Source organism: Sorex fumeus, unplaced genomic scaffold (assembly GCF_029834395.1).
Source record: "Sorex fumeus unplaced genomic scaffold, SorFum_2.1 ptg000265l, whole genome shotgun sequence".
Classification (NCBI taxonomy): domain Eukaryota; kingdom Metazoa; phylum Chordata; class Mammalia; order Eulipotyphla; family Soricidae; genus Sorex; species Sorex fumeus.
This window is the reverse complement of record NW_026606322.1, coordinates 30,543,387-30,615,475: the sequence shown is the minus strand read 5'-3', so window position 1 is coordinate 30,615,475 and position 72,089 is coordinate 30,543,387. Positions and strand designations below refer to the sequence as shown.

General features: G+C 38.9%; 4 protein-coding genes across 5 annotated transcripts; all 4 read right to left on the bottom strand.

Moving 5' to 3' along the window:
• Positions 1-44,587: 44,587 nt before the first annotated feature.
• On the bottom strand, positions 44,588-49,146 carry LOC130018477 (keratin-associated protein 19-1-like). The gene is made up of 2 exons (XM_056109169.1): positions 48,884-49,146; positions 44,588-44,711 (listed from the first exon to the last, which is right to left on the bottom strand). The coding sequence occupies exons 1-2, from the start codon at positions 49,144-49,146 to the stop codon at positions 44,588-44,590; spliced, it is 387 nt and encodes a 128-aa protein (XP_055965144.1).
• A 5,606-nt stretch (positions 49,147-54,752) lies between these two features.
• Positions 54,753-55,040, bottom strand: LOC130018476 (keratin-associated protein 19-3-like). The gene has a single exon (XM_056109168.1). It carries the CDS (start codon positions 55,038-55,040, stop codon positions 54,753-54,755), a length of 288 nt encoding a protein of 95 aa, XP_055965143.1.
• A 7,151-nt stretch (positions 55,041-62,191) lies between these two features.
• LOC130018667 (keratin-associated protein 19-3-like) lies at positions 62,192-62,479 on the bottom strand. Its single transcript, XM_056109467.1, has 2 exons — positions 62,416-62,479; positions 62,192-62,304 (listed from the first exon to the last, which is right to left on the bottom strand). The coding sequence occupies exons 1-2, from the start codon at positions 62,477-62,479 to the stop codon at positions 62,192-62,194; spliced, it is 177 nt and encodes a 58-aa protein (XP_055965442.1).
• Positions 62,480-67,230: 4,751 nt separating this feature from the next.
• On the bottom strand, positions 67,231-67,527 carry LOC130018661 (keratin-associated protein 16-3-like). Of its 2 annotated transcripts, none has more exons than XM_056109458.1 (2): positions 67,427-67,527; positions 67,231-67,321 (listed from the first exon to the last, which is right to left on the bottom strand). In XM_056109458.1, the coding sequence occupies exons 1-2, from the start codon at positions 67,525-67,527 to the stop codon at positions 67,231-67,233; spliced, it is 192 nt and encodes a 63-aa protein (XP_055965433.1). The 2 variants fall into 2 exon arrangements, with proteins under 2 accessions (XP_055965433.1, XP_055965432.1); XM_056109457.1 differs by having other exon boundaries at positions 67,231-67,361; positions 67,464-67,527.
• Between the last annotated feature and the right edge of the window lie 4,562 nt (positions 67,528-72,089).

Here is a 72,089-nt window from a genome sequence, read left to right as displayed (position 1 = left end):
GAGATTTAGAAACTCCATGAAAAAATAATAACATGTTTCTTTTTTGATGAATAACTGATGAATAACTGATACAACATCTGTTGGAGGATGATATGGCAGTGTTGTATTGGCTTTCCCATATTCCTTATAATCAACAATAATATATATCTTTTTATGTGTCTGTTTTTCATTCTTAAGTTTTCTTCAGTAAAACATCTGCTTAGATCCTATGGCCATTTCTTACTTGAATAGTTGGCTTTTATACTTTTCAGATTGAATTGTATAAGATGTTAATATAATTTGTTCACATAATTTGTATTTACTTCCCAACTTTCATTACTTCATTTTTACAATTGGGTAAAATAATGTAATTGATAGAATTAACATACAAATTAAAGGGCGCATTATATTAAAAAAAACAGTGTAATGTAATAGAAGATAGTCAATTACTAACAGATGCTGAGTCATCATTGCTATTAGTTTTATTAGCTTTAATTTGCGTGTCATAAAACATGCAGATTTCTTCAGTGGACAGCTAGCAAACATTTTCTTACTTTTCTTAACAAGCTTAATTTTTACCTTTCTGTGGCATTTTACTGTTTATATGGTGACGTACACTACCTCCACTACCCAACCACTGCCATGCTCCAGGCCGCTTTCCAGATGCTCAGGCCGAGCCTCACACATGAGTGAAGTCCCACAGAACCCCGGTAATGAGGAACTTTACTGGGTCGCGTTGGACTCTGGGCTCAACGGGACCCGGGAGCAGAGATCTTCTGCCTGCTTCTCCCAGTCTCCGGTGACCCAGGGGTCACATCCATAAGCCATTCCTTGCTGGCACCAGATAATCTGCTCATCGGCCACCCTCCAGAACTCATGGATGCTCCTCCCAGAAGGGAGCATAAAACGAGGCTCCCTTAACCATGCCACCGAACTCTGTGCCTCTGAGCCCTCCCCGCCCCAAAGGATCCAGCCCTCGCAGCTGACCTCCACTACCCAACCTTCACCATGCTCCAGGCCGCCATTACACATCTTAAGACGCCTCCTACATATATTCCATAATTATGACGCCAAGTTGATGGGGTTCAGACAGTAGGCAACAAATCATAGAGAGGATATATATATATATATATATATATATATATATATATATATATATATATCAGAGAGCCCAGCAAGTTATCAAGAGTATCCCGCCCACATGGGCAGACCCTGGCAAGATCCCCGTGGTGTATTCGATATGCCAAAAAAAGTAACCGTAACGAATCTCATTACACTGACCCTGAAAGAACCTCCAACTTTTGGGAAAGACTAGTAAGGAGAAGCTGCTAAAATCTCAGGGCTGGGATTAATCGGGACGTTACTGGCACCCACTCGAGTAAATTGACGAACAAAGGAAGGACAATGATACAGTGATGGTGACTTTAATACAAATACCTTCTTTCATGAACACCTGTTATTTTCTAGAGTATTTTGCAATTTTTCACAAAGATAACACTGCACTGTAGCACTGTCCTACAGTTGTTCATCAATTTGCTCAAGAAGGCCCAGTAATGTCTTTATTGTGAGACTTATTACTGTTTGGCATATCAAATACGTCACGGGTACCTTGCCAGGCTTTGCTGTGCAGGCGAGATACTCTCGGTAGCTTGCCATGCTCTCCGAGAGGGGCAGAGGAATCGAACCCAGGTTAGCCGGGTTGGCAGCATGCAAGGCAGCTGCTCTACCCGCTGTGCTATTGCTCTAGCCCTTCACAAAGATATTGCATTATAATATCCTAGTAACAGACAATTTGCAGGTTACTAACCAAGATAAGAATATTTCTCAATGGACAATCAGGACACTGATTAGGAAGAGCTATATGTTCAGCAGTAGGTTCCAGATGCTTATGAACACATTTCAAGGTGACCTGTTTCTCAATATGGTAAGACATTACAAAGGATCATAACTCAAAGATCATAGTCCTGGGGGCCTCTTTTCAATTTCACAATTTACTTCTTTTTATAACCACATTTGTTGTGTTTTATTCTTTGTTAAGGATGGAAGGAGTGGATAATTTGACTGGAAACAGAGATTTACCTGAACACTGCAATTAATGTCATTGTTAATGACATAAAATAATGCCAGTCACTGTGGACTGAAGAGTTTTCTTGAAAGGTGCTGAGAAGAGAAACAATGTGGCTTGGAAAGAAACATAGGTGGGATGCTGAAACTAAAGTAAACTGCAAATGTCTAAGTTCAGTTTCCAGGAAAAAAACTAGAAATTACTGTTCTCATTAATTTATTTTTTAAGAAGTAGACTGAGATGGTGTATCACCTGCTATTCTAAACTTTCATTCCTTATTAATGGATGCAACATCTATATATGGTGATTTATGGGAAACTACCACATTAATGAACTTGCTGGCAGGGATATGTCACATGCATTAATATTTAGTTAGATTTCCTGGGAGTTGGTAATGAGGAAGACATACTTACATGTTATAAATCTTAAAAAATACCTCATTTTTAGAAATCTTTTATCTTTTCAAGGAAATGGCTTAATATAATTTTAGCCATCAATTTTCAAAACATTGAATAAAATATTTGTCAGGATTATATATCTAGTGCAACCAGAGGCAACTGAATGCCTTGAAAAAAATTCTCTGTTAATATGGTTTTCATCAGGTGAAATGCTGTGATTTCAACTAAATTGCTACCCAGTTTTTTAAACTCTTTTAAAACTATTACATATAGAGAAAGAAACGTTAGGAAAATAAAATAATTTAAGACTACACACTGTCCTTATTAAGATAGCAATTACAAGTACGATACAATAACCTTATTAAGATGCCAATTAAGAAGACAATAGATGAGCAAGTAGACCCATAGAGCAAACGTTATATAAACCAACATCATAAAGGTAAAGGTAAAGGTAAAGGTAAAGGCCCTCCCGTTGATCATCGATTTGCTCGAGCGGGCCCAGTAACGTCTCCATTGGAGACTTTGTTGTTACTGTGTCTGGCATATCGAATACATCATGGGGAGCTTGCCAGGCTCTGCTGTATACAACATATAATGGGTTAAAAATTTTTAACCCATTATATGTTGTATATGCCTTTATCTGGTATAGATTGGTGAATAGAGAGTTTACTTAGTGTCAGAGAGTTTACAATTCAGTGGCATTGCTGAGTCTAGTCACTAGATCAATAATCACCAAGGCATCAACAACCAGCCTGGCTTTCGCCTATAACTCTACTGCTTAAGATAATTGCATTGCCCTGAGCAAAGTAATGCTCCAAAGCTACTCCATGATTTGTTCTGGTTTTGAGCTAACACTCTTCATTCTGCTAAATGTTAACTAAAAGCAAAAGGGGGTTTTAAAAGTTAATAGTTGCATAATTTAAATGAATTGTCTGGGAAATGATTTTCATTCTTTCCTACAGACAATATTCATTCTTATTCCTCAAGGCACACATCAAGAGAACATTGGCTAGGGAACAGCAGACTAGGGAACAGGCCTCGCGGGTCTGGCTTGATTTGCTCTTGTACCTGCAATGCTTCTCTAGACAAATTCAAGGTGGTTTGTTCAAAGTATTTTTATTCAATTAATAAATTGAATAAAAATAAATAGATGGGCAAATGAGTGAATTACATACATATATACATATAATTATGTTACATGCTACAGAACTTTTTCTGATCTGTAGTGTATATTAGAAAGAGTATTGGCAATGCATTAAATGCCTATAGTATCTAAATTAGTCATCCAATTAACAAAATAATAAGTATGATGATTTTGCTCAGGATCAAAGCATAATACCAGGTTTAATTAATATCCACTTGATATCCTGATATTGAATCCATAATACAGCTCACAGAGGATCCTGATGCATTGAGTTTGAATGCCTGATTGGCCAGGGCTTCGATGACCGCTTCAGTCTCAACAGAATCAAAGGCCTTCTTTAAATCAATGAATGTTAGACAGAGCGGCATCTTGAACTCCCGAGAAACAGCAATGAGGTTGGTTATCGTGTTGATATGCTCGATCGTGCTGAATCCTTTGAAGAACCTGGCTTGCTCGCATGGTTGTCCTTCATCTAGTGTTCTACCAATCCTATTCAGGATGACTTGAGTGAACAGCCTGTAGATGACAGACAATAGGCAGATCAGGCAATAGTTGCCATGTCGTGGATGTCTCCTGTCTTTACAGTAGTATAGTCCTGTTGATTTTCCTTCGGGATGGAACCTTGCATTCAGACCAGTAGCGTGTGAAGAGCCGAACCAGTGTATTGATGAGTACTGATGGTAGGTTCTTCAGGTGTTCAGGTCTGACCTTGTCTGGGCCAGGTGCTCTCGTTTCTTTATCGACGAGATGGCATGTCGGATTTCGGAAGGGAGAATGTTGGTAACAACATATCCATCCTGCAGAAATTGATATGTGGAATTAAGACCCAGTCAACATAATACTTACTATGTTTATCCATGTTGATACACATGACAAATTTCCTTTTTATACATAAAATATACTCTTTTGTTATATAAGTATACATCACTTAAATCACTTAACTTCCCGTTAGTCATCGATTTACTCGAGCGGTCGCCAGTAACGCCTCCATTTGTCCCTGTCACATGCTAGTGTACCCAAATGGCGTCTGTTCGCTCTAGGAACATGAAGAGCCTCAAACTGATCATTCATGATCTTGATGAAGAAGTCTGACCATTTGGTAGGTGGGCAGCCACATGGTCCTTTGACATCCCGTGGAATCCAGTCAGTAACAGCTCTAGTCCAGCGGTCGTCTTTAAATCTCATTACGTGACCAGCCCATCTGATTTTTGATACCTTGGCAAACGAGACAGCTTCCCTGATTCTTGACTGTCGACGGATGTCGGAACTCCGGATTCTTTCTCTCATTTGAGTGAAACGTGATATTCCAACCATAGCTCTTTCAATTCTTATTTGGGAGGCCTGAATAGCATTCTCCTCCTGATTGTGTAGGGTCCAGGTCTCTGAGGCATATGTTAATGCAGGAAGAACAGTGGAATCAAAGAGATGTGCCTAGAGCCGGAGGTTCTTAGTCCTCTTAGCTATTTCCTCGACGCTCTTGAAGGCGGTCCAAGCCGCTCTCTTCCTCCTGCTCAGCTCGGGTGCCAGGTCATTTGTCATGTTGACTTCTCGACCTAGGTACACATAGCTGTTGCATTCGGAGATGGTCATTCCGTTGAGAGCGAATGGGGCATCAGGAACGAGGCTGTTTCTCATGAACATTGTCTTCGTAAGATTCGGCTGTAGTCCTACCTTTCCACACCTACGGTCAAAGTCGGCCAGCATTTGTGCCGCTTTACTGATGTTTGGTGTTATTAAAACAATGTCATCAGCAAAGCGGAGGTGGTGTAGTTGCCAACCATCTATCTTCACTCCCATTCCTTCCCATTTCAGTTGTCGCATGATGTTCTCGAGGGTGGCACTGAAGAGTTTCGGTGAAATGGTATCACCCTGCCGAACCCCTCTCGACATCAATGATTACTTCTTTGTAGAATGGTGAGATCCTGGTAGTGAATCCGCAATAGAGCTCACGAAGGGTATTGATGCATTGTGCTTGAATGCCCTAATTGGCTAGGGCTTCAATGACCGCTTCCGTCTCAACAAAATCAAAGGCCTTCTTTAAATCAATGAACGTTAGACAGAGTGGCATCTTGAACTCCCGAGAAACCTCAATGAGCTTGGTTATCATGTGGATATAGTCGATGGTGCTGAATCCTTTGCGGAACCTGGCTTGCTCGCATGGTTTTCCTTCATCTAGTGTTCTGCCAATCCTAATTAGGATGACTCGAGTGAACAACTTGTAGATGACAGACATAGGCAGATCAGGTTATAGTTGCCAATGTCATGGATGTCTCCCTTCTTGAACAGTAGTACAGTCCTGCTGATTTTCCACTGGGACGGAACCTTGCATTCAGACAGGTAGCATGTGAACAGCTGAGCCAGTGTATTGATAAGTACTGATAGCAGGTTCTTCAGGTGTTCAGGTCTGACCTAGTCTGGGCCAGGTGCTGTTCGTTTCTTTATTGATGAAATGGCGTGTCGGATTTCGGAAGGGAGAACATTAGGAACGACATATCCATCCTGTGGAATTTGGTGTGTCAGCAAGTGGACATGGCTATCGAAGAGATTTGAGTAGAAGTCATGGATAATCTTCTCCATTGCTGTTGTGGAGGATGTGATGGATCCATCAGGACATCGGAGGGCAGTCATTTTGGTCTTGTAGTTGGCGAAGGACAGGGGGCCATTACAGATACTTTTCCCGGCTTCTGCCGCATCTACCAGCACTTCTACTTTTCTCTCTTTGAGGTCTTCCTTGATTGCATCTCTGCACTGCTCTGCAAGCTTGGACGTTATCTTGCGGTTGCCTGATGCATGCGCCAAACCATGCTGGCTAATAAGCTCAAGAGTTTTTGAAGACAGGCGTTTTTTTTGTGGCTATCTCTCTCTTGGCGTTCCTCGCACAATCATGGAGGTGCTGAACCAGTCGATCGTATTCTTTGTCAATGTTTTCAACAATGGCATCTTCCCATGTTGCCACAATAGTGCCATAGACCTCCCAGTTGGTGGTCGTTCTGGGAGTTCTCTGTTTAAACTTTGCAGCCCTTTCTCCCCGGTCTGCTAAGTAGAATTTTGCACGAAGGAGATGGTGGTCCGATCCCATTCGGAATTTTGGGACAACAGCGACATCGGTCAGGAAAACCGTCGATTGAATATGATGTGGTCTCTTTCGTTGTGGAATCGTCCACCAGGAGACTCCCATGTCCAACGTTTAGATTCTGCCTTCTGGAACTTTGAGTTACCATGGATGGTCTTGGTCTACATGATGAACTCAGACAGTCTCTCACCCTGTTCATTCCATTCTAGGCCATGGGTCCCCATGTGAAGTTCTTCAGCTGATGTTCTCGGTCCTAACTTGGCATTAAAATCACCCACAATGATCTTGTAGAAGATGTGGTCTTCTTTATAGAATATCTCTAGCTCCATGTAGAACTTCTCAATTTCTCTTTCATCATAATGAGATGTTGGTGTGTAGACAAGGAAGATAGAAACTGCCAGCAGTGAGCCACATCTATTCAAATGTAAACATCCAATTCGGGTTGTTAGGCATTCGAATGAATCAAATGCTCTTGGCCAAGTTTGTGTTGACAAGGTCACCGACACCTCCAACACCTCTTTTATCGCATGTTCCGAGGAACAATTCTTCTCCAGTGTCGAAAACGGCATGGTGTGATTCGTGCCTTCTTGTCTCGGTCAGACCAATGATGTTGTACTTGATCTTTCGCACTTGTACCATCAGGTCCTCGATGGATGCATTGGAAGTATAGACTATCATTTTTGTCTTCCTTCATTGTGGCAGCCTAGTTCGGCCTTGAGATTTTGTCGGCCTCTCCATTCTCATCCTTCTCAGTGCTGCCATGTCGGTGAAGCCTTCAGGGTCAGGTGAATGAGACCCCATTTTAGTTACTGGTTTTGGCATATTGAATACACAACGGATAGCTTGCCAGGCTCTGCCGTGTGGGCGGAATACTCTTGGTAGCTTGCCAGTCTTTCCGAGAGGGATAGAGGCTTTTGGCGTGATAGAGGCTCTAATCGCCCTCATAGGTGTTACCATATTTGAACCCTATCAAATATGGTACAGCAATTCCAGAAGATGGATATTTAGTTTCTTATGATGTGTCCAGAAAGCATACTGGAGTGTTACGGCAGCTGGGTAGTGGAGGTAGTGTCAGTAGTGGAGGTCTGCCAGTGAGGTATTTATCTGGTCCCGGTAGGGGTAGGGTGGTTCTTCTGTGCGCAATCTGATCCCTGGGTCTCTGGTGGTTGGTGGAAGCAGACAGGGCAGGGTAGGGTAGGGCTCCTGATTAAAATCCCTTTGTCATCTGTGGTTGGTTGGAGCAAGCAGAGAATCTCTGTCCCTAGGTCTGTTGAGCCTGGAGTCCAAGGTCTTAGAGATTTCCTCTTATAAGTATACATACATATTTAATATACTTTACATCATCATCATCATCATCATCATCATCATCATCATTGTCATCCCATTGTTCATTGATTTACTAAAGCAGGTGCCATTAATGTTTCTATTCCTTCTATCCCTGGGATTTTAGCAGCCTCTCCTTACTCTCCCTACCCATCTGTCCCATCAATTGAAGGCTCTTTCAAGGTTAGGGGAATGAGACCTGTTATAGTTATTGGTTTTAGCATATCTGGGAAGCTTTCCAGGTTCTGCCCATTTGGAGAGGATACTATGGGTATCTCGCTGGGCTCTACTCTCTCTCTCTCTCTCTCTCTATATATATATATAGATATATATATGGAGAGAGAAATATATATATATGTGTGTATATATATTATCTCTCTATGATTTGTTGCCTACTGTTTGAAACCCATCAAACATGGAAACATGGTATAGTAATTATGGAAAATGGATAGGAAGTGTCTTATCATGTCTTCAAAAAGTGGCCTGGAGCATGGCGACGGTTGGGTAATAAAGGTCGGTTGCTGGGACTGGGTGTCTTGGGGAAGGGAGGGCTCCCATCAGCCCCACTCTGGAGTGCCCCGAGTGAAAACAGTCTGGCACGGAGTCCACTGGCATGGCCATGGGACCTCATTTTATACTACTTAAATACTTTCTATATTTAATATATTTAAAAATTCATGGCAAAACCTGGCAAGCTACCTGTGACATATTCCATATGCCAAATACAGTAACAAGAAGATTCAAAATGGAGACATTACTGGACCCGCTCGAGCAAAATCGATGAACAATGGGAGGACAGTGTTTGTTTTTTAATAATTCATATATTTTATACGGGCTGGAGCGATAGCACAGTGGGTAGGGCATTTGCCTTGCACGCAGCCAACATGGCCGACTTGAGTTTGATTCCTCTGCCCCTCTCAAGAGCCCAGCAAGCTACCGAGAGTATATCGCCCGCACAGCGGAGCCTGTCAAGCTACCCATGACGTATTCGATATGCCAAACACAGTAACAACATGTCTCATGATGGAGACGTTACTGGGCCCGCTCGAGCAAATTGATGAACAACGGGAGGACCGTGACCATGACTGTGATATATTTTTATATATTTATATACTTATATACATATATTTAATTATTTAACATTGATATACACTTCTCTTTCTTCAATAAAGTTATAATAAATATGAGTGTAGCACTGATTTTACTTTCTTTGGATACATGTTCAGAATGTGATTATTGATTTCAAAGTGTTTTCCATAATGGCTGTATCCATTTACATTATAACCAGAATATGCAGGAACACTTTTTCCTATATATTTTCCTCAGAAGTTATTCTCTTTGTCATTTTCTTAAAATAAAAATCAACCTAGCAAGTGGGAGGTAATATCTCATTGTAGTTTTGATGAGCATTTCTCAGATTAATGATGTTGAGTACCTTTCAGTACTTGTTGACTATTTATTAGTCTTCTCTGAAGGAACAAGTGTCTATCTAGATTTGGAAGTTTAGTAAAACTCCAGAAACTGATAACTTGAATGAACAAATGAGTCCACCCAACAATGACCAATCAATGGAACTACTCTAGCATCATTAACATCATTAAAGGCCCTCCCGTTGATCATCGATTTTGCTCGAGCGGGCCCAGTAACGTCTCCATTGGAGACTTTGTTGTTACTGTGTCTAGCATATCCAATACTCTCCGTAGCTTGCCGGGCTCTCCGAGAGGGGCGGAGGAATCGAACTCGGGTCGGCCATGTTGGCCGCTTGTAAGGTGAACGCCCTACCCGCTGTGCTATCGCTCCAGCCCAAAGGTAAAGGCCCTCCTGCTGATCGTCGATTTGCTCGAGCGGGCCCAGTAGCGTCTCCATTGGAGACTTTGTTGTTACTGTGTCTGGCATATCGAATACTCTCGGTAGCTTGCCGGGCTCTCCGAGAGGGGCGGAGGAATCGAACTCGGGTCGCTCCAGCTCTAGCATAAGTATGATTATAAAGTTTTATTTTTATTAAAGCCAACTTCAAAATTATTGAATCATTTAAAATATAGACAATGCAAAACATGAATTATCTTGCAATGATTCAGTCTATAGTCTTATTTGCAGGTGTGCTTAATTAAAAATTTATTTGAGGGACTGAAGTATGCATAAACACCCTTGGGAATTTACCATATTCATAAACACATAAAACCACAACCAAATAAAATATTAAGATTTTGTTCAGAAACACTGTCAAGTGAAAAAAATTTTCTCACCATGTTCCATGCATTTAATTTCTGAAACTAATTTATTTGTTGTTGTTGAGAACTACTCTAACATAAGGATAATTATAAAGTTTTATTTTTATTTTACTAGATAGTAAAGTCACCTCCCGGGCCACTGAAACCTCCTTCTGCTTATTAAGAAAAACATGCTATTTTTTATGTATTAACATATTCCTGAATAATTGGCCACAGATATTTCAGAATACTTTATCTTTTATTTAAAAAAATAATCTTGGAGAAAAAGCTAGTAGGTTTGAAAGAGTCATGAAGCACAGAACCTATCCAACTGTAGCAGTGCAAAATGATATATGCTATGAGTACAGATAATAAATAAACAACTGGGATTAAAAAGATAGTACAACAAGGAGGGTAGTAGCCCTGTAAGTGGCTTACCCAAGTTTGAACCCTGGCACTACATGAGGTCTCAGTATAGCCAGGACTGATCTCAGCAGTAATCCCTAACTCCAGGGTATAACCCCCAAACAATACCCCTCCAAAAAAAAAAAGAAGATATCAATAAATGAACAACTTGTGAAATCTGTTTTTTTCCCTGTTTCCATAAGATTTACAATATACTCTATTGTTAATGTTTATTCTTCTTTATTTTTTGCTCATTCTTCATCAGACACTACCACTTTCTTTTTTGCTGAAATAACTAGCTTAGCTGCCAAGACTGGGTTACTATTCAAATTGCATCTAAATGTGCCTGTCCATTTTTTGCCTTCTGAGTCTAAGCTTTTACTACTCTCTACTTGAAACTTTCTTTACCTTGAAGCAGTACCTCTGAGACATAGGAAAAACTTTTTATTTTGGCATAGTATTCTCTTCAGTCTAGTTGTATCTACTTAATGTTTTAAATGTATTTTTCAGATATTTGAAAAATAGGCATTTGAAATCTTTACCATTCTCCCAAGAAAAGTCTTGAATGACAACCCTCGCAGTTTCCCTTGTCATATACATTACCAATCATAGTCACAAATATAACTTGTTAAAATTCAAGTTAATAATTCTATCTCCTACTTTGTATTGCATAAATAATGAATCCAATCAAATTTTAGGATTTTCCTTTTCTAACAATCACATTAGTCCATTATGCTAAAATTTTCCACATACTGATGATTTCTTTTCATTTCTATTCTATTTTGGTATTATTGTACTTTTGTGATAATTTTCCTGCATTTATTTCCACCAAGGATAGTGTACACATTGAAGATACAGAATTGAATGGATAAAACAATTGAAGCATAAAACAGAACCTCTATTTTAAAATGCATCACCCTGCTTAAAGACTGTCAGTGGTTTGGTAATGATAATAACAGGGAGTATTTATTGAGAGCTACTTATAATATAACAGGTTGGGTGATTGCCTTGTACGTGACCAACTAGGTTAGATCTCTGGCACTATAAATGGTTCCCCAAGCACTGTCTCTCCTGAGCGATCCCTGAGTTCAGAATCTGGAATAAGCCCTGAGCACCACAGGGTGTGTCCTTGCCCCTCCCCCCCAAGAAAACCAACCTCCCCAAACTATTTGTTAGGGTCCAAGATCTGACTTAAAAGTCTGAGCACAATGTTTGCAGGTGTGAGACCCAGTTTGATCCCCAACACCACATGCCCCCCAAGTACCACTAAGAATGACTCCAAAGTACAGAATCATGAATATCACTTGTGTGTTATAAGAGCAACTGAACACCAAAATAGAACTTTTTGTTCTAATATATCATCATTTTCTTTCTGAAATGCAAAAACTATACACCAGAATGCAGGCTATCATTTCTTTTTTCTTTTCTTCCTCTCCTTTTTTTTTTTTTGTTTATGAAGCTTGAGATTTAGAACAATGTTAATGATAAGGTTTTGTGCACTCTATATTTCAATGTAAAATGTTTTCCTCTCCCATTGTCCATGGTTACCTGCCACCCATACTTCAGCCCCATACCTGTGGTAGAGGATTAATATACTCAAGGTATATAACGCACTTGTAAAATTTAACAAAAGGTAGGCAGGAATAAGCATTAAAATATGAGAAGAGATATACAGATTCCTAAAGAAGACATAGAGATGGCCAATAAGTCTATAAATAAAAGATTTTTTGTCACATTATCAGGGAAATGTAAATCAGAACACTAATGGTAGATTATTAACTCATACCAACAAGACTGACACACATCTAAAAGAACAAAAACCAGTGCTGGCATTGATATGAGAAAAAAAAAATGGTTGGTGTGACTTGGTTCAATCCCCCTTGAAAACAAGGTGGACACTTCTCAAAAAACTGAAAATTGAGATTCCCATCAACAAACCGTGCTTTCTGGCACCTTCTAGGTCCCAAAGACATTATTTCAAAAAAACTTTTATGTTTCTATGTTCACTATAGCACAATTTAAATTCATTTCATTTATTTATTTCACTCAAAAAGCAGCCATTGTGAACATGATAATTTTGTATTTTGTTAACTGTTATCCATTGATTGCATCAATTAATTTTTTTGTGTTCAACATTTTTAGTAATTTTAAATGAAGAGTTTAATAGGCATCTTGCAATTCTAATTTATTTCCCATTATATGGCAAGGTTCTGGACAACAAAATACTAGCATTGTAGATTATTTCCTCTTATTTTATTTTATTACTTTTTCCCTTTGACTTGGGGGCCACACCTGGTGGTGATCAGGGCCTACTCCTGGATCTGTGCTCAGTGATTATTTCTGACTGTGCTTGGGGAACCATATGGGGTTCTGGGGATCAAACCCAAGCAGCCTATATTGTCCTCTGTACTATTACTCCTGCACCAATGTATTTCATTTTTCCCTAGAATAAAGCATCCACTACGATTATCCAGTTTCAAATCAGAGTGATAAAAATATTAAATTAGATTGCATTATTTTTCTTAAAGTTATAAACATGACAAAATGTTTCTTTAATCATAATCTCTGTCAAAAGCAAAACATATCAAGAGGACTCATGTTTTTAAAATTATAAAAGCATTTTCTTTGTAGGAGAGTCTAAATACTGAAGAATACAATGAAAGTGCCTGTGTGTAGAGTATTAATCAAGTCAAAATTAAGTGAGCACTTGAAATCCTATGTATTGAAATATACAGGACTGTATTATTCATTGATTTAAATAACCTGGTTTTCATTACCATTAGAATATGGGTTCAGTACATACATGGCACACCCTACTTAATTCTCACAACTTTTTGTGGTAGGTACCACAAATCAGAAAAAAAATGTTCAAAGACACACTGCTGAGGTTGTATTTATTTATTTATTTATTTATTTATTTATTTATTTGTCTTCTTTTGGTCACACCCAGTGATGGTTAAGCATTACTCCTGTCTCTGAACTCAGGAATCACTCCTGGAAATACTTGGGCACAGAATCCAGGTCAGTCGCGTGCAAGGTAAACACCCTGCCTGCTGTATTATTGCTCCAACCTGCTGACCACAGTGGGTAGGACATTTGCCTTGCAAGCAGCCAACATGGTCGACCTGAGTTCAATTCCTCTGCCTCTCTCGGAGATCCTGGCACGCTACTGAGAGTATCTCGCCCGCACGGCAAAGCCTGGCAAGCTACCTGTGACATATTCGATATGCCAAACACAGTAACAATTGTCACAATGAAGACATTACTGGGTCCACTCTAGCAAATCGATGAACAACGGGAGGGTAGTGACAGTGACAGTGAAACACTATTAGGTACAGCTGTAGACTTACAAACTTTTGTGCTTGGAATTCATTTATACAATGATCGAGTACCCATCCCTCCACCAGTGCCCATTCACCACCAATGATCCCAGTAGCACTCCCACTGCCTCAACCCCATCCCCTCCACTCCACCTCTCCTCTGTGGCAGGGCATTCTCTTTTGCTCTCTCTTTCCTTTAGGGTGTTATGGTTTGCAATAGAGGTATTGAGTGGCCATCATGTTCCACATATAGAGCATAGTTGACTTCAAAAATGGTCAGCAGTTGAAAGTAGACTGCTGACCATTTTTGAAGTCAACTATGCTCTGTGTGTGAAAAGCCAGTGCGCTTCCCAGTACAGTTCTGTTAAGTGATGGTCCGATTTGGTTCCAAGTTGCTTCTGTCTATTCATTTCTTATCACACTTCAATTTGGTCCTCAATGTCTTTTATGTCTTGACTTTAGTTACCTTGGATTTTTGTTTGGGACATTGCTCTTTTTCTTTATATGTAAAAATGCTGGACACTCTCTCTCACTTACAATCTCTGAGAAGTGTTCTCTTGCTCCGTTTGAGTAGCATTTACATAATATTAACTGTTTTTCTCCTTGGATGTGGGTACTTATGTGCAATTGTGTCCATTTAAGCACGATGTTCATTAAAAATATAACACAATATATATAATATATTCCAATCTTTTTAAAATTGCATGCTAGACATCCCATTAAGGCTACCCGGAAAAAACAACATTTTAAAAATTTTTCTCTGCAATATTACTGTTCCTTTTTACATTATGTCCATTAACAAATACAGAACTACTATGTGTGGGAATTATTTTACTTTCAATCTTCTACTCTTTTAAAGAGGTAGTAAATGATGAATTGATGGGCTGATGAATTAAACCACATTTTAGTGCAAATTTAGCTTGTTACACACATGACTTAGAACGTGTTTCTGGGGTCGTAGACATTGTCCAGCAGGTAGGGTGATTGCCTTGCACCTAACTGACCCAGATTTAATGTCTAGTAACAGACATCTTCCCTGAGCCCCATCAGGAGTCAGTACTGAGTTCAGGAGCAGGAATACGCCCTGGGCACTGCAAGATATGACCCTCAAATAAATAAATATGCCGAAAATGAGATTTAGTGCATGATAAAGTAATGTTTGGAACTTCCACAGAAGCATTTCAAGTTTAGCATTAAGAGCGGACCTAGAGCCAAAGTGAAGGACCACATGGAGGGCGGGAACCACAGATCCCGGAGGAAAAAAAAAAACAGGTTCCAAAAAGAGCCGAGATCACCGGGAAGTCCCAGATGGGGTAGGTACCGCATCCCGCCTCCCCCAGATGGAACCCCGGTGACCAGAAGCCTCTATAAGCACAGCTCGAGTATACGGGAATTAGGACTTTTTCTCAAATCTGCCGGGACTACAGCTCCCAGGTAACCTCTGATTCAGGAAGTCACGCCCAGAGCCCGCCCCCCAGCGCCATCTTTACAACATACAGCCAAAGAGAAGGACCACATGGAGGGCGGGAACCACAGATCCCGGAGGAAAAAAAAAAAACAGGTTCCAAAAAGAGCTGAGATCACCGGGAAGTCCCAGATGGGGTAGGTACCGCATCCCGCCTCCCCCAGATGGAACCCCGGTGACCAGAAGCCTCTACAAGCACAGCTTGAGTATACGGGAACTAGGACTTTTTCTCAAAACCGCGCGGCTGGTTATGCGGTCGCGCAACATCTCTCTATATACAAAGTGATCAATGGGAAGTAAACAACCCAACCTTTCTCCCTGAAAATCAGAGTTAAATTTGGAGCACGGCCACAGCCCCAGAAGCACAAGGACTTAATGCAGAACCCAGCAGCTTGGAGCAGAAAAGTGAATGGACTATGCGTTAATCCAGGCCATCAAGTCTGCCAGAAGGGAAAGGGTGTTGCCCCATTCACCCTCTCTTCTCTGGAAAGAAGGATGGTGGCCGCATGGGAGCCTTGTGGACAGCAGGTATGAGCCGGGGGTGTGGGGGCGACTAAAACCTCATGGGAAGGAGGGCGTTCCGGGCCGTCCTTCATGCCGTACCGAGGTCACCAGTTGCCCCCCACGAACGGCTCTCCAACATGGCCACAGCCCCAGAAGCACAAGGACTTAATGCAGAACCCAGCAGCTTGGAGCAGAAAAGTGAAAGGACTATGTGTTAATCCAGGCCATCATGTCTGCCCGGAGGGGAAAGGGTGTTGCTCCCTTCCGCCCTCCTCCCTCTGGAAAGAAAGATGGCGGCCACATGGGAGCCTTGTGGACAGCAGGTATGAGCCAGGGGTGTGGGGGCGACTAAAACCTCATGGGTCGGGGGGCGTTCCGGTCCGTCCTTCACGCCCTACCGAGGTCACCAGTTGCCCCCCGCAAGCAGCTCTCCAGCACAGCCACGGCCCCAGAAGCACAAGGACTTAATGCAGAACCCAGCAGCTTGGAGCAGAAAAGTGAACGGACTATGCGTTAATCCAGGCCATCAAGTCTGCCAGAGGGGAAAGGGTGTTGCCCCATTCGCCCTCTCCTCTCTGGAAAGAAAGATGGCAGCCGCATGGGAGCCTTGTGGACAGCAGGTATGAGCCGGTGGTGTGGGGGCGACTAAAACCTCATGGGAAGGGGGGCGTTTCGGTCTGCCCTTCACGCCCTACTGAGGCCACCAATTGCCCCCCACGAGCAGCTCTCCAGCACGGCCACGACTCCAGAACACAGAAACCAATTTCTTAACTATCTGACTTTCAGTAGAAATACTTCCAGGTTCAATAGGTAAAATAGCAGAAATCCAAAACCAACATTTAATTCTTGAACCCAGCTGTAGAAAGCAAATCACTTCACAATGCTTTTTCAGCATGTCTGATTTAGGGGGGGGGGTAAACTCTAAATAATAGTGGTGAATCTTTTATTGAAACAGTGAATCTAATCAAAGCAGATAGAGTGTTAACTAGAATTCATCTGCCTCACAGGGACTAGGAGGGGTGGGGGGGTGGGGTTTTATTGGGGTTCTTCATGGTAAAAAATAAGTATTGGTAAAGGGAAATGTGTTTGATATTTGCATGACTGAGAACTAAACCTGAAAGCTTGGTAACCTTTCCCACAGTGATTCAATAAAAAAAAAAAGAGTGGACCTAAAAGGTTGCTTGCGTTTTTCTCCAATTGTCTTTCACTGAACGCCTGATCCTGAGAGTCTACAGAGAAGGTTCCCTAAACATGATAACTTTCAAAAGGGATCAGCAATTGACTTTTCCTGGTGAGAACCGCGTTGCTAAGCAACCTTCGTACATTGCTATTTTTTTTTGAAAGCTTTCTATCGTGAAAACAGTCTAGGACTTTTTCACTTGCAATTACCAGTGTCTCTCGAGAAATAAACCGCAACACAGCCACTAAGCTTCACTTTGTATTTCGCACTGATTTTAATCGGAGACGAGTGTCCCACTTGACCCTCGATTACAGAGGTGACCGCTAACCGCGAACAGAGAGGGTTTCCACAGGGCACATGGGGTCTGCTTTGTGCTACATCTCAAAAATGACAACAGTTTGCCTTTCTCTGTTCTATAGCCTAACTTGGATATGTAAAAGGCACTTACCTTACAAAGGCTGTACTCTGTAAAGCACCTGGAAAATGTTGCTTTCTATCATTTAGACCCAACTGTTTTCTTCAGATTTCTATGTTCAAATTAAAATCAGCTGGCTAACAAGGCTCTCCATAGAATATAGGTAGAATAAACACTAAAACTCTGAAAAATTTCCTTGAGATAATTAATCAGAACTGGTTGATAACCTTAACTTTACATTTGTCATATATCCTAAATTTATATATATATTTTATGCATAAAATATATACATACATATATTTTAACATTGTTGACTAAGACAAAAAATGATTCTCTATAACAGGTCTTACATTAGTTAGCTTTAAAAAGCCATAGTCTTTAATAACAAAAGAAAGAACTCACATTAATGAATGCTTTCTCTGCAAAACACATTAAAACACATTTCAGGCCAACTGAAAGTCATTCTAAGATAAGAAGTATTACAGGGTGTTACAGTGTTACAGGGTGTTTTTCCATGCGTCTTTATCTTTCTGATTTGATAGTGATTCTAATGGGAATTGTTCAGAGTAAGGTCCAACTATTCTTAAGCAACTCACAGAAGTACAACTAGCCAAAGTATATGTCTTTGAATGAGGTCATGCTATCCTAATAGAAGTTTCTACCACAATGGATGAGTCACACTTTTAAGAATTTAGACTAAGAAATCACTTAACTTCCCATTAGTGGTCGATTTGCTCGAGCGGGCGCCAGTAACGTCTCCATTTGTCCCTGTTGCGTGCTAGTGTAGCCCAATGGCATCTGTCCGCTCTGGGTACATGAAGGGCCTCAAACCGATCCTTCATGATCTTGACGAAGAAGTCTGATCATCTGGTAGGTGGGTGGCCACACGGTCTTTTGACATCCCGTGGAATCCAGTCGGTAACAGCTCTAGTCCAGCGGTCGTCTTTAAATCTCATTACGTGATCAGCCCATCTGATTTTCGACACCTTGGCAAATGAGACAGTGTCCCTGATTCTTGATCGTCAACGGATGTCAGAACTCCGGATTCTTTTTCTCATTTGAGTGAAACGTGATATTCCAAGCATAGCTCTTTCTATTCCTCTTTGGGAGACCTGAATAGTGTTCTCATCTTGTTTGCATAGGGCCCAAGTCTCTGAGGCATATGTTAATGCAGGAAGAACAGTGGAATCAAAGAGATGTGCCCGGAGCCGGAGGTTCTTCGTCCTCTTAGCTGTTTCTTCGACGTTCTTGAAGGCGTTCCAAGCCGCTCTCTTTCTCCTGCACAGCTCGGGTGCCAGGTCATTTGTCATGTTGACCTCTCGACCTAGGCACACATAGCTGTTGCATTCGGAGATGGTCGTTCCTTTGAAAGCGAATGGGGTGTCAGGAACAAGTCTGTTTCTCATAAACATTGTCTTCGTAAGATTCAGCTGTAGTCCTACATTTCCACACTCACGGTCAAAGTCGGCCAGCATTTGTGCCGCTTGGCTGATGTTTGGTGTTATTAAAACAATGTCATCAGCAAAGCGGAGGTGGTGTAGTTGCCGACCATCTATCTTCACTCCCATTCCTTCCCATTCCAGTCGTCGAATGATGTTCTTGAGGGTGGCACTGAAGAGTTTCGGTGAAATGGTATCACCCTGCCGCACCCCTCTCTTGACATCAACGATCACTTCTTTGTAGAATGGTGAAATCCTGGTAGTGAATCCGCAATACAGCTCACGGAGGATCCTGATGTATGGGGCTTGAATGCCCTGATTGGCTAGGGCTTCCATGACCGCTTCTGTCTCAACAGAATCAAAGGCCTTCTTTAAATCAATGAACGTTAAACAGAGCAGCGTCTTGAACTCCCGAGAAACCTCAATGAGCTTGGGTATCGTGTGGATATGGTCGATGGTGTTGAATCCTTTGCGGAACCCTGCTTGCTCACATGGTTGTCCTTCATCTAGTGTTTTGCCAATCCTATTTAGAATGACTCGAGTGAACAACTTGTAGATGACAGACAATAGGCAGATCGGGCGATAGTTGCCAATGTCATGAATGTCTCCCTTCTTGAACAGTAGTACGGTCCTGCTGGTTTTCCATTGGGATGTAACCTTGCATTCAGGCAGGTAGCGAGTGAAGAGCCAAGCCAGTGTATTGATGAGCACTGACGGCAGGTTCTTCAGGTGTTCAGGTCTGACCTAGTCTGGGCCGGGTGCTGTTTGTTTCTTTACCGACGAAATGGCGTGTCGGATTTCGGAAAGGAGAACGTTGGGAACGACATATCCATCCTGTGGAATTTGGTATGTTGGCAAGTGGACATGGCTATCGAAAAGATTTGAGTAGAAGTCATGGATAATCTTCTCCATTGCCGTTCTGAAGGATGTGATGGATCCATCAGGACGTCGGAGGGCAGTCATCTTGGTTTTGTAGTTGGCAAAGGACAGGCGGGCGTTACGAATACTTTTCCCGGCTTCTGCCACATCTACCAGTACTTCTGCTCTTCTCTCTTTGAGGTCTTCCTTGATCGCATCTCTGCACTGCTTTGCGAGCTCGGACGTTAGTTTGCGGTTGCCTGAGGCATGCACCAAACCACGCTGGTGAATTAGCTCAAGAGTTTTCGAAGATAGGTGATTTTTTGTGGCTATCTCTCTCTTGGCGTTCCTCGCACATTCATGGAGGTGCTGAACCAGTTGATCGTATTTCTCGTCAATGTTGTCAACAATGGCATCTTCTCATGTTGCCGCAATAGTACCAAAGAGTTCCCAGTTGATGGTCGTTCTGGGAGTTCTCTTTCTGAACTTTGCAGCCCTTTCTCCCCGCTCTGTGAAGTAGAATTTTGCATGAAGGAGACGGTGGTCCGATCCCGTTCGAAATTTTGGGACAACAGCGACATCAGTCAGGCAAAACCGTCGATTGAATATGATGTGGTCTATTTCGTTGTGGAATCATCCACCAGGAGACTCCCATGTCCATCGTTTAGATTCTGCCTTCTGGAACTGTGAGTTACCATGAATGGTCTTGGTCGGCATGATGAACTCAGACAGTCTCTCACCCTGTTCGTTCCATTCTAGGCCATGGGTCCCGATGTGAAGTTCTTCAGCTGATCTTCTCGGTCCTATCTTGGCATTAAAATCACCCACAATGATCTTGTAGAAGATATGGTCTTCTTTATAGAACTTCTCTAGCTCCATGTAGAACTTCTCGATTTCTCTTTCATCATAATGAGATGTTGGTGCGTAGACAATGAAGATAGAAACTGCAGGCAGTGAGCCACATCTATTCAAATGTAAACGTCCGATTCGGGTTGTTAGGCATTCGAATGAATCAATGCTCTTGGTCAAGTTTGTGTTGACAAGGACACTGACGCCTCCAATAGTTTGTGTTGGAGACTAAGAAATAAAGAATTCAAAGTTTCAAGACATTATTATTTTTTTACATTTTATTAAATTCAATTAAATTGAATCATGGTGAACTACAGTTAGAAAGTTGTTTATGATTGAGTTTCAGCCATACAATGTTCCAACATATACATTCACCGGTATGTTTCCCACCATCAATGTCCCCAGTTTTCCTTCTACCTTTCCCCCACTCCTATCCTGCCTCTATGGTAGGCACATTTCACTCCTCCTCCTCCTCCCCCTCTTACTCCTCCTCCTTCTACTCCTTCTCCTCCTTCATCTGAATTAACTTCCATCCTCCTCTTCCTCCTCCTCCTCTTCCTCCTCCTCCTCTTCCTCCTCCTTCTCTTTCTTCCTCTTTCTCACTCTTTCTCTTCTCTTCTTCTTTCTTCCAACCACACTCTTAGGCACTGTGGTTTTCAATACTGTTACAGAAAGCTTATCATATATATCATTTTTTTCTCCTTTCAGTTCTTTTTCACAGTGATCATTTCCAATTATCATAGTCTTAGTGGTCCCTTCTCTGTCCTAACTGCACTCCCCCACAACTTGTGGTAACCTTCCTACCATGTACCAGTCTTCCTGGTCCTTGTTTCTACCATTGTTGGGCATTTATTATTCTCATACTATGTTTCTTTCTTATCTTAGAATGACTTTCAATTGGCCTATAAATGATACTGCAGGTAGAAAATTCCAGATAACTCCAAATTTGAGTTTCAGGATAACGTTAGAAGAGTAAAGACTTGTATTTTTAACTGGTTGTAGTCAATGAGATAATAAAGAAGAGAGCGATTGAATAAAAGAAACCCGAAAATTGTTTTAAAACTTCCAAAAGAATGAAGGCAATGATTATAATGTGCCCCCTGGTGTACAAAGGTAGTATTGCAGTTGTTATGTTTTACTCAACTAAGGCTAAACTTGACAAATATCTGTATTAGGCTTTAACAAACATCAGTATTAGGGTTTCTAATAACCTGAATTGTGAGAATATTATGTAAATTATTTCCAGTCATGATATATTTTTGTTTCAATTTCTGTTTGTTCATAGCTGTTTAATAAACACCCTGTTCGTGTTATCTTCGTTGTTCAGACCATCTGTTCTCTAATAAGTCAGTGCTTCTAGACCACTTTTAGCAGAGAGAAGCTAGTCTCTACTAGACTAGATTGCAAATGAAGAAGAATATCATGCAAAGGGATTTTACCGGAGCTGGAGCAATACTACAGTGGGTAGGGCGTTTGCCTTGCATGCAGCCGACCAGGGTTCAATTCCCAGCATCACACATGGTCTCCTGAACATCACCAGGAGTACTTTCTGAGTACTAAGCCAGGAGTAACCCCTGAGCATCGCCGGGTGTGATTCCCCCCAAAAAAGAAAAATAAAGGAATTTTACCTTTTTAAATATGTACCTTTCTTCTGAATAAGCAAATCTTAAGCTCCTATTGTACACATGTAGGATAACATTGGTTTGTCCTTTCTGCTTTGCCACAGGGAGCTTAGGTTTATTGGTTTACCCTCAAAGCTGAGCTCCCATTCCTCTGTGTTTATTTGTAACCTCTTTCTTTGTGCTCTACTTCTCCAACCAGTCAATCACCTTTGTCTTCTTATTAGACTCTGTTAACTTATAAATATTTCTTTTCACTTCTCTTTAAGTCCTTTGCACAGTTAATTCAGAGCAGTGTCCTTTTTGTATGGACACAAGAAGACAGTTAATGCTATGTTTTTGTAACTTATAAGTTAATTGACTCTGAATAATATTAACTCCTGGGCATTTGTTCTCTCAATTTAAGCCTCAGTTGCCTTTACTCCTAAATCCCCAAAAGCAGGGTCCTGACAAGGGACTGGATGGACCCAGAGCAAGCTGTGAGCTACCCTGGCATTGAAATGGGCCTGGCCAAAGCACCATAATACTTAACTGTAAGTTAAGAGCATGGTTATGGGCAAACTCATGATCCAAAGAGTAACAGCTGGATTAGGACTCTGCTATGGTTAGGAAAGATTAATCTGGCCTGAGCACTGTAGTCTGAGATCTATAGCGAGATGTTCCCAGGAGATCCACTTTATAAGCTCAATGTATCTCTTACTGTGTCCATACAAAATAACTATTATTAAGAAGTAGAATTAAGGTGTTAATTAAGTTATTGGACTAAGGAAAGGAGAAAAACACCTTAAGTGGTATTTTGCCCCTGAGCACAGAAAGGGCTTTCTTATGTTGATTTTGCACCTGAAGGGGGTGGTGGCTACCCCCAATGCCAGGAGTTGGGAGAACACTAGAGAGAGACCAGGGCAGTAAGATGGAGCACAGAGAGACTATAAAGCGGGGCCGAGGGAGAAGAATGTAGGGGAAGAATGCAGGAGCCGGTGCGTGGAGAGATGAGAGATGTGACTATGAGATGGAGTCCAGAGATATGAGTGGGAGAGGCAGGAGGAGATGGGGATGAGGGGCAGTGTGAAAGTAGAAGGGGGTATTTAGTGAGACTGGAAAAGGTGCATGGGAAGAATGGAATAAACAGCAAGTGATCACCAACCAGCCTGGCCCTCGTTTCTTCCTCGATTCGCCCATGGCATCACCATCCTGGGTGGGGAAGCGACTGAAGTCCACTGGTCTTAACTACCTACTTGCATTTTTCTAAAAAGTACCATATAAAAGATGATATTGCACATATTTCATTATGGTTTTGTGAATATATATATGTATATATATATATATATATATTAATCTCCAAGAATGCCCGTTGGACATGTTAAATGTGACCAGCATTTTGCATTCCCATTGTACATTAGTAAATTGTTTTTTGAAGAATAAGCAGGGAAGGATGATACTAAATAAAAACATTAAAAAAGATAAAAAATTTTCTTAGGTCTAGAAATGTACACAAATTTTCAACTCTTCGTCATGGTACTTTGCAGTTGATACGAGCACTGCTTGTATAAGCAGGAGCTTATTAAATTTGCCAGCAGCAAGTTTTTAACATTACATGAATGACGAGAGCTGTGATTAATTTTTGGTGAGCAATCAGGTTTATATGAGAAAGTAGCATACTGCTTCTGACTATACTATTTTCCATCCTTGTATGACAGGAGTAAAAACGATTTCAAAAAAAAAAACATTTCTTCTGCTTCTTTTTATACAGTTCACATTTTGATTCTTTTGACAATTTGGTTCTGTTCCTTCAGTGAATGAAAATAGAAATATGGAAGGGGATGCATTTAAAATTATTCCAGATAAACGCTGGACATAAAATTATGTTCAGATAAGCTCTAGACATAATTTAGTCTAGGTGAACACTCAAGCCAACATGAGTGCCTTTCACATTTTATCAACTCATATAAGAGGAACTTCTTTTTATTGTTTCACTCTTTTGGAGGTTAGATTCTAAAAATTTAACCATCTGAGATGGAATATATTTCTCTTAATACTAATGCAGCTAAAAATTAAAACTATATTTGCAGTTAAATGCCCTGCAGGAATGGTCCTCAAACAAATTCTAATTCCAGTCTAAACATGCAAATGCAGTTGTTCAAAGATAAATGCATTTATTTACCCTAACTGGAGAATTTTAACACTCAGAATTTATGCCTAATCCATCAAGGAATATTTAAGTTATTTCTATATACAGAAATTATTTTAAGTTATTTCTCTATTTTATATAGAAATTTCATTGAAATATTATTCTATATTTTATATATTTCTATATTTTTCTATTGTTTCTCTGAAATTTACAGACGATGTGAATTTATACACATAACAATTTATAGAAGATGTGAAAATGTGTTTGAACGGTTTTTGGTTTTGCTTTTATTTTTTAATGCAGTAATGTTACTGTTTAGCAGAAATTTCAGTAGATTAAATTGAAATTTTGGATAAAGGTAATAAGAAAATTAGCTAAAAGAAGAAGTAAATGGGACCAAGAAGCTTGAAATGGAAGTGAAAACCCTTAATGAGTTTGATGCAGAGAAGGAACCTTCCTGATTCGCCTTTCTCATCATTATATATTTGGTAAAGATGGACTAGTTAGTGTGAAATTAAGTAAATAAATAAATTATTTTAGCTTTATTGGGTTATAACAGACAGACTTCATCAATAGTTAAGATGCACAATCTGATGTGTCAGTATGTATGTGCACAAAGTAAAACGATTCCCCAGCCAACCCTTCTAACATATTTGTCTCTCTCTTAAGGACTACCACTGAGTTTGTGTGGATGTTGAAAACACCTACAGTTTTCCCTCATTTTTATTTTGCTTGGGGTCAAACCCAACTGTACTCAGAGATCTCTATGCTCAGAGATGACTCCTGGCAGAGACCAGGAGACATTGTGCATTGCCAGGGATCCATGGCAGATCAGCTGCATGCAAGACTATTGCCTCAATGCCTCTCCTATCTCTTGGACACACGATTTCTTCCCTAAAAAAAACTTTTATCCAGTACATTAATACCGACCACACTCATCTTTTGTACAACTAGTGTCCAGAACATATTTATATTCTATCTAAAATTACAAAGCCTTTCACTAACTTATCTCATTGTCCCCTGGGCTGGAGTGATAGCACAGTGGTAGGGCATTTGCCTTGCACGAGCCAACATGGCCAACCCGAGTTCAATTCCTCCGCCCCTCTCGGAGAGCCCGGCAAGCTACCGAGAGTATCTCACCCACACGGCAGAGCCTGGCAAGCTCCCCGTGATGTATTCAATATGCCAAACACAGTAACAACAAAAGTCTCCAATGGAAACATTACTGGGCCGGCTGGAGCAAATTGATGAACAACGGGAGGACAGTGACAGTGACAGTGACATCTCATTGTCCCCTAGAACTAGAGTGCAGCGGTCACCCATTCTTTCTCACTAAGAGATTGTGCTTTTGTTGTTATTTTGCTTTGTGGGCACACCTGGCAGTGTTCAGGGTTTATTTCTGACTCTGCACTCAGGGATTACACTTGGTGGACCTGTGGGACTATATAGGAAGCCAGAAATTGAATCCAGTGGGACACCTAAAAAGCAAGCACCCTATCTATTGTGGGCCCACAGTTTTGTCTTTTAGGATTCTTTTGTAAATGAGATAATCCAGTCTTTCTGTTTTTGATTTATGTCTTTAGCATAATTTCATTCAGGTTCATTCATATTGTAAAATATTTAGCTTTAAATGGTATTTTAATTAAAATTAAATAAGCTAATTTGAGATGTTAAATTTGAGTACACAATAATTGCTAAGGATAGTACACAAAAATATATCAAATATTTTATTTTTACTAGTTTCGTTTTAAAAATAATTTTAATTTATGAAGGGAATTAAAATTACTTGAAAATGGAAACCAGTTAACTGACATTTCAAGTTAGGAATATTAATATTCCCCAAATGCTTCAGTAAATGCTGTATTTTTTTTTTTTTTGTCTTTTGGATCACACCCAGCAATGCTCAGGGGTCATTCCTGGCTCTGCACTCAGGAATTGAGCTATCGCTCTGGCTCCAAATGCAGTATTTTTACAGCTCCAAACTATAGATTAAACTGAAGATATAGAGGGCTGGAGTGATAGCACAGCAGATCAGGCATTTGCCTTGCACGTGGCCGACCTGGGTTTGATTCCCAGCATCCCATATGGTCCCCCAAGCACCGCCAGGAGTAATTCCTGAGTGAAGAGCCAGGAGTAACCCCTGTGCATTGCCGGATGTGACCCCAAAAGTAAACTGAAGATGTATATTTGGCTTTTTTCTAAAGATTTTATAAGTCACTTATTAGGTAATAAAATAATAGCTATATGACCAATAATTCAGTAAATTCTATGATAAAAGTTTAAAATATCATAATGCATACATTTAGGAAAAATTTAGGTAGTAATGTATATCCTTATCCCTCAAATTTTATTTTTATTTCTTTGATTTGGGGACCATATGTGATGGTACTTAGCCTACTCCTGGCTCTGAATTTAGGAATCACTTCTGGCAGGCCTCAGATGATCAGTTGTGGTGCTAGGAATCACACCTGGATTGACTGTGTGCAAGCCAAGCCCATTCCCCACTGTACAATCACTTTGTTAGCCCCTTTCCTTAAGAGGAAATTGTATGATTTCCTGTTATTATTCTAATTAGTAAATTAATTTTTAATTTGGGAGACTGTGCCGGGGATGAAGCCCAAGACCTCATATATATACATATATATGTATATATACATATATATGAAACATAAAGCTCTCTACTAGTAGAACTCATCTCTTACCATTTGACTTTATTTTGGAAAATAACAAGAAACTCTTAAAAAGAGACTCTGCTTAGTATCACTGGTAAAAATAAGATGATAAAATATAAAAAGACCATGGTCATAAAATGGATATGACACCTTATTCTTATACCTGTAGAGAATGAAAGTGGGTTTATATATTATAAACTAGAATAAGAACAGGGACCTCACATGTGAGTCATGTTTGATTTTTGTGCTATGCCATTCTTTGAAATAAAAGTTAAAAAAAATAACTCCATGGGTACAGTCACTTAATCACTTAATCACTTAACTTCCCATTAGTCGTCGATTTGCTCGAGCGGGCACCAGTAACGTCTCCATTTGTCCCTGTCGCGTGCTAGTGTAGCCCAATGGCATCTGTTCGCTCCAGGAACATGAAGGGCCTCAAACCGATCGTTCATGATCTTGACGAAGAAGTCTGACCATTTGGAAGGTGGGCGGCCACGCGGTCTTTTGACATCCCGTGGAATCCAGTCAGTAACAGCTCTAGTCCAGTGGTCGTCTTTAAATCTCATTACGTGACCAGCCCATCTGATTTTTGACACCTTGGCATATGAGACAGCGTCCCTGATTCTTGATCATCAATGGATGTCAGAACTCCGGATTCTCTCTCTCATTTGAGTGAAACGTGATATTCCAAGCATAGCTCTTTCTATTCTTCCTTGGGAGACCTGAATAGCGTTCTCATCTTGTTTGTGTAGGGCCCAGGTCTCTGAGGCATATGTTAATGCAGGAAGAACAGTGGGATCAAAGAGATGTGCCCGGAGCTGGAGGTTCTTCGTCCTCTTAGCTATTTCTTCAACGTTCTTGAAGGCGTTCCAAGCCGCTCTCTTCCTCCTGCGCAGCTCGGGTGCCAGGTCATTTGTCATGTTGACCTCTCGACCTAGGTACACATAGCTGTTGCATTCGGAGATGGTCGTTCCATTGAGAGCGAATGGGGCGTCAGGAACAAGGCTGTTTCTCATAAACATAGTCTTTGTAAGATTCAGCTGTAGTCCTACCTTTCCACACTCACGGTCAAAGTCGGCCAGCATTTGTGCCGCTTGGCTGATGTTTGGTGTTATTAAAACAATGTCATCAGCAAAGCAGAGGTGGTGTAGTTGCCGACCATCTATCTTCACTCCCATTCCTTCCCATTCCAGTTGTCGCATGATGTTCTCGAGGGTGGCACTGAAGAGTTTCGGTGAAATGGTATCACCCTGCCGCACCCCTCTCTTGACATCAACGATCACTTCTTTGTAGAATGGTGAGATCCTGGTAATGAATCCGCAATACAGCTCACGAAGGATCCTGATGTATTGGGCTTGAATACCCTGATTGGCTAGGGCTTCAATGACCACTTCCGTCTCAACAGAATCAAAGGCCTTCTTTAAATCAATGAACGTTAAACAGAGTGGCATCTTGAACTCCTGAGAAACTTCGATGAGCTTGGTTATCGTGTGGATATGGTCGATGGTGCTGAATCCTTTGCGGAACCCTGCTTGCTCGCATGGTTGTCCTTCATCTAGTGTTCTGCCAATCCTATTTAGGATATCTCGAGTGAACAACTTGTAGATGACAGACAATAGGCAGATCGGGCGATAGTTGCCAATGTCATGGATGTCTCCCTTCTTGAACAGTAGTACGGTCCTGCTGGTTTTCCATTGGGATGGAACCTTGCATTCAGACAGGTAGCGAGTGAAGAGCCGAGCCACTGTATTGATGAGTACTAACGGCAGGTTCTTCAGGTGTTCAGGTCTGACCTTGTCTGGGCCGGGTGCTGTTTGTTTCTTTACCGACGAAATGGCGTGTCGGGTTTCGGAAGGGAGAACGTTGGGAACTACATATCCATCCTGTGGAATTTGGTATGTCGGCAAGTGGACATGGCTATCGAAGAGATTTGAGTAGAAGTCATGGATAATCTTCTCCATTGCCGTTCTCGAGGATGTGATGGATCCATCAGGACGTCGGAGGGCAGTCATCTTGGTCTTGTAGTTGGCGAAGGACAGGCGGGCATTACGAATACTTTTCCCGGCTTCTGCCGCATCTACCAGTACTTCTGCTCTTCTCTCTTTGAGGTCTTCCTTGATCGCATCTCTGCACTGCTTTGCGAGCTCGGACGTTAGCTTGTGGTTGCCTGAGGCATGCGCCAAACCACGCTGGCGAATTAGCTCAAGAGTTTTCAAAGATACGCGATTTTTTGTGGCTATCTCTCTCTTGGCGTTCCTCGCACATTCATGAAGGTGCTGAACCAGTCGATCGTATTCCTCATCATTGTTGTCAACAATGGCATCTTCCCATGTTGCTGCAATAGTACCAAAGAGTTCCCAGTTGGTGGTCATTCTGGGAGTTCTCTATTTGAACTTTGCAGCCCTTTCTCCCCGCTCTGTGAAGTAGAATTTTGCACGAAGGAGACGGCTTTCCGATCCCGTTCGAAATTTTGGGACAACAGCAACATCAGTCAGGCAAAACCGTCGATTGAATATGATGTGGTCTATTTCGTTGTGGAATCGTCCACCGGGAGACTCCCATGTCCATCGTTTAGATTCTGCCTTCTGGAACTGTGAGTTACCATGAATGGTCTTGGTCGACATGATGAACTCAGACAGTCTCTCACCCTGTTCGTTCCATTCTAGGCCATGGGTCCCGATGTGAAGTTCTTCAGCTGATCTTCTCGGTCCTATCTTGGCATTAAAATCACCCACAATGATCTTGTAGAAGGTGTGGTCTTCTTTATAGAACTTCTTTAGCTCCATGTAGAACTTCTCGATTTCTCTTTCATCATAATGAGATGTTGGTGCATAGACAACGAAGATGGAAACTGCAGGCAGTGAGCTACATCTATTCAAATGTAAACGTCCGATTCGGGTTGTTAGGCATTCGAATGAATCAATGCTCTTGGCCAAGTTTGTGTTGACAAGGACACCGACGCCTCCAACACCTCTTTTATCGCATGTTCCGAGGAATAATTCTTCTCCATTGTCGAAAACGGCATGGTGAGATTCGTGCCTTCTCGTCTCGGTCAGACCAATGATGTTGTACTTGATCATTCGCGCTTGTACCATCAGGTCCTCGATGGATGCATCTGATGCTAGCGTACGTGCATTGAAAGTACAGATGATCTTTTTTGTCTTCCTTCGTTGTGGCAGCCTAGGTCGGCCTTGAGATTTTGTCGGCCTCTCCTTTCTCATCCTTCTCAGTGCTGCCATGTCGGTGAAGCCTTCAGGGTCAGGTGAATGAGACCAGTTGTAGTTACTGGTTTTGGCATATCGAATACACAGCGGATAGCTTGCCAGGCTCTTCCGTGCGGGCGGAATACTCTCGGTAGCTTGCCAGTCTTTCCGAGAGGGATAGAGGCTTTTGGGGTGACCTCTAATCACCCTTGTAGGTGTTACCATATTTGAACCCTATCAAATATGGTACGACAATTCCAGAAGATGTGTATTTAGTGTCTTTTGATGTGTCGCGCGGCCGCTTGCGACCGCGCGGGTCCAGAAAGCATCCTGGAGTGTGGCGATGGCTGGGTAGTGGAAGTAGTGTCACCACATGTGTACAGTCACCACAAGTAAAATCATATATCTAAACAAACAAAATGAGTCATGTTTCTGTTAAGAGTTAAAAGATTATTACATCATCTGAGTTAGCTTTGAATAACATTTTTGTCAACCCAGTCATTATAATCTGGTGTCTATCAGAATGTCACATTTTGTTACTAAAAATAACTCGCTGCCCATTTAGAAGTTCTAAGCAAAGAATTGGGGTACTCAGAAATCACTGCTGCTTGCAACAGTAATAATTAGATTCAACCTGAAAATACAAAGACAAAAATGGTATTTAGCAGTTGTTATGAAAGATATAAACTGAATATCAAGACTAAGATCAAGCAAATGTCACATCAGTACTGACCAATCACAGTCACAAAGTTGCAAAATTGATGAAACTAAAGAATAAGTCATTAAAATAACTAAAATACCTAGTATGGAGACTACGATATTGATTGATGTTCTTTGCTCTTTGGTTATCATCAGTTCTTTAGCTATCATCAGTTCTTAAAAGTGGCATCATAAGTATATATATATATGTATATATATATATACATATATATTTACCAGAGCTTCAATATTGATACATCAAATACTAGAGACAAAAATCAATGAGCTGCTGAAAAATTTTCAACCATTTGCTTGCACTGTTTCAACTCCTAGAGATGTAAATCTCACATTGGAATTCTATCTCCTGTTGAGTAGTAGTTAAACAATTGCTTTTTAAATTTTTGATACGATGATATTTCTTAAGAATAGGGGTGGAAAAATAAACATTGTACATAACAGCCAAATGCTTTCATTAAAAGAAAACATAGCTATGATATTGCCCTCACACATGGGAGAACTCAAGAGAGATAGACTGTCCTTTTAATAACCTCATTTAAGGATTCAGAATATCATGCGAGTTTATCTCTTCTATCTTATAAAAAATTTTCTCCAGTTGACGTATCTTAGATGAAAATTAAGAATGTGTGGATATTGAATTTTGTAGACTTGAGCTAGAGGGGCTGAAGTGATAGTACATGCGTTAAGTACATACTTGAAGTTCGATCCCTAGTATCACATGATCTTTTAAGCACCACTAGGTATATTTTGGATACCCCTGAGCTGGGTGACGTGCGTAATCTCTGTCACCTCAGGGCCTGAACAAGCAGCATTGCATCCTTGGGGCTTTAGATTGAACTGCTGGCCCAGTTAGCCAAGAATTGACAGGAGAAATTTCTAGGCCTCCTGAGCATGGCTTGTGAGATACCTCCCCCCAAATGAGGTATATTCTACAAAAGACAAATATGAATTAGCCATCTGCTGAGATAGTTTGAGTCTAAAATGCAATGCTTAAAAGTTCCTGGTTTGTGGCTGGAGGTATAGCACAGTGGGTAGGGCATTTGCTTTGCATGCGGCAGACCCCGGTTCGATTCCCAGTATCCCAAATGGTCCCCAGAGCACTTCCAGGAGTAATTCCTGAGTGAATCAACAAGGAGTAACCCCTGTTCATCACTGGGTGTAACCAAAAAAGAAAAAAAGAAAGATTACTGATTTGTAAATGATCAACCTCATTGTAGAACAAATATGGTATTGGCATTGGCACACTGAATAAAGAATAGTAGAATTGTGTTAATGGGCATTGGACTGATAATTAAGGGTATATGCATATACATTCTATGACCACAGGGAGGCCAGAATATTAATTATGTAGCAACTTGCAAAGTTTTGTCCTATATACAAATTAGTAATGATGACAAAGCCTTGAAGTCACAATACTCAATATACCTTCTGTAGAAGATCGGTTTGATAGTGAGTACAGTTTGTTCTCTATGTGAATTCAGTTGGGTAGTAAAAACCTGGTGGCCTGAGTTTCAATGTGTCTCTGCTTACTGACTTTATACATCTTCAGAAGTGGAACTGGTAAAACCTGCAGTCTTTACATCTCCAATTGCGTAGAAGCCCCCCAAAACCCTTTAATACTCCCCAATTCCAGCAAGGCAGGGCCTCCTGCATATTAACATGTTTTAGTTTAGTGTTCCTTTGATCAACTTTGTGCCTATTAGAGACATTTCTCCATCCTCAAAGCATTGGCTTTTATCTGACCCTGGATGAGATTCCCATAAACTCACAGGAGGACATGAGGTAATGGCCCAACTGTATTTCAAAAGATTATTTTGGTTTACTAATTATACAGGACTACATCTAACATTCTAAAGGTTTTTATGTAGACATCATGATATGTTGACCATCATTCCAAACCAGCTTCTATTAAAGGGTTAACCACTTCAACTGAGTCTCTGGGACAGACATAGCCTAAGTCAGCAATAAGAAGAGTAAGACCAGCAAGTGTCTGTTTAACCTATTAAGTGCCAAGGGACCTTTGAGGTACTAATTCAGTTAATATATTCATCTTATTGATGATATCATCATTGTCCTCATTTTACAGATGGTGTAAAGAACTTAAGTAATTAATGTGCACAGTGACATCACAGCCAGTAAGGGCACACTTTTGATTTGAACATAGGCAAGCAGAAATCAGAATTGATTTGTTCTCTTTCCTGCACTGCTGATTTAAAAAGATGTCCATAATACAGGGTAAGGCAGATGCTTCCTGGTGGTGATTCCCTAGCACCCTTCGCTGACATACACGCTTTGAGCATCATTTGTGCAGCTGCAATTTATCTTTGGTCACTTCTTATCCATTTATTTGAGATGCTATCCCTTAAAAAGTTCGAACCTTTCTCACTGCTAACTCTCCTCCCAGTCTCTAGAGTTCAGAGCTCTCACTGGGATCAATCTTCCAGAATTACTATTCTTGGCACTATATCTTATTCAATCCGTTTAATCTTATTTGTACTTCTCTTCCATCTTTCCTCCAATGTGTATATGCATAACATGCCAGGGATAAGACGGGAAGAATTTAGGTTTTCTCCTACCCAAGGAGTAAATCTCCTCCAGGGTATGAATTCTAAATCTTACTAGGACGACATGCCATAATCTTAAGTGTTATGTGGTGATTGTGGTGATCTGTTTTATTCAGGGTGATTTTCACCATCTAAAGAAAAATGAGGTATTATCTGGAAGGTAAATTAGTTTGGACACTCCAGATAAACTTACCCAATTATATATAGTTGTAGATGGTATGCAGATTTACAATTACAATATGGATTCAAATATGGATATAATAAATATAGAATAGAGATAAAGAGGTACAGAGATATAAATATGTGTACATATCACTGCATCATAATATTAGTGAAGGAATGAAATCTTTGTCAACATAGAACAAAAGGATGTTGAGGACCTACATTCATTTGTTATTTGTGATTTCACATAAAATTGCCTTTACTGATTTTTTAAGCAATATTTTAAGGACAATACTGTACTATATTTTTGTCATCTATATATTTTATGTGCCTTTTATAATTATGTGTAACTTCTGTGCATAAATATGTATATATTTTGTGCATAAATATGTGTATATGTCTGTATTATGTACATATAAACACATTTATATGAAGGAATTGTTTCACATAATTGTGAGGACAGACAGATGTGAAAGGGAAAGAAATGTCTGGAAATAAAAAGAAATTGGTATGACCATTTTTCAGGCATAATATCTTACAGAAACCCCAGTTTATGCTTTTTTAATTAATTAATTCGGCTTTTGAGCCACACCCAGTGATTCCCAGGTCAGCGGTATGCAAGGCTGTACCTCTGTACCATGGCTTCGGCCCCTCAGTTTTTGCTTTTGAGGTCCCCAACTGACTATAGTAAAACTAGGAACATAATGCAATAATGTAAATTATTACGCAAACTAAGTTGGTTATGGGTTGATCACTCATCCAAATTTTTTTCAGAGAACTATTCAGGTTGTTGTTTGATGAAATCACTGAACATTTAGAGCCCAACTAAATTGACTCATGGAACAAGTAATTCAAAGAATGTGATAAATTAGCTTACTGAGCTACTTACCTAAGAATGTCATCAATTTGTGTTTTTTATCTGCATGAATATGGAATTTAAAAAAGTGGAGGTCAACTCTTAAGTTAGTTCTATATCACTGACGGAGCACTGCCCTGTAGCACTGTCCTCCCATTGTTCATTGATTTGCTCAAGTGGGCACCAGTAACATCTCACAACAAATTGTGAGACTTGTTACTGTTTTTGGCATATCGAATACATCACAGGTAGCTTGCCAGGCTTTGCCGTGCGGGCGGAATACTCTCAGTAGCTTGCTGGGCTCTCGAAAGAGGTGGAGGAATTGAACCCAGGTTGGTCGCGTGCAAAGCAAACGCCTTACCTGCTGTGCTATTGCTCCAGCCCATCACTGACGTATATTACTTATTAGAGATGTGAGTAGAAAGAAGACTTGACAACTAAGCCTAACTTCAGAGAAGTCAAGATAGTTTCATTCATCACTAATTGTGAGTTCTTAGGTCCATAAAATAACACATAAGTATGAAGGTGCCATCTAGTCTTGCATGTTTGACAAAGATATGTCAAAACAGAAAATAATTCAGTATTTATATAGGTGCCATGGTCTCAAGAGCAAAAGGACTAGCAGCCACAATGTCAGAAATACCTGAAAGCACTCTAGTGATGGATAAAAGTAACCAGGAGAGGAAATAAAACAGCGATTTCCAAACAATATTATTGCTGCGACATTGACATATTTGATATTAGTTCTCTTGCATCACAGCATTCTGTCTTTTAAGCTGACATATTTGATATTAGTTCTCTGGTATCTGAGAATTCTGTCTTGTCTGAAAATTCCAAGGTCTTCGGGTTATTTTTATTCCCACTAAGTGGATTACTTTGAATTTTTCTATATTTTTCAATTATTAAATTTGCCTTATATATTCTATTTCTTTATGGAAGAAAAGTATAACGTGAAAGCAGGGTCAATCTTTCCTTTAACCACATCCTTTCTAATTCTAAGTCTCTGGAGAGAGCTTGGAGTCAGCTAGAGGAAAGGACCTAAAATTGACCACAAATGACTATGGGAATGAATTCTAGTAATTTATTGTATTTACAGTATATAGATGTTATTTTCTAAGAATAAATGCAGTGTTTCATATGGACTGTTTAAATCTTAAATCTGGAAAATTATTCTAGCTATGATTGTAACAAAAATAAAGCATAAAATAAATTGAAATCATAATAGGTACATATCAATTTTAACAATCATCTACCACTGCAGTCCTGAGTGAAATAAGAAAGAACAAATATCCACTATAAGATTAATGAATTTCAATGTAGTTGAATTATAGTTCAATAATCATGAACTTCACCATGTAAAACCTCAATTGAACTGGAAGGAAAAATAAGTAAACATCACCTTATATGAGTGTATTAGTGGAAGAAGAATCATGAACCGACATAGCTAAAGAGAGAATGGGTTTTTCTTACCTTTATGGACTAGGCTATCAGAATTGTTTTTCTTTTCTAAATCTTTCAGGAAGAACAGATACTTTTTTTTGGTGGGGGGTTGAATTTTTTTATTGAATCACTGTGAGATAGTTACAAGCTTTCATGTTTGGGTTAATCATACAATGATCAAACAACCATCCCTCCACCAGTGCACATTCCCCACCAACAATATCCCCAGTATATCCCCTTTTCCCACCCTCCCACTACCTCCATGGCAGACATGATTCCCAATCTCTCTCTACTCTTGAGCTTTATGGTTTGCAATACAGACCTTGAGAGGTTATCATGTTTGGTCCTTTATCTACTTTCTGCACACATCTCCCATCCCAACCGATTCCCTCAGCCATCTTTTTCTTACCTTTATGGACTATCTTTTTTCTTAGTGATCCCTTCTCTATTCTAGCTGCCTTATTCCCTTTGTTCATGAGGCAGTCTTTCAGCTATGGAGCAATCAATCTGTCCCATGTATCTACTATCCTTAGGTGTCAGCCTCATGTTATGCTGTTTTATAGTCCACACATGAGTGCAGTCCTTCTATGTCTGTCCCTCTATTTCTGACTCATTTCACTTAGCATGATACTCTCCATGAGAGAAGATACTTTTTATGGCGTAAAATAGAGAGGAAACTGTTTTAAAGAGACAAAGGCATTAAGATAATCATAATAGTTGATGCAAATGTATAATTTTCTATTCTTATTTTTATTTGTATTTGTACTTTATAAACATTAGCTCTATATAATATTTACTATACTTCAACATTTACTATATTTTAAGATAATTAAAATTATATTTGATTTTCAGATAACAAAAAAGATTCAATGTTGTTAAATGAATTACCCAATGTCGTAGAGCTAGTGAATTCTCAAAATTGAAATTGGAACCCAAATGGTTCAATTTCAAGCTTTTACTTTTTAGCCAGTAAGATAAACAGAAAGACAAAAGGCATCTCAATATATGCATCTAATATAAGTTGAGTTAGCAAGACTGTTAACAGAGAATATTGTAATAAAAAGACTGTAAGATTGGAAATGAAGAAGGATAACTAGTGATGCAAAAGATGAGTCTTAGGTAAGGAAGATTTAAACCTCAGAGTTTAAATCTCAGAGAATTAGTAATAAATGAGTAGAAAAGTAAAATAATGAGGAATCACTTTTCCTTCCTGATTTTTCAAGTTTTGATTATTAATTGAATGGACTGAGGTTCAGGATGCAGAATTTATATGAGGAGTAATCTATTCAACAGAACATATTGGAAATTTAATTAACTAGAGAGTTACATTTGAAATATTTGAAAATATTCTTCTACTGTATTAGAAGAAAAATGAGATTGAGCGGTATTCCAAATTGTGTAAAGAAAATAAAAATTATCGATTAAATTTTTATGATTCTTCAGATAAAAAAACGCGTGTGATATTTTGTGCATTCTCATTTAAAAAATATTTTGTAAATCTGAAAGTCAAATTTCAAAGGGTTTTCTGCTATCCCTCCAGACTGGAGAGAGATTTGGCAGTTGCTAGATTGTAGAAAGTATTGATTCATTTGAGTGTTTTAACTTTATCTAACAAAACGTAATTTTTAAAAGGATAGGCTAAACAGTTTGATCTATGAAAAATTAACTTGTGTGAATTTCCACATCTATTCCTTTTGCATTAGAACTTTGTGACTTTTCCACACTCTTGGTTCTCTGGCTTAGACCTAAAATATGCTTTCACCAATAAAATGAGATGGGAATTGTCGAACATCAACTCTGGGCGTGCACAGGCAGTATCCGTGCAGACATCTATTTTCCTGCCATGTCCCAGCCATCTCTGTAAGAATACAGCTATTCTAGAAATTAGAGCTGTGTGCAGCAGACCCAATTTACCTGCTTACCATGCCAACAATCAACCAACACAGGTCATGTTAGTGAAGCCAGTACGACACTCTCACTCCTCCCAACTCGATTCAGGCGAGCGTTGCTTCTGTGTTACTCTTATTATTGTTGTTACTGTTATTTTAATTATTTTGGTTTTTGAGACATACCTGCGATGCCCATGGCTTACTCTTGCTCCAAACTCAGGGGATGCCACAGACAGAACCCGGGTCTGATTGGTTTTGTGCAAGGGAAGCATATTACCCGTTTCACGATTGCTCCAGCCCCTGAATAGATGAGCACTGCATTGCCACTACCTATCACTGAGGTTTATGATTTGGGGTATGAGTCACAGCAGCACCCACACTTACAAGCATCTAGATGTGCTCTCTATAGGTACATAAATGTCTCTAGGTTGAAAACATTTCACTATTTTTTTTATTAGTGAAACACCATGAGCTACATTTATAGACTTACAAATTTTTGTGCTTGGGTTTCAGTTATACAATGATCAAGTACCCATCCCTCCACCAGTGCCCATCCTCCACCACCACGGGTCCCAGCATCCCTCCCACCCCCCACCCACCCCCCATCCCATTCTGCCTCCATGGCAGGGCATTCCCCCTTGTTCTCTCTCTCTTCTTTTGGGTCCTGTGTTTTGCAAGAGAGGCATTGAGTGGCAGTCATGTTTGGTCTATACTCTACTTTTAGGATGCTTCTCCCACCCTGGGAGGACCCTCACAACACCCTTTATTTGGTGCTCTCTTCTCTATCTGAGCTTCCTTTTCCCCTAGCACGTGTGGCTGGCCTCCAAGTCATGGAGCAAAATTCCTGGTACTAATCTCAGACACTCCTGGGTGTTAGTCTCCCATTTTGTTGCTTTATGTTCCTCAGATGAATGCAATCTTTCTGTGTCTATCCCGCTCTTTCTGTCTCATTTCACTTAACATGATACTTTCCATGTAGTACTGCTTGTATGCAAATTTCATGACTACATCTTTTCTAACAGCTACATAGTACTCCATTGTGTAAATGTACCAAAGTTTCTTTAACCAGTCATCTGTTCTTGGGCACTCAGGTTTTTTCCAGATTCTGACTATTGTAAAGAGTGCTGCAGTGAACAAACAATTGCAGATGTCACTTCGACTATACTTTTTTTGCCTCTCTGGGATATATTCCCAGGAGTGGTATTGCTGGGTCAAATGGGAGATCAAATTCTAATTTTTTGAGAATCGTCCATACTGTCTTCCAGAAGGGCTGAACCAGTCGACATTCCCACCAGCAGTGAAGGAGGGTCCCTTTCTCGCCACATCCGAGCCAACACTGGTTGCTTTTGTTCTTGTGGATGTGGGCCAGTCTCTGTGGTGTGAAATGATATCTCATTGTTGTTTTGATCTGCATCTCTCTGGTGATTAGTGATGTAGAAAACATTTCACTATTTAATTTATCATTGACTATTTTCTCACCACTATTTTGTCAGATAATAAGGAATGTATTATTTTTTGTTTTTGAAACAAGGTAACTTTTTAATTAAAATTTACTGAGAGAGCACAGCGGGTAGGGCGTTTGCCTTGCACGTAGCCAACATGGCCGACCCGAGTTCGATTCCTCCGCCCCTCTCGGAGAGCCCGGCAAGCTACCGAGAGTATTCGATATGCCAGACACAGTAACAACAAAGTCTCCAATGGAGACATTACTGGGCCCGCTCGAGCAAATCGATGATCAATGGGAGGGCCTTTACTTTACTTACTTTACTGAGAGAGATGTGAGAGGAGATAAAGTGGGTGTCTATTCATTAGAAAATACAGACAGCGAAGGAGCATATTTACAAACCAGCAAGACACATGTGCAATGGAGAACACGGGCTGGAAGAGCAAGCTGAAGGTAACTTAAGCACATTAAACTATTTTCACATCAATTACATTAAAATAATATCTCTTAAATTCTGAAAATATGATTTAATAAAGCATATGAGACTTAATAAAACTCTATGTATATATGTATATTAGTAGTAGTAGTGATAATGAATTTGGATTATGCTGTCATATCAATCAGAGAATCTATAAGTGTGTTTGATAAGTTTATATGGATAACTTGAAACAATATATGCTGTTTAAGATGACAACACAAGTTGTTTTTCATTTCTATTAATCTAATCATTTTACCTTAAAAAAGGCTTTAAATTAAGATATCAAATAAATAAAATGTTGTTATTGTCATAGTGAATATGAATACTTATGAAAAACTCTTCTGTGTATTTCACAAACACTTAGGCATTCTATGCACTGTAAATAAGATTAATTTTCTGAACATAGATGAAATTTCCTGGGAAGACCCATACTATAAGTGAAACAAGCAAATAGATAAAAGTACTAGCAAGAAACTGACTAAAAATCTATCGGTTCTGAGATTTGTTTCTGAGTCTCTGGGAACATGGCCACTGGACTTCTATAGGTTACTGTTGCCGGGCCACCCCAGATGCGGGGCCTCACAGGATGGGGGTCGAGTTGTCCCTTTTCTCCCCCTCCCAACAAGACCCTGAGTCACCACCCTTGAACGGCCTCTCTGGCTCCTGATCAATCTGCTTAATGGCCATGATCCCAGAGGCTCAGGAACAAATCTCGGAACCCAGCAGGTTTTGGCAAGAAATCCCTCCAGATTTATTTGCTAAAATTTCAAAATTTCAAAATCACGCGGCAACTACTGCAGCTGGACGGCATCATATGTTATTCATAGACAGCAATAGAAAACAAATTGTCTACTGTTGCCTTTTTGGCAGATCTGAGTGTTGGGGTAAAATCCCAAATAATAATGGTGGGTCTTGTGTCAAAATATTGAGTGTAATCAAAGTAGAGAGAGAGTGATTTGGAAATCATCTGCCCCACAGGTAGGGGGAGGCTATGGGATGGGGGTATACTGGGGTTTTTGGTGGTGGAGAATGGGCACCCGTGAAGGTATGGGTGTTTCGTTGTATGACCGAGACTTAAATCCGAAAGCTTTGTAACTGCTCTCATTCAATAAATAAAATGATTCAATAAATAAAATTATAAAAAACGGGGGGAAAAGTAAGATGGAATTCATGCCCAATTCAACCAGCCTAATGAGTGGCTGAATAAATAGCATACTCCTACATTTAAAAAAAAATGAGAGGCCAATAGGGTAGTCAAGAAATGGTGTGTGGTTGTCTTGCTTCTGGGAGACCTGAGAGCTAAGGAAATAAATCTTCAGAGAAATTACAACTAGTTTGGTTCCTGAAAATAAATAAAACTCGTTATGAAATGAGAAGAGCATAGCATGTAAGATGAAGAATGAAAAGATAGTTAAGACAGATTATGTGTTATTTCATAATTGCATGCACTAGTCCAGTCAATGATTATTAAACAGCATTTCTAGCAAATCAGATTTATGGTTTAGGCTCTGGTGAAAAATTGTTATTGATGGTGGGGCAGTTGGGGCAACTTGGCCGTGCCTAGGATTTACTTTTAGGTTTGTGCTCAGGCATCACTTTTAGCGAGGTTGACAGATCAGATGCGGTACTAGAGATCCAATTCAGGTTAGCAACTTGCAAAGTAATATAATTCTGTTCCATAAAGAAATAGGACAAATAAGACACAATTATTAATTGAAAAATAAAGTTTCAAAATAATCCATTTACTGGGAATATAGATAACCCAAAGATAGAACATAACCGCTGCAGCTTTTGGTGTCAGTGGATACTAAAATGAGAAAAGGTCCATAGAGTCTTTCCAAATACTGACCAGATTCCGATTTGCTCATAAAGATCATAGCTCCACTATCAATCAACAAATTGAGCAATATACTTAAAATAATTTCTATATCCCATAGCATGGTGCTTGGCAGAAATTTGAGTAAATATAGACTAATATTAAGCCTTGGAATCTATTTATATTAACACAATTCCTGGCCTTAAACTAGTCTCCCTGCTTCAGAGAATAACTATTGAATCTGTTGAGAATCTTCAAAAGAGCTTTTAAGATAAGACTCAGATATCTAATCAGGCATTCTCAGTTTTTTTTACCTTATACAAAAATGATAAATATTCACCAAAATTTTCTTTTGTATTAGTTGATATTTTTAATTTATTATTTTTATGTTATATATGTCATCAGTTTGTCTCTGATCACTTTGAAAAAATGAGATGTTTCTTTGTTATTCTCTCAAGTCCTTTCTGTTGAAGATAAGCTTTTGGCTTTATTTTTTTGTATCCACGTTCCAAGAAATTATTCTACCACAGTTTAATACTTTTGCATCAATAATAAATCATAAATGAAGCAATCTTTATTTACTAGCTTAAAAGGATTGACACTAATGCACTTTTTTTCAGAATTAGGAAATATGTCTAATCACGATATATCTCTCCTACTTGTATTCAGAATAAATTCATATTTTAACATTTTACAAGTATAATAAATTAAACAAGATTTATCTCAACAAAACTATTTAGTAGCCACAAAATGGGAAAGCTTCTGTTCCTAACACCCAATTCTTTAGGGATCTAACCAAGAACATCACGACGATCACGACCACCCTGTTGTTCGTCGATTGCCTCGAGCAGGTGTCAGTAATGTCTTCTTCGTCCTAGCCCTGAGATTTTTTTTTTTTTTAAGTGCCATATTCAAGGCTTTTTCAGGGTTAGGAGAATGAGACCCATCATTGTTACTGGTATTTGGCATATTGGGTATACCACGGGGAGTTTGCCAGACTCTGCTGTGTGGGCATGTTACATTTGGTAGCCTGCCAGTTTGACCAAATTAGGAATGAGATGATAAGATGTCGCGCGGCCGCAAATGCGGCCGCGTGCTTCCGGGAGCTGAGTGTGATGATCTCTGGATCCTGGCCGTTGTTGGAGTTACACGGCAGTTGGTGGGTGTAACTGCCAGTAACTCTGGCAGGTCCAGTCCCAAACTGTGCAGGCTTGGAGATCTCAGCCCCGGGTCCCACACACCTGGGTTCCTCTGTCAGTTCTTTTATGTGTGAGGCTCATCCAAGTGTGTGGAGAGTGCTCCCAGCATGGCCTTGGCTGGGCCTCGATGGTCTTCAGCTGTTGGGCCCTGGTGGAAACAGTCAGGCATAGGGTAGGAGACTCTGTCTTGTTCTCTCCCAGGAGCTGAGTGTGATGATCTCTGGATCCTGGCCGTTGTTGGAGTTACACGGCAGTTGGTGGGTGTAACTGCCAGTAACTCTGGCAGGTCCAGTCCCAAACTGTGCGGGCTTGGAGATCTCAGCCCCGGGTCCCACACACCTGGGTTCCTCTGTCAGTTCTTTTATGCGTGAGGCTCATCCAAGTGTGTGGAGAGTGCTCCCAGCATGGCCTTGGCTGGGCCTCGATGGTCTTCAGCTGTTGGGCCCTGGTGGAAACAGTCAGGCATAGGGTAGGAGACTCTGTCTTGTTCTCTCCCAGGAGCTGAGTGTGATGATCTCTGGATCCTGGCCGTTGTTGGAGTTACACGGCAGTTGGTGGGTGTAACCAAGAACATAAACATAGATTTTTCAATATGCATCTAAAACTATGACATACTAATTTTTTCAGTCATAAATAAAATTCAATGGCATTTGCATAATTGAGATCAAAATTAAAAAAGATCTTCAGGGGCCACAGTGACAGTTTACCAGGGATGGCACTTACCTTGCATGCAGCTAACCCAGGTTTGATTCTGGCATCATATATGGTCCCCCATGTTGTCCAGGAATGATCCCTGAGTACAGTCAGGATTAAGCCCTGAACACTCCTGGGTGTGCCCTGCCCTCCAAAAAAAATCTTCAGCTTTGAAATGTAATGGTCATGGTATAAAAGCTAATATTTAATAGGATATAGTCTCTGCAGAAAACTATGTTATGGAATCACATACACACAGCTAGTAATAATTCTCTAAAATACCCTTTATGTTTATACAAGCAAGCTTTATATATATATATATCCATATATATACACACACATACACCCCCTTATAAGACACATATAAATGTACATGTCAATTTATGTTATTCAATTTTAGACAGTATAAAATGAAAAATAATAATATAAATGAAATATAATAATATCTATAATTATTATTACTATCCTTATTCAGAGATCATTTTAGAGTACTTTTTTGTTAGAGCACAAGATAATCATTTAAAATACTCTTCTACTTTAATCCCGGGAATTTAAACACACTTGAATTTTGATTTCTAAGCTTTTCTATCAAGATGAAATACATGTAAAGGAAATCAGCTGGCAATTCTTTGGATCAATGAACTTCTATTTTAATAGTTATGTTGTGGGAGAACAAACTCTGGGAGGCCATAGAGATATGGGAGATAAATACCAAATCATCCCTGAACCTCACAGAAGAGAAATGTGCCTGGAGAATTCATTCAGATTGCTGGGAAAATGCCCTAATAGTTCCATAAGGTGGCCAACAGGCCATATTTATGTCCATTTAATCTCCTTAGGCTGGTAATTAACCCCCGACACCCTGAATCTTTGAGGAGCCCTGCAAGTGGAAAGAGATTTAGCTCTTCTAGATATAGAAAAAGACACAAAAATTGCTTTCAACTAGTTCCTTACTTGGAGAAAGAACTGAAGCAATGTTGATAACAGCAGAGATATTTGTTAAAGAGAGCGCAGCGGGGCTCAGCCTTTGCTTCTAGGAAACCTGAGTTTGATCTTCAGTGCCATACAATTCTCCCAGCATCATGTGGAATGATATCCTGCACAGTGCAGGGAGTACCCTAAAAACAACCAGGTATGGCCCCAGTGCCTCTCCACCACCACAACAGAAGAGATCATGGTATCAGTAAAAGTCTTAAGTAGTATAAGGAGCAAGGTGTCTCTTAGGGATAGAGTATTTGCTTTGATTTGTGAGGCCTGGGTTAATCTTCCATATCACAGACACCACAGCAGAAAGAGGGAGGTGCTGGAGAAATAGGTCAAGAGGTTGAGCTCAGACAGAGCATGCTTCCTATTAAGAGGCATGGGTTTGAGCCCAACAACACATCCAAGCAAGCTTTATATATCTATATCTATATATCTATGTATATAATGTTAATGTTTATATTACATAATTTTAGACAGTAGAAAATAAGTAAGAATATAGATTAAATAGAATAAACTGCACTGTCCTCCCGTTATTCATTGATTTTCTTGGGTGGGCACCAGTAACGTCTCACAACAAATTGTGAGACTTGTTGTTACTGTGTTTGGCATATCGAATAAGTCACGGGTAGCTTGCCAGGCTCTGCCATGCGGGTGAGATACTCTCAGTAACTTGTTGGGCTCTCTGAGAGGAGCAGAGGAATCGAACCCGGTTCGGCTACATGCAAGACAAATACCTACCCGCTGTGCTATTGCTCTAGTCCAGATTAAATAGAATAATAGCTATAATTATTATAACAATGATTATTATTCTTATATAGAGATGATCCTACAATACTTTGTGAGTAAAGCACCAGGAGTAGTCAAAGAATGAGAGAAAGGGCTGGAGCTATATTACAGTAGGTAGGGCATTTACCTTGCACACGGCCAGCCCGGGTTCAATTCCTAGCATCCCATATGTTCCCCTGAGCACCGCCAGGAGTAATTCCTGAGCGCATGAGCCAGGAGTAACCCTTGTGTTTCACTAGGTGTGAACCAAATGGCGAAAATAAATAAATAAATAAATAAATAAATAAATAAATAAGGTAGGGAGAGAGAGAGAGAGAGAGAGAGAGAGAGAGAGAGAGAGAGAGAGAGAGAGAGAGAGAGAGAGAGAGAGGCAGAGAGAGAGAAACTGGGACTCACTAGAGAGATGAAATATTCATAAGGGCTTGGTTTTGAGCAACATGATGGGGTGGAGCCAAAAAGACCATGTAGCTTGGTATATATTTGAGACTTAAGGAGAAATATGAAATAACCAGGTTTATTTTCTAAACTTGCTCCAGCAACAGACTCGGACTGGTTTTCCAAAATCCCGCCTTTTTCTGCAAGTTGGTAACCAAAAATCTGTCTGACTTGTGAGTTGTGAGCTCAAGGTCCCTTTGTTTTTCTATTTATGTCTCATGATATAGTCCTTTTCTTTTCTTTTATTGAATCACCATGAGATACATTTACAAAGCTTTCATAATTGAGTTTTTAGTCATACAATGATTGAATGCCCATCCCTCCACCAGATTTCCCACCACCAACATCCTCAGTATTCCTCCTGCCACCCCACCCCACTCCTCCCCTCCTTATGGCAGACAATTTTTCCTCTTTCTCTCTGCTTTTGGGCATTATGGTTCGCAATACAGATATTGAGAGGCCATCATGTTTAGTCCTTTGTCTACTTTCAGCACACATCTCCCGTCCCAAGCGATCCCTCCAACCATCATTGACTTAGTGATCCTTTCTCTATCCCAGCTGCCTTCTCCTCCAGCACATGGGAAAAGCTTCCAACCATGAGGCAATCCTAGTTCTTGGATAAAGGAAATAGTCCTTTTAGACCCCTCTTTTGGGAGGGATAAGTCCTCCAAGCAGAGATCTGAATATTTATTTGTGTGGTTAGGTGGTGGGATTTGGGCAACACTGTGTGAACTTGGTGAAATCTAAACTAACACATAGGTAAAAAGATAATAGGTAAAAAAAAATAATAGTCAGTGTGTAGGAAGTCACTCACAGGACAATCTTCCCCCTAATAGATTCAGAGAGGACTGATAGGAATATGTCATCAGGGCCAGAAAGATAGTTCAGTGGGTAAGATGCTTGCCTTGCTTGTGTAGCCAACCCAGGTTTGATCCTTGGTACCACATATAGTCCCCTGAGTATGGCTTAGCACAGAGATGGGAGTAAGCACTGCAGGGTATGACCTTCTACAATATATACCATATGTATAATATATATCGTGTGTGTGTGTGTGTGTGTGTGTGAAAAGACAGCACATCAGGACTCAAGTTTGACTTCAGGAAATTCACACCTGTTGTTTGTCAGACAGTCAGGTGAAGCGGCCTGTCCTGCAATCCTGACCACAGGCTCAGGACAAGTAGTAAACATTGTGAAAGTTGACTAAGATACACTCTTTTGGCAGTTTAATCTGTATTCACTGTTAATATTCCAAGAGGCCTGATCCTAGTGTGGGATTAATGTGGTAAATATAAGAGAAAGTCCTTCTGATGGGACTGAGAAATTTTTTTTATATTGTTTTAAGGCCGCACTTGGTGGCGTTCAAGGCTTACTCCTGATTCTGTGCTCAGGGATCTCTCTCTCTCTCTCTCTCTCTCTCTCTCTCTCTCTCTCTCTCTCTCTCCCTCTCCCCCCCTCTCTGTGTGTGTGTGTTTCTCTCTCTATTTCTCTCTCTCTCCCTTTAATTGAATCACTGTTAGATATACATTTACAAAGTTTTACATGGTTGGTCATACAATGTTCCAATGCCTGTGCCTTCACCAGGGTACATTATTTCCCACCACCAATGTTACCACTTTCCTCCTGTCCCTCACGCTACCCCAGACTGCCTCTATCTCTATGGAGGCACTGTTCTCTGTCTCTATGTCTTTATCTCTGTCTCTCTGTCTCTGTCTTTCTGTCTCTGTCTCTCTGCCTCTTTTTCTGTCTCTCTGTCTTTATCTTTGTCTCTGTCACTCTCTCTGCCTCTTTGTCTTTGTCTGTCTGTCTGTCTGTCTGTCTCTCTCTCTCTCTCTCTCTCTTTCTCTCCCCCCCTCCTTTCAGGCACTATGTGGTCTGAAATATTGCAATACCTTTCAGTAAAGGTCAACATGTTTACCTCCTTTCAGAACTCAGTTCTTGTCCAGAGTGATCATTTCCAATTATCATTGTTATAATGGCCTATTCTTTCTCCTTCCCCACAACTTAGAACAATCTTTATACCATCAACCAATCCTCTTAACCCTATTTCTACTGTCTTTGAGTATTATTCCCGTACTGTTTTTGTTGTTTTTGTTTATATATCCAGCAAATGAGAAGGATTGATCATTCTATGTCTGTCCCTCTCCGTCTGATGCACTTCACTCAGCATGATATTTTCTATATACCTCTTGTGGGACAATATGGGATGCCAGGGAGGAAACCTGGGTCAGCCCCACACAAGGCAAGGCAAATATCGTACTCACTGCATTGTCACTCTGGCCCCAATACTAAGTAATTTTCTGAGGTAGAATAAAACTCAGTGAAAGAGTTGGGTATAACACCCTGGAGAGAATGATCAGTAAAAGTTTTTGGGCTACAGGGGAGGGTGTTTGTCTTGCACGTGGCCGACCCAAGGTACAATCCATGTAATCCCATATGGTCCCCCAAGCACGGCCAGGAGTAACTCCTGAGTGCAGACCCAGGAGTAACCCTTGAACATTGCTGGGTATGGCCTAAAAAGCAAAAAAAGAAAAAAAGTTCTTGGGCTAAAGTCATCCAGTGTTAATGTATTCTCAAACTTATGCAATATGGAAAATAAGGAACATTTTTTATGTTAACCATGTAACCACAGACCTCAATGCTGCATCAGTAAACTATGCTAAATCAGTAAAATATGCTAAAATAATAAAAACAAATAGCACAGAACACAAGTATTTATATTTTAAGACAGCTATTTATTAGACTAAAGCAAAATGTAAATTTTTTTTAGGTTCTTGTTAGATTAAAAGCAACATAAAATGGGGTCACTAACTGTAAATTAATGTTGGAGAGACAGTGCCGTGTACTGAAGGGCATGCTTTGAGTATGGCAGGCATGGGTTCAATCCCCACCACCACATGGTCCCCTGATTATGTTCCCCAACCCCAAAGCAGGAAATATCTCCTAAGCACTTCCTAGCATCAAAAAAAGAAGAAGAAGAGTAAATGGGATCAAATTAGAATGGTTACACATAGACGTTAGAGGCAAAAGAGGCACAGTTTAACCAATGATTTAAGGGTTATCAATTAAACTTGGCAAGACTTGGAGGAGTATTTGAGGATTGGAAGTTCAAGATAGGACCAAGCATAGTGAAGGATTCTTGCATCGCAACATGTCCATTCTCAGTAGAAGTTGGAGAATCCGTATCCTCCACAGCAGCATGGGCGGTAACAGCCACATCCGAAGCCACCAGAGCCATAGCCATATCCCCCATAGCCAGAGCCATAGCCATAGCCACCACAGCCACAGCCACCACCATAGCCTCCATAGCCACAGCCATAGCGCATGCCACAGAAATTGCCACAGCCACAGCCACAGCCATAGCCACGGCCACCAAAGCTGCCAAAGTAGCCAGAGCCCAGGCCTCCGTAGTAGTTGCCGTAGCCGTAGTAGCTCATGTTGTCAGGAGAGGAGACAGCTGTGCTGTTCAGATAAGAATCAGAGTGTGAATGTCCACGGCTGTGCAGGAAGGCTTATATACCCTGCTCCAAGCATGTGCGAGGACACCGGTCCCACCTTGAGTGTCATTCCATGAATTATCTTGGCCTGACACAGCTCGTTAATCAATAATCTACTTACAACACCCACTAAGAATGCTTCAACTCCACAGCTATCGAGTGAGGCTGTTCCTTGGGGGTGCTGTTTGAATTTTCTTAGAAGAAATAGTTGTTTCTTCAAAGGAAGAACATACCACGCTCTAAATAGAAGTCTTGACAGCTACTGGCCAAACGTCAGTGTCAGTAAGCATTCTTGAATTTTTCATTACATACTGTCTCATCACAGGTATTTGGGGGTTTTGTTGCAATCAGTTCTATGAAATACCAAACAATCAATGTGAAGAGCCCTGAATTTTTTTCCTTTGAAATGCATACGTTTCTGGCAGCATGAGAAGCCAAGTATTCATTTCTCTTTAGATGAAAGAACCTTTTAAGTCATGATGATTTGGCACTCCTGCTATGTTTATCAGAAAATAGCAACCAAAAAGTCATATGATTTTTTTTAGAACTTAAGAACTTTGACCATTACAAATGATAGATTTATTTTAGGGTTTATATGCCTGCTTTTTTTTCTTTTTTTTAAATTAGTGAAACACAGTTGTAGACTTATAAATATTTGTGCTTGGGTTTCAGTTATATAATGATTGATTACCCATCCCTCCACCAGTGCCCATTCTCCACCTCCAGTACTCCCAGTATCCCACCCAATCCCCCATCCCCCCATCCCACTCCACCCCTGTGGCAAGGCATTCCCTTTTGTTTTCTCTATCCTTTTGGTTCTGTGGTTTGCAAAAGAGGCATTGAGTGTATGCCTGCTTGTTTTGTCCTTAAAATACAGCTCATCATTAGACTCAGAATTGGAGACTATCCCTGTAATTAATGTTCTTCTGTGAGACTTGTGGCAGTTCTCTGTATTCTGGTCTTTCTGCTAAACAAGCTCTACTCTTGGTGCAGTTACAAGGGCACATTGCCTCTTGCCTCCATATACCCATCACCCTCCTCTTTCTTTCTCCTTGATTGTTTACCCAAGTATCTTACATCTTTTTCAAATCTCACTTTAAATCTCTTTTAACACTCACCCTCCTGGATCCATCACTGTATCTAAATTAATATGTGAGGCAGGTAAAGTGTTTCTGGCCCCATCTTATATACATATATAAAACCATCAACGCTACTTTATCCCTCATCTGCATCTCCAAAGTCAACACTAAACATTTACCCCATTTTCTCTTTGCCTAAAATTTGATCATTTTTCCCTTGATTTTTTTTTTCCTTCACAGTTTTTATTTTGACACTGTCATTTAAAACACTGTTAATCATGGTCTCAGGTACAAGATGTTTCAGCACTTCTCTCAAAACAAGTGTCAGCATCCCTCAAATGTCTAAGGTACCCTCAACTACTTGATAAAATCTATTTTTTTTAGTGAAACAAGGTAGGTTTTCTTAAATGTAACTTATTAGAAAAGTGTGAGGGGAGACAAAGTGAGAAGTGTGTGTCCAACAGAGAACAAAGCCTTCTCCATAGTGTAAATAGGCAAGCAAAAAAGTACAGAGTCAAGAGAGAGAGATTCATGGTCAGGGAGAATAAGGGCTTGAAGCGCCACCTGATAAGCTCATTTGAAAAATTAAATCATTATAATGTGGGTCAAGTGATTATAATAGTGCTAATGTCTATGCTTTTGATGTAATGATGTCACCTCACCACTGCCAAGATAACTCAAAACCCTCCACCTTTATCATTTTGCTATTTACAGTCTTTATAATCATCCCCCCATACAAATTACCCCCCCCACTTAAGTTGGCATTCTCAGTTCAGAATTCCAAGACCAAGGGTTTGTTTATCATTTGATATCTTCCATTTCTTTGTTGTTTCTCTACACAATTCAGATGAGTTATATCAACAGTGATTTGTTTTTTTCTGATAACTGTTTTTCAGTTTTACAGAAATGTTTTACTAGACCTTCTTAAGATATAACAAAAGGTTTTCTGGGATTAATTGTTTAAAACATATATATTAGAGCTGGAGCAATAGGACAGCAGATAAGGTGCTTGCTTTGCTTGCAGCAGACCTGGATTCGATCCTTGGCATCCTATGTGGTCCCTCAAGCATGCCAGGACTGATTCCTAAGTGCAGAGCTAGGAGTAACCCTTGAACACATCTGGGTGTGTCACCCGAACAAAAACATCTCCTAAAGTCACCTAAATTTTTTTTAAGAATTTCTATAACCTAGATATTTAGGAAATTCTTTAAATAGATGTTGTGACTATAAAAAAATAAAGGGACTCATGAGACAGGAGAGACAGCTCAAATGGATGGAGGGTGGCTCTTAAAATCTTTAGGCCCCGAGTTCATTTTCAGTGCCATGAGAATCCCAGCCTGACTAGAGTGACACAGGTGGTCCCCCAGCTTTGCAATATTTAAGCAACAGTGCCCGGCTGAGCCATAATTCTGAGTTGTCAGGTTCTGGCATCACTGAGTGTTAACTTAGAACCCTCGGGCCACTGCTGGGAAGGCGCCTGAACATTAAAAAAAATAATGGGAGACATTTGGTCTCCTATTCAGATTCCTTACCTAAACCAAAGGGCAGGCTAGTAATAATTACATCTTTGATCAAGGTCTTGCAAAAGAGATCACATGTTGAAAGTCAGGGCTCAGATACTTGTTTCACATGACTGGATTGTTAGGTTTTGCTGAGATTTATGAGGAATATTGGTAGGGCACATTATAATGGGTTTGTTCACTTACCTAAACTACTATCTAAACAGAACATCACATTTAGTTAATACGCACCCTTACATTTTTGGTTGTTTATTGTTGCAGAAACCACACCTTTTGGTACCCTGAATCCATTAGGGTTATAACTGTGGCTCTGGGGAATAGGACATAAGGGTTAGGGGTTGAATCCAAGGTCTTACACATACAAAGTCATGTGTTCTACTAATTAAGTGATGTTCCAAGATTCTCAAAAATAATTAAAGACAAATCATTTAATTTATTGGCATTAAAGTGAGTGCTGTTATAGCAGATCTGAACAGCTAAATGGCTAATCTAAGAAGCATTTTAATGTTTATCAGAGACCCAGTAAACTGTATAATATTACGATGGCTACTATGGCATTTAGTACAATATTATCCTTTAATCAATGTGCTATTCAATGGAGTGGTATTGCCATTTCATAAAATCAACCAAGTGATGAAACAAATTCTTTAATTTTTATAAGAATAATTTAGAATTGTGAATATATTCCAAAGTATTAAGGAGTTTACATTTTTGCATGAGCACAGAGAATGTGACTATGATTGAAAGGCTTATTTTTCAACTTGTAATTCAAAAAGACTATTCCTACTTTGATATGGAAATTATGGGATAGAATAAAAATTTCAGTAGCACAATAAATTATAAATTTATCTTAGTAAAATTTATAGTTGTAATATTTATATAAGGTAAAGGTAAAGGCCCTCCCGTTGATCGTCGATTTGCTCGAGCGGGCCCAGTAACGTCTCCATTGGAGACTTTGTTGTTACTGTGTCTGGCATATCGAATACTCTGGGTAGCATGCCGGGCTCTATTTTAAGTGTCTGTTAGCAATTAAAAAGCAGGAGTTTTGAATCAAATTTACATTTAGTGTTGCCATAAGAGGAAAAGTCATTCTTCTATGCTGTTATTAAATTTTCAGTCGATTGAGTAGATCAAAGGCAGGTTTGGATTATCTTATTTCTTTTAAGTTTCAATTCATTATCAAAGTCTCTATTAATGTGATGAATATGGTGAAAAATGTTATCTGGAAGTAAAGAAAGTTTTTGTTAAAAATTAAGAACATTTTTCATTGCCTCGGAAATAGATAGATGCAATTATAAACAGAACAAAAATATTTAATATTGATTATATTGGAAGTAATAAAAAAAAAAGGCCCTCCCGTTGATCATCGATTTGCTCGAGCGGGCCCAGTATCGTCTCCATTGGAGACTTTGTTGTTACTGTGTTTGGCATATCGAATATGTCACGGGGAGCTTGCCAGGCTCTGCCGTGTGGGCGAGATACTCTCGGTAGCTTGCCGGGCTCTCCGAGAGGGGCGGAGGAATCGAACTCGGGTCGGCTGTGTTGGCGGCGTGCAAGGCAAATGCCCTACCGCTGTGCTATTTATTTTGGGCTGGAGCGATAGCACAGAGGTAGGGCATTTGCCTTACAAGCCGCCAACATGGCTGGACCCGAGTTCGATTCCTCCGCCCCTCTCGGAGAGCCCAGCAAGCTACCAAGAGTATCTTGCCCATACGGCAGAGCCTGGCAAGCTACCCGTGACGTATTCGATATGCCAAACACAGTAACAACAAGTCTCATGATGGAGACGTTACTGGGCCCACTCGAGCAAATCGATGAACAACGGGAGGACCGTGACCGTGATTATTGCGTACCAGACCCCTGAAGCCTTTTTTGGTGGTATTAGCCAAAGGAGAGGAAAACAGAAATCCCACTTTGATGGACTAAAGTATATTATTCAATAGAGAAAATTGGCTTCACTTCACCGGCTCAGTCGACTGTGATGTTTTCTACAACCCCTATAGCAGTGATTGAATGAAGAGGTTGTGATAATGGTTGGTATTGATAATGATGATGATGACAAGCAAAATCCCCATAAAAATACAGTGATATGAGCAAGCTGAAAAACCAAAGTTCACATTTTGTTATTCCATTTGTGTTTTATTACTCAGTGACCTTTGAGTCAGGCTCACTTCATATACATAATGAACTAGATGAAATCATAACCAAAGAAGTTAATAAATAGATGAGATTCATAGAAAAGCAGAGCTTACTTTCTCTAAAATTTAGAAATGCTGATTACTTATAAAGATTTTCTCTGCATGCAATTTTAATATGAATGTATAGCAACCGAGAAATGTAAGTCTGCCATTCACACATAGAAATATGAAATAAAATTATATAATTTTGAAGACTGAGAGGATTTGTACCAAAATTTTAACTTCTTTAAGAAACAGACAAAATATAGACCATGTAAACTTACTTCCAAAGCATAGAGTTAAAACTGCTGAGCTGGTATTTTGCATCAGTATCAAGTCTGAAGTTTTATACCAATAGTAAATAGAATAACATATTACTGTTTGTATTACTAATTCTCCTAAAGGGTTTCTTTCTGTACTAATTTAAACTTACATATGCCTATATATATATATATATATAATTTGTATGTCTTGTATTTCTAATAGACAAACAACAAAGTTGTTTTCTTATAAGTATACAAAATAATGTAATAAAATGAATCAAAAGAAGTCATATTTTCAAATCAAGTAATTTATTGTGAATTTAACATAAGTCATTTGCTTGTAATCAAGCTGAGCATAACAGGATACATGGTGCAATCAGATATAAAATAATAAATTATTTAAAATTCTTAAGTATACTCATTGACGAGACTAGAATCACCATCCATTGACAAAGTGTTTTGTCAAATCCACTCATGCAACAGATGCTGAGATATTAGGGCAATTATTTAGTAGAACCCGGAGATTCCGTAACCTCCACAGCAAGTTGGGCGGTAGCAGCCACATCCCCAGCCTCCAAAGCCAGAGTGATAGCCATAGCCTCCAATTCCAGAGCCATAGCCTCCATAGCCACAGCCATAGCCTCCAAAGCCGGAGCCATAGCCTCCATAGCCACAGCCACAGCCTCCAAAGCCGGAGCCATAGCCTCTGTAGCCACAGCCATAGCCACAGCCTAGACCACCGAAGCCTCCATAGCCGTAGCCCAGGCCTCCGTAGTAGCTGCCGTAGTAGCACATGGTGTCAGGGGTTGTGAGTTTAACTTGCTGTTGAAGTCAAGGTCTTGGTGTGAATGTGGACAACTGTACAGGAGTGTTTATATACTCTGAGCAGAAAAATGCAACCCAACAAGTGGGCATTCTTTTGTATCATTTCGTGGTAATCATTTACAAGAGGAAACTCATTAATGTTTGCTAACAAGAAGAGAGACCAGCATTCATTAAATATTTTGTACTTGCTTTACTGCCTACTTAGAATGCCTTGATCTATTTACATTCCTTTATTTTTAATGAGACAAAAAAATCTGCTTTCAATCACAAAACAAAAATTCTTCAAAATAGACTTCTTCATTACTAAACGTGTTACATCATTCCTAGTGGATGGTTGATTTCTCATTAAATAGTTCTTATTTCCCTTCATCATGCCATTCTCTGGGCTATTTTATTTTACCTCCCATCCAAATTCCAATCCACTAATAACATTTAAAACTATAATCTAACAATTCTCAAATGTCAGATTTACTTTTCAAGTTGAACATACACATACATATCCCCGCGACAAGCTGTTTGATATTGCATATTAGTGTGCAAAACATTCACTCACTTTATTAACATAATGCATTTATTTCAGAAACTAAGGAATTATATAAGACAATAGGCTCACTTTTATATCCAGTCTGAAATGCAGTTTGTTAATACGGTCTTAATAATTTTACCCACTATTGCAGAATGGATTATATCCAAATTATATTCAAAATTGATATTTTTTGCTCCAAGCTTTCTCATTACTTTCTTCTTCTTTCTATATTCTTCCACAAAATCTGTATATAATTTATTGAACCATATCTCTCTTTAAATTTAATTTTAAATGATTTAAATTGAATGACTTAAATTTAAATTTAGCACTGTAGCACTGTCCTCCCTTTGTTCATCGATTTGCTTGAGCGGACCCAGTAACGTCTCCATTGTGACAGTTGTTACTGTGTTTGGCATATCGAATATGTCACGGGGAGCTTGCCAGGCTTTGCTGTGCGGGCGAGATACTCTCAGTAGCTTGCCGGGCTCTCAAGAGGGGCGGAGGAATTGAACTTGCTGAGCCAGGCTGACAACTTGCAAGGCAAATGCCCTATTGCTGTACTTTAAATTTAAATCATTCTTAACTGATTTCCAATACATTCTTGTACCAGCTAGATTCTTATCTATTTTTTTTTTTTGCCAATCTGGACCTCATTTCTCTACTCAGATTATTCACTCTTTCCTCTCATTTTTTTACATTTTACTTACCAATTCTGTGTTTTCTAGCTCTTTATCTTCTGTCAGTAATGGAAAAGCATTTTTCCCAGACATTGCTTATTTATTGAGGTGCTAATTTTTAAAAAATATATATCTATACTTTTAAAATCATCTAGTCTTAAAATATCAATGACTTGAAATTTTACAAAGCAGACGTTTGGTACTGAAAAAGTTGAGATAGGAAACCAGAACATAAAATTGTCAATTTTCACTATCTCCTCAGTTCAGTCCAGAAACGTAGCATAAGCAAACCCATATCTACTTCCATCTAGAATGCAGCCTATCTCAAACATGGGTATTCAATAATATGTTTATTTTATGTGACTTAAGGCATGCTAGTGAGGGTTTTGTTTTGCTTGGTTTTCCTTTTATTGCTGTTTTTAGTTTTATAAGTAGAATTAATTTTAGACCTTTCTTTTTAGAACTGAAAAGTCCAGGGCTCATATATTTAAGGCAAGTGCTCTAATGCTGAGTTATATTCTTGGCCTCCAATAAGTTATATTTTCCAACTTAATTTGTTTATTGGACTTGTAAATAAAGCATGCTTGTTGAATAAAGAAAAGAATAAACCCTGTTTTTTATGATTGTTAACTGTCACTGTCACTGTCCTCCCACTGTTCATCGATTTGCTCGAGCGGGCCCAGTAACTTCTCCATTGTGAGACTTGTTGTTACTGTGTTTGGCACATTGAATATGTCACAGGTAGCTTGCAAGGCTTTGCCATGCGGGCGAGATACTCTAGGTAGCTTGCCGGGCTCTCTGAGAATCTCAAAAATGGAATATGACCTCTAAATATTCAAGTTTTAAAGGACTGTTTATCCTGATGTCTGCTGTGACTGTTAGACCCCTTTTTCTTAGGTATCAATTTTTTCCATATTTGCTTTCAAATCTGTAAAAAAAAATAATGATTTTCAAAAATTTACATAGTCAATGAGTCATTTTGAAGCCAAACAATCTTTGCTATGTCTAAGAAGTTTAAGAATCTTAGGAATGATCATAAATGTCTACTCGGTCCTAGGTTATTGGAAGAGGTAATTTAGTTTGTTTCTGATGCAAATAGCTATATCCACTTCAGAGAAAACCAATATTTCTTAAATATTTTATAAAACTTCAGAATAAAATATGCCAAATTTATTTAGTTTCAAATAAAAAATAGAAAAATAAATATCACATTACATATCACATTATATATCACAAAAAGTATATCACATTATCTATTATATATCTCTGTATATCATAGAGATCACAATTAAGTATATGCACACATATACATTGGCATATAGCATATAAGCACATACGAATACAAAAATACATATGCATGCAAATTTTGTGGCTAATAAAAAGTTGTGAAGTATATTAATGATTTAAATTTAATGGATTAAATTTAAATTTAGCACTGTAACACTGTCCTCCCTTCGTTCATCGATTTGCTTGAGCGGGCCCAGTAACTGAATAAGTTTCATTGATATTTTATTTGGTTTGGGGACCATCCCAGTTGTGCTCAGGACTTACTCAGCACTTCTTAGACATTGTCATGATTTGTTTGGCTCTGCATTCAGGGATCACTCCTTATAGGCTCAGGAGACCGTATGGAGTGGTGGGGATTGAACCCAGGAGGACCACTTACTTCCATCGCAAAGACTCTTCTGCTGTGCTATGTCTCTAGTCCCTTTAGTGATATTTTTATGGATTAAAGAACAATGATATCTCTAAGAAAATAATTATTTTTTGAAATGGATAAATTAAATATTTCCTATGTTAATTTTTTATTTTACTACGAATTCAGTAAAGTCAAAGACTTGAACAATGATATCTTTGTATTCTCTTTGGGGGAAACTTTCTAAAATAAAGACAAGTTAATTTTGAGGGTCACATCTTATTTGAAATGTAAAGGTAAAGGTAAAGGTAAAGGCCCTCCCGTTGATCATCGATTTGCTCAAGTGGGCCCAGTAACATCTCCATTGGAGACTTTGTTGTTATGTGTTTGGCATATCGAATACGTCACGGGGAGCTTGCCAGGCTCTGCCGTGCGGGCGAGATACTCTCGGTAGCTTGCCGGGCTCTCCGAGAGGGGCGGAGGAATCGAACTCGGGTCGGCCATGTTGGCTGCGTGCAAGGCAAACGCCCTAACGCTGAACGCGCCCGATTTGAAATGAGGAAAATATTATTTTATTGACCATAACATAGCTTTATTCTGGAAATTGTGAGCACTGTATCTATAGATAAAAATGTTTTTCCTCTATTTAGGTGAAAATTTAAGCAGAAATTAAGATAGACTGAAATATACTAGGAATGTCATTATTTTTCCATCTAATGCCAGTGATGATTGTTTTGATCTTTAACCTTATAAGGAATGTCCATCAAACAAAGGACTTACCTAATCTATCTAATCATGTGTAAAAGAATGGAACCATACAATAATATCTCACTGGCGCTGCACATTGAGGATCTAAAGCACCCAGGTTGGATTGACTGGAAGGTGAAAAGTGAAAACTGAAGGCTGAAAATATTTGCCTTTATGTGGGAAAATGAGTCTGACTTTCAAATGAAGTCTTTCATATTTTGATATATACATATATATGCATGTACACATACAAAGATCAGTAAAAACTATATAAAGCTAATGTTAGAGTTTCAGTTCTCTGTATCATGACATTTAAATAAATCATGATCTTAGAAAAAGAATCCTTCATATTCCATAAATTTAACTATGATCATAGAAGTTGAGCAAGACTGGTCAGATATATATATATATATAGATAGATAGATAGATAGATAGAGCTATAGATATACATATATATGTATACACTATTTGACTATAAGTAGTGATAAAATAGTAATTGAATGGAAGGAGACTAGAATCTTGCCCTTGATCCTTATTCTATCATTAAAGTATAATTTAATTCCATAGTAGTTAATTTTCCTCTCTCCTCTCTCTCAGTCTCTTTCTCTGTTTCTGTCTCTGTCTCAGTCTCTTTGTCTCTCTCTGTCTCTGTCTCTCTATCTCTGTCTCTGTTTCTCTCCTTTTCTTTGGCTTGTTTTATTTTTGATTCACACCCGGCTGTACTCAGGACATATTCCTGGCTCTGCACTTAGTGCTTGGGGAATAATTTGGAGTACTAGGGATCAAACTCAGTTGGACCCATGCAAAATAATCACCTTGCCCATTTAACTATCTTTCTGGCAGAGACATCAATTTTCTGACTATTCCTTCAGACCATCTAAGTTTATTTTTAGCTTTCAATGTGAGAAGCCTGTGACTGCTTTCACTTAATGTTTATCTGTATAATGTCCCAGGGCGGCCATGGGGAGAGCCATGGAGACTCTCTCCCTCTCCTCCCGAGTTGAGGAAGGGGGGAAGTCTTGGGCCACTCCCCCTGCTAGGACGGCTCATGTCATAGGGCAGACAGAGGATAAATGAGGGCCAAGCTGGTTGGTTAATCAGTTGCCATTTATTCCATTCTCCCCATGTGCCTATTCCAGTCTCTCTGAGCCCCCCATTCTAGTCTCTCGCTGCTCCTCATTCCCGTCTCCTCCTGTCTCTCCCACTCATCTCTCAGTGCTCCATCTCACAGCCTGGGCTTTCTCTCTCCTGTATTCTCCCCCTACATTCCTCTCCCTCTGTCCCCTTGCTATTCTTTCCTCACTCCATCTTGTTGTCCTGTTCTCTCTCTCATTTCCAACTCCTCTTTCTCTCTCTCTCTCTCTCTCTCTCTCTCTCTCTCTCTCTCTCTCTCTCTCTCTCTCTCTCTCTCTCTCACTCCCCAGCACTGGGGGCAGATGCTACACCCAGCCCCAGTCCAAAATCAACATAAGAAAGCCCTTCCTGACTACCCATCAGGCTCAAGGGCAGAAACACCACCTAGTAGTGTTTCTCTTCTCCTTAGTCCAATAACTTAATTAACATCTTAATCCTACTTCTTAATATTAGTTATTTTTGTTTGGATACAGTAAGAGATACATTGAGGCTTATAGGGTGGCTCTCCTGGGAACATCTTGCCACAGACTCAGACTACAGTGCTCAGTCCAGATTAATCCTTTCTATCCCTAGCAGGAACTGAATCTAGTTATTACTTTTTGTATCATGACAGAATTTGCCCATGACTATGCTATTTAACTTATAGTTTAGCATTATCTCACTTTGGCCATAATACCAGGATAGCACATAGCTTACCCTTTGCCCTGGGTCCATCCAGTCCCTTGTCGGGACCCAGCTTTTGGGGTGCTAGGAAGTAAGGGCAACTGAGGCTTAAGTTGAGAGTACAGATGCCCAAGAGGTAAATATCATTGAGAGTCAATTAACTCCCACGTTACAAAACATTTTTGTAACATTTACTATCTCCTTGTGTCCATATAGAAAGGACATTGCTCTAAATTAACTATACAGAGGACTTAAGGAGAAGAGAAAAACAATATTTACAAGTTAACAGAGCACAAAGAAAGAAGTTACAAATACACATAGAGGAACGGGAGCACTGTGATGGGAGTAACCCAATAAACCTAGACTCCCTACAGCAAGGCTGAAAGGACAAACCAATGTTATCCTACACATATCCACCTTTGCAATTTAATAAATTTAACTAAAATTGAACATTTTATTTAATTTAAGAGTATAACTTTAATAACACTATTACCTGAATATACTCTTTGTTCTCATAAAAAAACACTGATATTTGTTTCCAAATTATTATTCTTTCATTGATAAACATGTATATTATTTTGCCAGGGCAATATAAATTCTGCTAAATAAGAAAGCTCATTAGATTAAACTCTGCTTGAGATCTATATAAATATAATTAAATTAACCCAAAATAGGGCTTTTCCCATTTCCTTGGACTGAAAATTTTTTATTGCTGTGATAATGGTGAAGAAGAATGCCCTGTCATATTATGAAAATCCTTTTAGCTTATAAAGTTAACTGAAAATCTTCTTAATATCATAAAAATGACCTCTATGAATTATCAAATTGTTAATGAAAATGTCAAATTATCAAATGGTGTAACTTCAAATACAAATATTCATGTAAAAATTTACTAATAATTAGTAAAAATTATTTATTATTTTAATGTTATGATTTGATTTACTACATCTTCCTGAACTGACAATATAAATGGCAAGAGCCCTGCAAGCTACCGAGAGTATCTACCTTGCACGACAAAACCTGACGAGCTACCCCTGATGTATTCGATATGCCAAACACAATAACAAATGCCACAATAGAGGGGTTACTGGGCCTGCTCGAGCAAATCAATGAACAACGGGAGGACAGTGACAGTGACAGTGACAAATACATTTGAAAATATGGAAGCATTTGATATACAATTGATCCCAATTGAGCAGTGTGAGTTGAAATGAATATTAAATAAATAAACTTATGGATAGGTCAAATGGTTATCACATTTCTATTGTCCCTAAATTTTGGATATTTCCTAAATCAATTTAAGGGTAGAAATATTAAATCAATAATCACTTTAACTCATTTCAATTTTTGTCTAAGCTAGCCTTTGTGTATGTATGTGTGTGAGAGAGAGAAAGAGAGAGGTCCATGAAAAGAAAAAAATATCTTAAGTCAAGAACATAGTTTGTTTCATTGAATACCAAGTAGAATATGATCACATTAATAGAATAGGCTTCATAAACAAAACCAAAGTCATGCTTTTTTTTCAAATACTTTATTGGAAGGCAAGTGGATAACCCATTTAATAAATTAAAAAACAAATGGATAGGATTTGAAGACTATATGGGCATGAATATAAAAATTAGCCAAAATTGGTACAAACTATTTCTGCACAAATAACCCTGATCAAGAATGTCCATTTGCTGAGCCCATATTCAGAAAGCTTCATTTAGTTCCAGGTGTTAAGATATATGCATGCAGTTTAGTAGAACCCAGAGTATCCGTATCCTCCACAGCAAGTTGGGCGGTAGCAGCCACATCCCCAGCCTCCAAAGCCAGAGCGATAGCCATAGCCTCCAATTCCAGAGCCATAGCCTCCATAGCCACAGCCACAGCCTCCAAAGCCAGAGCCATAGCCTCCATAGCCACAGCCACAGCCTCCAAAGCCGGAGCCATAGCCTCTGTAGCCACAGCCATAGCCACAGCCTAGACCACCGAAGCCTCCATAGCCGTAGCCCAGGCCTCCGTAGTAGCTGCCGTAGTAGCACATGGTGATGGGGTGAGTGAAGTGGTTTGCTGTTCAAGGCAAGGTCCTGAGTGTGATAGTCCCTGTCTGTGGAGGTGTGCTTTTTATACCTTGATTAGATCATGTGACCAATCACCTGCCACATATTTGGGGTTGTTCTCCCTGCTACTTGCTACAATCCTTACAAAGAGGCTCTTGAACTCATTAAAGTATTTAGCTTGCATTATCTCCTAGTCACGGTGTCACTTAAACACATTTCATCCCTTTTATGAAATGGAATTTGAAAATCTTCAAAGTCTGGTCATACCAAACTAGATGTATTTCTTCATAGTCAGGTGTATTTAACTCAACATATTTCAATGTGCTATGCTTTAAAAATTAAAGATTGAATCATCTCTGGCTTGGTTTGAATTGTTATTCCCTACTTAGAATAACATGAAAGAAATTGTTTAAATTCCAGTGTCTAAAATTTATCTTATCATTTCAAGATATCCAAAACTTATAGTGAAGTCTCCTTTCAAAGTTAAAAAAAAAACTTAGAAAGCCTGAAGGCATCAACTCAACTGATGGAAATAGTTTGGAAATTCAGATAAAAATGTTGGAATAGAAATTGAGCCACCTTTTTCTATGATTCATATACTATTGACCATCATAGACAATTTTCTTTTGTTTAGTTTGGCATACTTGTTTGACCTCTTATCAAAATTGAATTAACAAGATAAAATAATATTGTCCAAATACTCAAGATACATCATAGTAATGAAATATTTTATAAAAGACTAAAAACTGTTATATATCCTGCCTTTCTTTTTAGCATGTAACTTATTCAAAGTACTCTGAAAAATAAAGACTGATTCTCCTTTTCTGCCACTTTCTCCCCTATTTTCTCCCTTTGCTCTATCTATATAGCTGATTTTTCAGTCTATCCATTTCCAAATATCACTTTGACTCAGTTTCTCTTTTGGATCTGGAACTAGGTGAAATAGTGAGGTACATAATTCTTCTTTTATGTACATCATTTTTACACACTCTTTAGTTAAATTCTTCTCTATTTTTATTTATGTCTATCATATATTTTTTTAAAAAAAACGTTTTGAATTCTCTTTACCTGTGATTGGTTAAATTTATTTTCTCTCAGAAAACAGAAAGTCGGTCTCTTGCTAAGATATCAAATATTTATCAAGATCTTAAATGTTAAGAATATATCATTTGCAAAGACCTTGTGAAATTTATTCAAAGACAGAATGTCTTCAGAATTTCCAAGAGTAAGTTTGACATAAAAATGTATAGAATAAATAAAAAGTTGAACACAAATATCCTTCAGCTTAATCCAAATAGTGTATCACCTAGAACCTAGACACCCATATATGCACTTAATTTTAAATAAACATCTTTCTTATTAACTCAATATGGCATCAAACCTAGTCAAGCTTTTGGTGAGACTATAAAAAATGGTTTATTTTTCCAATTGGATTGACTGTTCACTGACTAATCTGAAGCATGAATTGAATAAATAAAGTATTAAATAGGTTAATGCATCCTATGATTCTTATAAAGATGGCATCTGTTATAGACACAGGTAACTTACTATGATGTATTCAAGTATTTAAAAAATCAATTTAAACTTCTTGTTTTAATGAAACATATAAGCCATTATTTTATTTGTTTCTTCTTGTTGGTATGCAAAATATATTAAAACACAGAAATCTAAAATATGTCATTTATATTTTCATATATTAAAAGACTATCTAAATAAATCATGCTGAAATTTCTAAAATATCTCTTTTCACTCTACCAGAATTATTTCTTACAAGTTTGATCTGGGTATTAAATAAATGAAATCATGCATATATAAGTACTTCTCTCAACCTCCTGAATTATTGTGTATGTCTTTATACCTGTGAGATACACATGTGCTATCTGTGGAGTTAGTTTTATTGTTTTTATTATGGCAAAGTAGTCCATTGTATGAATAGACTATAATTTCCCATTATAGCTCTTGTAATACTGTATTTGTGCACTTGCAGTTTATTTGAGCATAGAAAATGTGGAATTATTATAATAATTTTTGTCCTCTTTCCTTTTATTTATTTTTTAAAATGTTTTTATTTACTGGATAAAGGTTCTATGTATTGTGAAGTATTCATTATTTTATATGGAATAGCGATAGTGTGTTTGCCTTGCATGTGGATTCGATTCCTCCATCCCTCTCAGAAAGCCTGGAGAGCCCGGCAAGCTACCGAGAGTATTCGATATGCCAGACACAGTAACAACAAAGTCTCCAATGGAGACGTTACTGGGCCCGCTCGAGCAAATCGACGATCAACGGGAGGGCCTTTACTTTATTTTAGTTTAACAATTGCATTGGGCAGCTTACATTTTATATATGTCACTTCAGTCTGCTTGATTGTTCAGGTTTTTTTTTTCAGTTTTTTCTTCTCTCTTAGGAACTGGTTCCATTATTTATTACTTTAAAAATAGAACAACTGGTAGATTGTTTAGATTGTTCATTTCTTTCATCTGCTTTCTCCAGAACTGCTTCCATTATAATGTCTTACTCTAAAAATAAAAGTTAATAGTTTGAATATTTCATGCTTTTAATGAAGGGATGGGGTTTGGCTACATCCAGTTCTGCTCAGGGCTCAGTCCTGTCTTGTATGCATGAATCACTTCTGGTGGGCTCTGGATGTCATATGTGCTGTGAGGGGAACTGGACCAGCAAGTAAAAGGCAAGTGCCTAACGTACTGTACTCTCTGATTCCTAAATATTCAACTTTTATTGTGTTCAACTAAAACCCCAAAGTGCAAAATAGCTTAATAGATTTCAGTATATCATTCTTCCTTCTAACTCTGATATACACCAGATAGGGGCTTGAAATGATGAGACTGATTTCATGCAGATAAGCAATGGTTTATCCTTCTAAAATAAGGATGCACTGGAGTGACAACGTTGTTTTTAGTTATCAAAATTTTCTTTTGATTCTGATTATTTTATGAGAAATGCACATTTAAAGTAGGTAAAGTAAGAAGACTGAGAAAGGAAATCCAAGGGATACTCTAGGAAGACTTCAACTTTAAATAGATGGTCTAGACTTTTACAAAGGAACAGTTCCAAGAATGGCTGTAGGCTCTTGTTTATGCTATGAGAGGATTTTAAAAACATTCTTTCATGCTATGACATAGGGTATTCTTTGATAAAATAAAGACATTTATTTTAATTCTCCTTATAAATTTTGTCCTCAATAGGACCAGTCTCTGAAGTTTGTGACTCAGAAAAGTAAAAAGATAAGGATCCATCTAAGACCAACCCAGTATATAAAGTAAAGAATGGCTTGAAGGAAGCAGTGGTGTTTCTACCACACAGAACAAGACATTCCTGCCCTCTTAGGAAAATAAACACTAAAGCACAGAGAAAGAAGATAAAAAGCAAAAAAATGCTCAACAATTTTCCTTAAATACAGAGAAGATCAAAAAATTCAGTAAGTCCAATTTCTAAAAATATGATATTACATTTGCTGGGAGTGTCAAACATATTTCCAATTAGTTATCTTTATTACCATTTTCTTTTGAGCTACAGAATTCTTTTCCCCATATTGTGGAGAAATGCTATTAGCCATTAAGAAAACAGAATAGCTGACATTGTACTTCTGTCAGACAAAGTGGTACACTGATCTGATAAAGTCATCAAGCTATTAATTTCCTCATCTACTCAATGTAAAACCAATGTGTTAGGATTGGATGTTTGACTGATTGACTAGATTTAATGATTGACTAAAATGGGTAGCTGTTCGGAGCTTGCTAAACCAATTTATTCTTATGTTTAATTAAACAAGTCTGCAGTTTTGTACAAATGCATTCCAGCATTTTCATAGCATTTAAATTAGCACTGCCTAATCACTTTTCTCTCTTTTTTTTCTTTTTGTAAATCTAGTAACCAAAACAACAAATATACTTCAGGATTCTGTTTTTGTTTTGGGGCCACACTTTGCAGTGCTCAGGGCTTATTCCTGACTCAGCTTTCGGGGTTCACACCTGGCAGAGCTCCAGGGTTCATATGGGGTGCTAACTCTTGAAACCAGATTGGCTACATGCAAGGCAAGCATAATACTCACTGTGCTATCTCACCAGCTACCATAAAGGTTCTAAATTGAAACTAATGCCAAATATTAAAGTGAGGTACAAAATGCATAAAGTGCACTACTTCTTGTAACATCTATCTTTAAATACCTATGTTGTTGCAGGGACATATAATCAACATTCAAGGTAGTTTCTTTTTTAAAAAGTGGGAGAAAAATAGGGGACCGGAGTCATAGTACAGTGGGTAGGGTGTTTGCCTTGCACATGGCCCTCCTGGGTTCAGTTCCCAGCATGCCATATGGTCCCCCGAGCACCGCCAGGACTAATTCCTGAGTTCAAAACTAGGAAGTAACCCCTGGGCATCACCGGGTGTGACCCACAAAGCCAAAAAAAATGTGAAGAAAATTAATACACAGTGCAAGGGAGAGTCAGTATTTACATAAAAGAAATCATATAGCCACAGGTGTCATTTCAAAGTATTATAGTTTATTGCAGCAAGCATAGAAAAATCCTAGTTATGAAAGAAGACAGGAAGCAAACAAATTTAGGAAGATAATTCTTAAAAATATCAGATATTCAAACAGGCATAAATCTCAGTTTGGGTTTAGTCCTCGGAGATTATTTTCGTTCAACTTTTGTTTATTTGAACAGAGCTTATCATCTCATGACCGCAGATGTTTGGCGCCCAGCATGGGATTTCAGTAGAAGTTGGAGAATCCATATCCTCCACAGCAGGACGGGCGGCAGCAGCCACATCCGTAGCCACCATAGCCCGAACCATAGCCGTAGCTTCCATAGCCAGAACCACAGCCACAGCCACAGCCACAGCCTCCATAGCCAGAGCCATAACCAGAGCCATAGCCTCCATAGCCACAACCCCAGCCATAGCCCTGGTTGCGGAAGCTGCCAAAACCACAGCCATAGCTAGAGCCTAGGCCACTGAAGCCTCCATAGCCATAGCCCAGGCCTCCACAGCAGTTGCCGTAGTAGCTCATGGTGTTAGAGGTGGAGGTATTGGTTTTCTGTGCAAAGCAAGATTTTGAGTACGAATAGCAGCTCGTGCAGAGGGATGCTTATATACCTTGATCCAAACATGTGACAAATCACATGCATCCCCTCCTTTTGTGGCATTTTAAAAAATTATTACACTGGGAACAACTCATTCATGGTCCTGTGACACAGCATTCGGTTTTCACACTCATTAAAATGTCTGAGAGAGCTTTGTTGCCTAGTTTGGGTGGCCTTTATAAATTACTATACCACCATGCTGACACGAAATATGACCATTTTATTTTTCTCAATTATACCTTGATAGAGTTGGAGGAAAACTTCTTGCATCACATTATATTATCAAATGTTGTCGACTCAAAAGCTGGATATTTCAGATCCTAAGTAGGTTTTTTGTAGTCAAGCATATCAATTGATTTGGGTAACGTGGTTTTCAGCTGAAGATTTCTTCAATGCCATATGTCTTTGAGTTGTTTTACTCAAAATTTGTAAGCCTATAACTGTACCTCATGGTTTTTCACTAATAAAAAAAGAAAAAAATGTTAAAAAAATAAATAAAATAAAATAAAATATATATAGAAGGAAGTCAAACATCAAGATCTATAATGTATCCTTTCATGAATTTTATTCCTTCATTTAAAATGTAGTTTATCTCTTTCAGACAAGTAAGCAGTAGAAAAAGTGAGAGCCAGGAAGAATCAACTTGATTCTTAAGAGTAGTACAGTGGGTAGGGCATTTGCCTTGCACACGGCCTACCTGGGTTTGGTCCCTGGCATCCCATATGTCCCCCAAGCACCATCAGGAGTAATTCCTGAGTGCAGAGCAAGGAGTAACCCTTGATCATTGCTGGGTGTGACCCAAAACTAAAAAAAAAGACTGAAACAAAGAAAAAAATTAGGAAAGAAAAAGATGGGTTATTTTTATTTAATTTTAGAATTTTTATCATACTAACTGGCATAATTTTTCAATTTTTATACAACTTTGAAACAATAAACTCCAATTATGCCTGTTACAATTGATGAAACAATGTTAACCTGAACTTACAAAAGCCCATTGCTTACTGTTCAATCTCTGTTCTGTCTTCTAGGCTTAGATAAATACGGTACAAAATTGTTCAGACACCTTGGGCAGATCTCATTAATGGAAACACTTTAAATGTAGCTTCAAAAACAGATGATAAGTAATTGTCTTGGATTCTCCCGTTTCTCTGGTATGATTTCCAGCCATGAAGCTTCTGAAAAAGCAGATTACATCTTTTTTATCTTCACAGTCACCTGTCCTTCAACTTTTTACTCATATGTATGAGAGTTTACATACAATCTCTTTTTGATAAATGGGCTTAATTTTCAGAAGAGTTTGTGTGGAGGGTTACTACACCCAGCAATGCTCAGGGTTTACTTCTGGCTGAAGGAGCACTTCTGGTGGTGCTCAAGAGGCAATATTCATATGTCATGCAAGGGATGAAATCACGATTGGAGTGCAAAACAAGCACTCTCTGTACTATCTCTCCATATAGAAGACTTTTATGCACCCAACCACCTCATATTTATCTTTCCCCTCAATATCAATGTATTGAATTAGTATGATACATTAATTCAATAGTGTATCAATAAGTTTTCTAAAAATCTCTTCTGTTCTCAAAAATATCTTCTTTTCCTCAAAACCTGGATACCCACTTATCTTTTTTTCTGCCTCCGTAGCTTTTTTTATTTTATAAAATTTCTTGGGTATACTCATATAGTATTTAGCTTTTTTTATGTTGCTGTCATCCATTAATGCATACACTTTTGCAATTCATCTCTATTCTTCTATGGCTTGTTATTTTTTGAATAATTTGTTTATCACTCCATATAGTCTTATCTGAATGCAAGACTGAACGTAATATTTTATTCTCCACTCATTTATTGATGAGAACCTTGATTACAAATTTCAGCAATTATGAATACAACCTCTGTAAATATTTGTCTTCAGGTTTTGTGTGCAGCAAATTCTCAACTAAGCCTTTGTGATGTCTCAGTATGTCCTATATAAAATAATATATTTAGCTTTGGAAGATAGCATAAGACTTTCTTCTCAAACTATTGTATCATTTTGCATCACCATCAACAATTAATAATGATTTTATTTTTCTCATTCCTATTGGCATTTGTTGTCTGTGTTTTGAATTAAATTTTATATACACATATATGCAATATACATATATACTAAATACGTCCTCCAGGTATACACAGTTAATGGTTTGGTGCTAAAGGTCCACCCAAGCGGTCCATTATACCTGCTGCATATCACTCTGATCCTGCATTTTAACACTTGAGCCATATCCCAGCCTTATGATTTCTTTTATAACCTCACTCACCCTCTATATGATCACTAACCAATTTTTATATTGTAGGTGAAATTGGGAAGTATATAAAACTTCTTTATGACATCAATTTTTATTTAATTTCTAATTGGCCACTTCCTCCTTCTTCTTGTATATTTACCTCCATTAGAACAATTTTCTTCTTGTATTTCTCTTCTAATTTCTTATTTTTTCCTTTTATTCTACGTAATATGACAAACAAATCTCTGTTAAGTTAGTAAATAGGTGTAAAGGTCAGAGATATTAAAAAGCTAATATAACAAGGTATTTCTCCATAAGATTCAATAGGATAACATCAGCACTGGAAAATTTTCCAGAATATCCAAAATAATTTTAAAAGACAAATATTTATAGAAATAAATTGAGGTCAAAAGTTCTTCAGCTGACTTCAATAGCTTAGTCACATATGGCCAAAGTTAACTCAGAGCCTAGTTAAGTCTGAGCAATCTAGCCCCTAACTTCATGCATTAGCCTTTGAGAACATGTTAATGTTATATATTGCTTCATATGTGCTCTTCAAGTTCATTTAATCTTATAAGTAATTTTCAAATGATGAATTTTCTCAAATGTATATGTATACCTGTATTTCAAAGTTATCAGGTAGCTGAAACACACACACAAACACAAACCCAAATAACTGCTACAAGGATAAAAGGATTCTAAACTTTTTAAACACAAGTGTTGCTTCTCACAGGCATTCAGGGCTCTCTGATTTCACTTGAGTAATATTTGGGGGCCCGGCAAGCTACCGAGAGTATTCGATATGCCAGACACAGTAACAACAAAGTCTCCAATGGAAACGTTACTGGGCCCGCTCGAGCAATATTTGGGAAGGCAGGAAGCTCAGACCCTTTCTAGCCTTAAAGAAATGTGTAACCACTATTCCATTTGCCTTATTATTTTAAAAAATTATAATAATGGATAATATATGTGCAAGTTGAAGTGTACATTTTTCAATTATATATTTCCTTCCTAAACCAAATTAGTAAATATGTTTTAAGGTCAGAGATATTAAAAAGCTAATATAACAAGGTATTTGTCCATAAGATTCAATAAGAAAACATCAGCACTGGAAATTCTTCTGGAATATCCAAAATAATTTTAAAAGACAAATACTGACAGAAGTAAATTGTAAAACCTAATGTCCAACAGGTATTTATTGCTTATTTTCGTTAGTGTCACTTAAATGTGAGAGCCAATCTCCAAGAGTTTTTTTTAAATGTTGTAGGTACCATATACCCAGTGATGCTCTAGGGACCTTGCAGTGCTGGGGGATGAGTCCAGGGCCTTACATATGCAAACATGCTGTCTGTCTCTTGTGCCTCACCCACAACCCTTAAATTTCTAAATTTTGACTACAGCACGTATAGATCTTGTCAATCGTTTTCAAAATGTTCAGTACATTTACAGCTCTACCAAAATGTAGGAAATGTGAAATAGCTTTACCTCTTTGATAGTACTTAACATGTTCAGGTTAATTTGGATGACTATTTTATATGTATCTAAATGTTGCCTGTTTTTTAAGTGATGAGTTATAACATTGGAAACTATTATATATTCTTACTGATAATGTTGACATCCCCCTCGTTAATGTGCCTGCTCATCCATTTTGTCAATATTTAAGCTGTATAATTTTATTATTATCATTGATATATTGAAGTTCTTTATATACTTGAGTTCAGTATTTTGTCAGATATATGTTTCATATGTTGGAAAATTTGTTTTTTAACTTTTAAATGATGTGATCTAAGTTTTCATAATTTCTTCATATACTGCAGTGCAATTGATTATTTTTAAATTGTATGTTTGAGGATTCATTGTACTAATTAGGAAATATTTGGCTGCCTCACATCTTTTTAAATTCCTATGTCTGCTCTCTTGGATTTTGTTCCACTTTAATCATTCATCTGAAATTAAAAGGCAGTTGAGAATTTGAATATTCCATCCTCATTAGTCAACAGTAAGCTTTCAAATCACACGTAAGTCAGACAGTTTTAATGAGGTCATATTCTGCTTTTAAACTCTACCAGATCTTCCATTCATCATGGGATTGAAGATCAAGGAGTATAACTCTGGAAAAGGTACAACTATTTCCTGGAAAGAGTTAGATTGGAGAGCTATTTTAATTCCAACAAAATCAATACAATCTAATAATAAAAGAAAATACAATAATACAATACAGAGAG

Coding starts and splice junctions, on each gene's coding strand:
- LOC130018476 (XM_056109168.1), bottom strand. CDS start 55,040: ATGTGCTACTACGGCAGCTACTACGGAGGCCTGGGCTACGGCTATGGA.
- LOC130018667 (XM_056109467.1), bottom strand. CDS start 62,479: ATGTGCTACTACGGCAGCTACTACGGAGGCCTGGGCTACGGCTATGGA. Junction 62,305..62,415: donor TGGAGGCTTCGGTGGTCTAG/GCTGTGGCTATG, acceptor GTGGCTATGGAG/GCTATGGCTCTGGAATTGGA.
- LOC130018477 (XM_056109169.1), bottom strand. CDS start 49,146: ATGAGCTACTACGGCTACGGCAACTACTACGGAGGCCTGGGCTCTGGC. Junction 44,712..48,883: donor TGTGGAGGATACGGATTCTC/CAACTTCTACTG, acceptor CACCTTGCTCCT/TATACTACTTAAGACTTTTA.
- LOC130018661 (XM_056109457.1), bottom strand. CDS start 67,527: ATGAGCTACTACGGCAACTGCTGTGGAGGCCTGGGCTATGGCTATGGA. Junction 67,362..67,463: donor TGGAGGCTTCAGTGGCCTAG/GCTCTAGCTATG, acceptor CTGGCTATGGAG/GCTGTGGCTGTGGCTGTGGC.